At 44.5% G+C, this 71,685-nt stretch overlaps 4 protein-coding genes and 2 pseudogenes across 6 annotated transcripts; 4 read left to right on the forward strand and 2 right to left on the reverse strand.

Moving 5' to 3' along the window:
* Positions 1 to 5,454: 5,454 nt before the first annotated feature.
* On the forward strand, positions 5,455 to 8,845 carry LOC127783657 (uncharacterized). The gene is made up of 5 exons (XM_052310852.1): positions 5,455 to 5,460; positions 6,431 to 7,740; positions 7,837 to 8,131; positions 8,205 to 8,303; positions 8,374 to 8,845. The coding sequence occupies exons 1-5, from the start codon at positions 5,458 to 5,460 to the stop codon at positions 8,722 to 8,724; spliced, it is 2,058 nt and encodes a 685-aa protein (XP_052166812.1). The 5' UTR covers positions 5,455 to 5,457; the 3' UTR covers positions 8,725 to 8,845.
* Positions 8,846 to 11,770: 2,925 nt separating this feature from the next.
* LOC127784658 (beta-fructofuranosidase, insoluble isoenzyme 7-like) lies at positions 11,771 to 13,089 on the forward strand (annotated as a pseudogene).
* A 2,479-nt stretch (positions 13,090 to 15,568) lies between these two features.
* LOC127783659 (uncharacterized) lies at positions 15,569 to 18,923 on the reverse strand. Of its 2 annotated transcripts, XM_052310854.1 has the most exons (10): positions 18,722 to 18,923; positions 18,367 to 18,591; positions 18,084 to 18,260; positions 17,880 to 17,954; positions 17,687 to 17,731; positions 17,388 to 17,552; positions 16,952 to 17,030; positions 16,776 to 16,855; positions 16,315 to 16,383; positions 15,569 to 15,876 (listed from the first exon to the last, which is right to left on the reverse strand). In XM_052310854.1, exons 1-10 carry the CDS (start codon positions 18,866 to 18,868, stop codon positions 15,793 to 15,795), a joined length of 1,146 nt encoding a protein of 381 aa, XP_052166814.1. In that variant the 5' UTR covers positions 18,869 to 18,923; the 3' UTR covers positions 15,569 to 15,792. The 2 variants fall into 2 exon arrangements, with proteins under 2 accessions (XP_052166814.1, XP_052166813.1); XM_052310853.1 differs by lacking the exon at positions 15,569 to 15,876 and having other exon boundaries at positions 15,889 to 16,383.
* A 22,504-nt stretch (positions 18,924 to 41,427) lies between these two features.
* On the reverse strand, positions 41,428 to 42,269 carry LOC127785442 (uncharacterized). The gene has a single exon (XM_052312894.1). It carries the CDS (start codon positions 42,060 to 42,062, stop codon positions 41,565 to 41,567), a length of 498 nt encoding a protein of 165 aa, XP_052168854.1. The 5' UTR covers positions 42,063 to 42,269; the 3' UTR covers positions 41,428 to 41,564.
* Positions 42,270 to 43,509: 1,240 nt separating this feature from the next.
* Positions 43,510 to 46,402, forward strand: LOC127784010 (uncharacterized). Of its 2 annotated transcripts, XM_052311183.1 has the most exons (2): positions 43,555 to 45,096; positions 45,726 to 46,402. In XM_052311183.1, the coding sequence occupies exons 1-2, from the start codon at positions 43,567 to 43,569 to the stop codon at positions 45,729 to 45,731; spliced, it is 1,536 nt and encodes a 511-aa protein (XP_052167143.1). In that variant the 5' UTR covers positions 43,555 to 43,566; the 3' UTR covers positions 45,732 to 46,402. The 2 variants fall into 2 exon arrangements, with proteins under 2 accessions (XP_052167142.1, XP_052167143.1); XM_052311182.1 differs by lacking the exon at positions 45,726 to 46,402 and having other exon boundaries at positions 43,510 to 45,637.
* Positions 46,403 to 58,838: 12,436 nt separating this feature from the next.
* On the forward strand, positions 58,839 to 60,345 carry LOC127785068 (cytosolic sulfotransferase 15-like; annotated as a pseudogene).
* The last annotated feature ends 11,340 nt before the right edge of the window (positions 60,346 to 71,685 follow it).

Here is a 71,685-nt window from a genome sequence, read left to right on the forward strand (position 1 = left end):
TCTAATTTTTTCTACTGATGTGCATACATATAAATTTTAAGTGCGTTATAGTTCTTTTACATACGTAAGCATGTTTTTATTTTTTTAGTATGTTTTTTTATAGTTTTTCTTCTCGTACTTACGTATGATTCTTGATTTTTTAAATGAACAGTTCCGTAGCTTTTTCCCTCATAAGTAGGCATGCTAGTTTTACCCATATGCACAGGATACTAACAGCAAGTAAATAGATCTAATCTATCGGTCTAAAATTATGGGCCCACTAATTTAAATGAAAATCAACGGTGAGATTATAAAATGCCATGTGGCGACTTAGGAGCGTTCGTAGGGACGCCACATAGCGGCTTAGGAGCGTTTATAGAAAGATTAATGGACTTTTAGTATATAATAGATACATGACTATTGTTCCTTCTTAGTGGTGCGAGAAGATCATCAACAACAATAACGCCGATGACTCCTACCATCGCACTGTTGTGGCGCTCTCCTCGACCGAATTGAATTTCCTGCTCAAGCTGTTGTTGCAGTTCCGCGTATGGCGTTGTTGCAGTACTCCGACCAGCACTTCTGCTACCACCAGTGGTGCCCAACCACCATTGCGGAGGGCGGCAAACTGATGAGGGCCAACGGGAAGACGATGTTGGTAAAGGCCGCCGCTTTCCACACCTTGCCATTGCTCTGTGCCACCACTCGTCGTCGCGTTGCGCTGCCGCTTGATGTGAAAGGCTTGCAGCCACATCAGGTTGCTATCGCTACCCAGCTCCCTCGAGCTCTTCCGACACGTCACCCCACTATCACCTATCACCACCCTATCCTGATATCCTCAACCTCCCGACGCCCTACAACCACCGAGAAAACATGGAGAGTGTGGGGGAAGAAAAGGAATGATAGACAGGAGGAGGATGAAGTGTGGGTCATGCTTTATTTTTTTTAATTTCTTTATGACTGAGTTGTCATGTAGATGTTTTGTCAGCGAATACTACTGTCAATATTGTCATGGAAATTATTTTACATGGTTTTAACAGATAGAGGAGATATTCTATACATCCGATTTTACCGTCGAGGGATACGATGACTCAAATTAAACTTTTGCCTCCTACTTTCCACGATGTCGTCAGACACGCTGGTACTATAGTGCTATAAAAAATTCTCCAAATATTGGGCCGTATAGTCTGGCCGAGATATTCGCAAACAGTCCAGCTAATGTTCTGTGGTAATGGCCCGGTGGACCGATTTATGCAATGGAGTCAAGCAAATAATCTGGCCGTTCATTTTCTATCGGGAGTGACTATTCATTTGTCGTCGGGTGAATTCTAGTAAAAAATCAGCCAGATTTTTTCTACTCTTAGATTTACATCCAACAGACTACAAAAGAAAATAAAAATTACATATTTACTTACACAACATTTTTATCAAAATTACAGTACACTTACATGTCATATCAACTAAATTTACAAATGTAATTTTAGTTATATAGGACTGTAATTTTATATTTTAAAGAAAATAAAAATTACATATTTACTTACATAACATTTTTATCAAAATTACAGTGCACTACATGTCATATCAACAAAACTTACAAATGTAATTTTAGTTATATAGGACTGTAATTTTATATTTTAAAGAAAAATAAAAATTACATATTTACTTACACAATATTTTTATCAAAATTACAGTACACTTACATGTTATATGAACTAAACTTACAAATGTAATTTTAGTTATATAGGACTGTAATTTTGTATTTTATTTTTTACTTTAGTTTCAAATGAGAGTGAGGAGAGAGAACAACGCACGTGCCGATTTTTCAGAGCGAATAAAAAAGAGCGACTCTAACCGTCCGACGACGCTGTTACACGCGGCCCAACTGAATCCTATGCGGGTTTCCCAGCCCAATATATGCGCACGAATCTTGGTACACATCGAATGGCCGAAAAAACGTCAAATCTGAGAGAAAAAATCACACCACAAATCTATAGCAAAATCGTTTTCTATCAGACACGGCTGATAATCATCCAAATGAACTGCACTTTTATTCTGCCTTTATGCCCATGAATGCAGGACAACCAACGTAACCAAACACCCATAAAGTAATGTAAATGTGCTCCAAGAAATTTAAATGGAACTGCTTAAGTTGGTTTTAGCGTCAAAACAACAATCACTTCCATTGTGTTTGTGCTTTGATAAATGCTGAGGTTCAGATAAGACAAGATCAAGTGATAGTTGTGTTTCTGCAAACCATCAGATCATGTCTTTTTCAGAGATAAATGTGGGCTCCACCCAAGCTAACAATACCTGGAAATACTTGGCAACGGATCAGCATCCATCTTTAGGCCAATTGCAGAAGCAACCCTATGGATATTTCTTTAGCCCATCACCATTGCACCAAAATATCATTTCAGAGAAGCACATGATGTAAGCATTTTTTTCAGATTATTTTTACCAAGTATTCAGATGATTTTTTAGATAATGGATCAATAGCTGACTCTATATCCAAAAAGGATGCATAGTCAAGTATTCAGAAGAATGACTGTCCAATCTCCAATGTATTAAAGATAATTACTTTTTATGTCTGTGATAAACTGTACTACATTCGTTTAAAATTAATTGTTTATCTATATTGACCGGTGCATCTTGAATCAAAGGAATTATGGAGGAATTTCATATTTGGCCTTTTGATATAAAGGGTTGGAGCTTTTCAAATCCCGTGAAATTCCTACGGAATAACTTATTGTGTGTAGATTTTAAAAAAAACTTAGCAAAATCTCCAACTTTTGAAAAAAAAACTCTTTTGAGCTATATCTTTTCATGTGATTCCTATGTTTTTTCAGACTAATCGAGCGACCATTCCTGCGTTTTTTTTATGTAAGTAATCCTCTGTTTTGTACTTAAATCCTTACCAAAATCCTATGTTTTAAAGAAGCCCTAAATTTTTAAAATTTGTGTAGTTTAACAACATCCAAATTATATCTATTATTCTAAAGCTGGCAGTGCCTGCTGCCATTTGATTGGTCCGATTGGAATCACATTTATACGTCGACACATGTCCAGCTAAAATGCTTAGTCGCGATTCGTGGGGAAGCAGCGCGAGCACCGAGCAACTGCAAAGATGGTTGGCAGGCTGTCGCAGGCCTACCGAGTCGAGCACCTGGATGCCCAATAACCACACATGCACATGAAGCCCAGTCCAAATACGTGAATGCTTTTTGTGTCTATGCTTGTGCTATATATAAAAATATTTAATTTAGATGATCACAAGATTTTATTCACATACCAAACTTATTGGTGTGTATATATTAGTTATTATGCACACTAGGCTTGTGCACACATATTTTCTTTTTAAAAACCAAAATTATTGATGCGTCAATCAATTGATAATTTATTTTTCAAAATATCAAATAACAAATACAAGTAAATGTCACATCATGCCAAACGTATATATGTGCGCTCACCGTTCATACTATGTGCTGTCCTCGCTTACACTCATTTTTAATTTGTAATATTAAGGGTACTTGTTTTGGTAACATAAAAACATGAGATAACACATGGAATAATTAGTGTCCAATTGCTTGGTTTGCATAATAAGCTGAATAAAAACAAACAAGGTAAAAAAAATATTTGCCTAAGGAAAAAATGGATTTATCAGCTTTTAGCGAGGCTAAAAAGAGGTATAGGTGATTCAGAAAAGAATTAGCATTGGGCCACACAAAAACGCTATATCTGGATTCTAATTGGACAACATTAGTAGTTTCGGCTCAATTTGGAGCACTTAAAATGTAGGAGTTTATAGATCCTGTTTGCACAGCGCCATATCTAAGACAAAAGTTAAATTTGAAGTTTGTATGATAAATAATAGTGATTTAAAATTTTATATTTTATCTAGGATGGGAACAAAATAATTCATCGAAACGTTATTGAGCTAATCTTAAATCTGAAGTAGTGCCAAACAAATGCCATAATATATACGGGCTAAAATTAGTTAGCGCGTCAATGGACGCGCCTATTTTCTAGTATTATAAAAATACTTCTAATGACGAATCTGAAAATATGAATCTTGTCATGTTAAACTATATGATTTATAAAATTTGATCAAAAATTAAAATGTTTGAGTGCAAACCCTCTTCAAGTAATTTCAAATGGATAATAAGGTTCAGTAATCAGTGTACTCCTTTTCATCGGTCAAGCTTTCGTCCCCTTTTTTTTTCTACTAGTTGAGAAGAAGGTATCACTTGTAGTGAGGTAGATTCCATTTCCAAAGCCTGAAACCGCAATCTTGATTTATCATCTGGACGGTGACCTTTCAAGAAAAACACCCGATCAGATCCTAAATACCTCTGAACTACAAAGTTTATCCAATTCATTACATATCAAACAGCAGAGAGATCGAATCTACATCCCTCGTACAGCTCGGTTACATGTGGATCCGATGAAGATTTACATAAAAAATATTACCCATGGTTCAGGTATCCATGGATACCCGACCCGATGGGCACGGGCATGGGAGTGACTTTTTACCTATGGGCTCACCCGCCCAAGACCCGAAGACGTCATGGGCAATAGGCGGGTTTCAATTTTTTACCCACGGGTAACCCATGCCCAACCTGATACATATGTATTAGCTAATTTTGACTCATTTCTTAATTCTTATACCATTTTTCTTGGTTCATTTGTGATGCTAACGGATACTAAGTTGTGATCAACTTGTGATGTAATTCAAATTATTGTTGATAACCGATAATTTGGTAAGTTATTGATTTTATTTCTCTTTGTTAAATTACATATCTTTCAAATTATTATTCATGTGAGATCCATAGGGTACCCGCTGGACATACCCGCGCCCGCCGGGCATGGGTACAAGCATAGAGTTTTGCCCGCTAACTCTAGTGGGCAGTGTTCGGGTGGGCAATGTCGGGCATGGTTTTGCTCTACCCGTGCCCGACCCGACCCATTGCCATCCCTACACTTGACACTACAAAATTAACCTATCAGTCACATGGAGGCAAAGCCTGAAGCTAATAAACATTCAGACTTCGTGGGCTATTAATATTTCTGGGGTCCTCTTCAGAGTAAGTTCAGAGCGAGCAACAAGAAGGAAGGCGATCAGCTCGTTCTTCTTCTCCCTCTCCTCCAGCGACGGCCATGGCGAGATTAGGTCTTGCCGTGTGCGCCGTCTCCTTCCACCTCTGCCTTCTTCTGTCATCGACCTCCTCGCTCCGGCTAAACCCCACGACGGAGGACACAGCCAACCATGGCAGAAGAACTGCTTATCACTTCCAGCCTGCAAAGAACTGGCAGAATGGTAATCAAGGACTAATCTTTGTGATTAATCGCTTGATCCAGTTACGGATTCCTGCTGATTAGCCAAACTAATCCCTTTTCCTGTCTGATCGGTGCCGAATTCCTGCTGATTTGGATGCATTGGATTTACGATGGCCGCTGCTGATGCCGATCGAGCAGATCCGAATGGTACGCTCTCTGCAATTCTGCATCTCTTCTTGTTCCCCTCCCTTCTCTGATTACTTGTGGTCTCTGCTTAATTCTTCTGTAAAAGAATTGCATAAATTACATGCTTTCTTGGTTACGGATCTCCAGTAGTGAACACTCAACACTGAATTGCAAAAACTGTAAAAGATGATCCTTATGAGCTTATCCTGTTAAGCATATAGCATTGTATCTCTCGTATATAGCATGCTATTGTATATTTCCTTTGGCCGTTCCTTCCTAATCCCTCCCGGGTGTGTTTCTATAAACCGGTAGAGCTGGATATGGAAGGTTCTGCGCCTACTTGTACTCCGTGCTATGCATCAACGGAATACACGTTGAGTCTATCAATCCAACATGGCGCCCAGCAGCCCGGGCCTTCTTTCTTCCTCCTTAGTGGCTCTCGGCTGAGGCGCGGCGGCGCCGAACCTTTTCTCTCCTCCCCTCCAAAAAATCGAAAAAAATCCCCACTAAATCGTCGCATTTTGGAGGGGAAATTGTTGGAGGACATAGTGGCAAGGTATTCTCCTCCGAATCCTCTCGTCATTTCGCATTTTTTTGGTTGGATTTGCTCATTGATGGATGAACCCTAAAATCGTGATTTGGGGTTATTTTCTCTAATTAGTTGGTTCTCTACTATGTGGTTGTAGTTGTTGTTGGTGATGCAATGCTTAGATGCTCATAGAACCCTAATTTTTAGTGGAGATTTTTGGCACTTAGGGAAGAACCCTAATTTTTTCCCCCAAATTAGTGAAGAACACTTCTTTTTTTTTTAATTTTCATCACAATGCGAGAGTTCAAATTTAGGATGGATCGTTACAAATGGAAGTTTGTGTATGTTTAGATATTTATGGACAATTTCGTTGGGGGACATAGTTGTAGGTTAGATTTTTTTTTATTGCAAATTCAAGTTTTTAAAAAATGCAATATGCTAATATGTCGGTTAATGTTGTAGATGGATAGATTAGTACGATTGCACTATGGTGGTTCGGTGGTAGAGCAAAGTAACAATGGTAGCAATTTCGAGGGGATGAGTGTTAAGCAACTTATATTTGGTGGAAAACCTAGTTTTGAGGAGTTTGTTTGTCATACAAAGGATGTGCTGGGGTGGAGCAATCAGTCTATAGCTATACAAGGTAGATATGATGTTGGAGCAGGACCCATTTCACACAAGTACATGCTAGATTTGAATGGGGAGTTGGAGTGGAACACATATGTGGATATAGTGTTGGGCTCCCAATTCAAGTCGCTTGAGGTGGTTGCTTCGAAGCTTGATCGTACTGACTGCAGAGATGATTCTTTTGACCTCAATCGCACACTGTTTTATGATGAACCAAACTATGAAGCATTTGATGATGAAGGAGCTATGAAAAGTCAGTTGGTTAAGTCTTTGACAGTTGAGGAAGTCATAGAATCTCAAGGGATGGGGGTTGATGTTAACATGCAAAAGAAGGAAGCAGTTGATGCAAATGAGGGAAGAAGTCAGGAATCTGAAAGGGTGGAGATAAATGTGGAGTTGCAGAAGGAGGAAGCAGTTGAGGCTAATAAGGCAAGCAGGCTTGAATCAGAAGGGGTGGAGGTAAATGTGGAATTGCAGAAGGAGGAAGCAATAGAGGTGAATGAGGCAAGGAGTCAGGTAGTTCCGATAGTTGGAAATCATGTTGATGATGATAATGAATTGGCAGATGGATCAATGGGGGGAGGTGGAGAAGAGCGTACAACGGATGCTCAATTATCATCCATGGTGCGGTTCTGTTTTCGAGACAAAATATATACTCGAAGGGAGTGTGAGGAGACTTTGTTGATGAATGGATTGAGTGTTGATTTTCTGCACGAACATTCAGAGGAGTATGATGACACACAAGAGGAGGAGGGATATGAGGTTGAGTATGCCGTAGACTCAGATGACGATCGTCCAGTAGCCAAGATGTCTCAGGAAGAAAGGGAGGTGTTTGAGAAATTAGTTGGACGCAATCCAGAGGTTGTTCAGTTCGAGGATGTTAGCAATTCTGAGCTAGCAGTTGTTGATGGAGGAGTAACATACAATGGCATCATCGATGCAATGGGTGAGGAGCCAAAGAAGGATGAGCACATAGGGATCGACATCAACGCCATGTGCTACATACCGGAGGATATGAAGTTTCTTAGGTGCCCCTTGATTTGCTTCTATGCCGTTGAGTGGCAGCTCATCCATCGCGTGCTAAGGCAGTTCGGCTTGCGTCAACCCATACCAAAACCATTCCCGACGGGGCTCGACCTCCACAAGTAAGATTTGCATTGTGCATATCATTTTCAAACTTTCTCTTCGGCATTGGTTACTCAAGTTCTAACCAAATTATTTGTTTTGTTGAATGACTGTAGGTTGGACCGCAGGAAGAACAAGAAGATTACGGACTGGCAGGCTCATCATCTCCATCTTATTGAGCGGTGGGACAACACAGCAGCTAACGTAGTGCCTCACGGAGTGGAGCACAACAAGACATACTTCGACGAGTACCTAGCTTGGCTCCTGAGGAACTACCACCTTTTCCTTTGGCCGGCATGGACTCTAGCTGACATAGCTACAGATCCCGAGGATGTTGAGGAGATGAACGAGTATGACACCCACACTCGAGCAGGGGCGACGGTCGAGTACGGGCCTGTACGTGACCGAGTGGTAAGTATTAAGGCTCAGAGTTGTTCATTTCATATACACCTACATGTTCTCACAATATTAAATCCACTTGCAGGCACGTGAGCTGATGAGGTCCACGAACGACGCGGGTGTTGCCCTTGGCACACCTGCTGGGTCAGAGAATGAAGTTGGGATACTTCGGAGCGCACTTCAGGTAATTAACCAATTAGTTCAATCCATGAATCATTTCACTTGCCTCTAACTAATTTGTTTTGTTCTTGCAGAGGCTAAAACAACGAAGTCGGATGTTAGCGGCAAGACTTGGTTGTAGGTCCACAGACGCAGTCGACCCACAACCAAGACTAACGTGGACACAGGCCGGAGAAACAAGTCAACAAAGAGCTAAAGAGGAAGGGGAGGAAGAACATGATGAAGGGGAGGAAGAACATGAGGAAGGGGAAGAAGGAGATGGACAGAGTGACGAAGAGGAAGAGGAACAACCCGAAGAAATCGGGTCATCTCAGCTTGCAGGTGCCCCGCAGCCATCGCAACCTTCCCAGGGTCGCCCGCAGAGAAAGAGGGTACCGGTGGACCGGTACACACCTTCCACTAGTGGCCGGAGGGGTCGGCACTAGTGGATTACTTTGTACTTAACACTCTAGGCAGCGTTAGACTTATATCAAACTCTAGATGATGGTTGATGGATGTGTTGAACTCTATATTTTGTGATGGTTGATGGATGTGATGAACTCTAAATCTGTGATGGTTGATGGATGCTCAGTTGCTGTGATGTGTTAAATACTATGTGGCTGTCAATTTTGTGATGCTAAATACTTGTGTGATGCTGTCAATTTCTGTGTGGCTGGCTGCGCTTTGCCAGCCACTGCTTGACCTCAGCACCAAATAGAATGGCGCTGAGATTGTACAGGTCAGCGCCAGAGCAATTGGCGCTGAGGTGCACAAGATCAGCGCCAATTTATTTGGCGCTGAGATGCAGCCCACCCGGCGACCCAGCATCCCTCGGGTGGCAACCTCAGCACCAAATCGGCTGGCGCTGAGATGGCCGTACTCAGCGCCTTTTAGTTTGGCGCGGAGATTCAGCCCCCCTCCCCCCCCCCCCCCAAACGTCAGCAGACGGCCATACACCGAAGGAAACGGCCGTCACGAACTCAGCGCCGATGCGGTCGGCGCTGAGATGTTCAACCTCAGCGCCATCGGCCCTGGCGCTGAGGTCGGGGTCCAGATCTAGTGATAGTTTTTGCCAGGGACCAAATTTGCAAATAGTTTTCAAAAAGGGCCAAATTGTCAAATTTTCGGGAATTCTTGTGTGGCTAGCAATTGTAGGGTAGATTGGTATGACAAGTGTACTTGCTAGTTGGCATGCTTTTGATTGGACTTGTGCGTACTTGCACTAATTGGCCATGAACTGAAAAAGAACATCTTGATCGAATTTAGTCCACAGAATAATTCTAGTTCCCAATTTCAAGCCTGCCAGTTGAGAAAATTGTTCAGTTCAAGTTCTGTGGGTTTCTGTCAGACCACAATTTTGCTTCCTTACAGTAACATTCTGCATTTTGATTAGCAAGGCAGGATCTATTTAACAGAATTACATCTCTTACATAATCGAAAAATTTCCAGCCGACATTTTCTGTAATTTTAAACCTGTACGAGAAAATACTTTCACTCAAATATTTCCATCTATTTCTAATTTAGTTTGAAATATTTGCTGAGATGGACGAAAAATTTGCATATCTCTCTAATTTCATCCTGCTCTGAATTCTTCAATAAAAAAAGAAACCTTGCTAACCATTGGGTTAATTTGGTACTCTCGCCGTTTGAGAATATAAGATATTTTGGTTTTAACCTAAGTCAAACTTTCGAAGTTCCACCAAGTTTATAGGTAAAATAGCAACATGTCTCGCATGACCAATGATATTATAAAAGTATAATCCATTTTTCTATTTAATGAAATTAATTTGATGCCGTATATGATGTTTCATTTTTCTATAAACTTGATCAAATTTAAAAGCAATTTAAGTTAGGATAAATAGAGAACATTTCGTATGTGCCCATCAGTTTTCGCTGAATTCTTTCTATGTCCTTGAATTTTAGTTTTATCCTCTACGTGCACATGAGTTTTTATTTTGATCCCCACTGTACCCATGCCGTTAGTTGAATGTAAGTTGACCATTAAATTTTTCAAAAATTGACTATATTGCCCTTCACTTTATTATACCTACTTTAAAAACATAAATCCCAGTGTGAAAGAAATCTATAATAAAATAAAAAAGGAACAAAATTATATGACACTGGATTTAAAAACATAAATCTCAATGTTATAAACAAAATTTAAAATTTCAGAAAATTATTTAAAAAAGGATGAAATCCATATAAAGGGTTTAGTAGGAAATTGAAAAACCAAAACTTTCTCTTATTTGGGATTAATTTTGAGTTAAAATTTTGAAAAAAAAAAACCTCATCAATTCTGGTATGTAACTTCTTGAAAATATTTAAATTTTAGTTTTCAAATTTATGATCCAGTAATTATGTACGAGTTGTTTTTATAAATGAATCAACTTTTACATTGGAGGCCACCTTTTTTAAATCAACTAGCACACGCTCCAAGTAAGAGAAAAGAGTAATGTAGATATTTTACTCTTTTAAACTTTCCTTGTAGCGGTGGCGATGAGTCTTCCTCACCGCCATCACCTATTGATACTTGGACCCCACAAAGTGAGCCCCACATAGCTAGATTTTTTTTATAAAATCTAACGGTCGGCTAATCGTTAACTCACGGAATGGCCTTTGAGGGATCAAATTTGAAACTTAGGGTATGTAGGAGATGAGGCAAAATTTAGAAGCGTGAAGGGATAGGCAAAAATTTATGAGTACACAAGAGACTTAAAACTGTCGACATTTTGGAACTTTGACTATGGTATAACTTATAATGTAACTAACCTACAACTACATTGTGAATTTTATATAACTTGTTTGTAAGTTTTATATAACTTGTATTACACTATAACTATAATTATAGTTTAGTTAAAATATAGTAATACTCTCTATATTTTAATTTTAAAATATAATGTGTATTTTGTTTCGTTAGAAAAAAACTTTAACCAATAATTATTTTATTAGAATATTATTTATGCGATAAAAATTTAGAATGATAATCAAGTACTTTTGAATATGGAGGTAATAAATTTAATTTCGTGCCATCAAAATTATATCATAGTAGAGTAATTATATTTTAAAGCCTTGTCTGAACAAAACAAAAAAATACCGTGTATTTTGAAATGGTGAGAGTATATTTGAAAAAAGAACTTAGAACAAATTTGTGGCAGTTTTTTTTAACAATTCTCTTAAATAAAAAGGGAGTCCTCCGGGTTAATAATACTTGTCGTTTTGGACAAGAGCACAGTCTTAAAAAACAACTTTAACCACTATTTTCTATTATAATATACTATACAGAAGTGTTAACAAATATATGATTTTATTGAAGGATTTTTTAATACTAATCTATACATATAATCATCATATTTCGAAGATAAATATTTTAAAAATTATTCATAATAAAAATAAAATTTAACTATATCTTTATCTAAAACGACAAGCATTATAGGAAGCACTATGTTGACAGTTATTCATTTTATACGTGCAGGGCCTTTGTACCATAACGGTATGTACCATTTGTTCTACAAGTACAACCCGCATAGCGCGCTCTGGGACATCGGCAACCTCTCGTGGGGCCACTCCGTCTCCGGCGACCTCCTCAACTGGGCCGCTCTCGACACCGCGCTCGACCCCACCTCGCCTTTTGACGCCAATGGCTGCTGGTCGGGCTCCGCCACCATCCTCCCCGGCGGCCTCCCGGCCATCCTCTACACCGGCATTGACGCCGGCAAGGAGCAGGTGCAGAACGTCGCCTTCGCCAAGAACCCCTCCGATCCGCTCCTCCGTGAGTGGGAGAAGCCCGCGTACAATCCGGTCATCGCGCTCCCGCCCGACGTCCCCGGCGACAACTTCCGCGACCCCTCGACGGCGTGGCTCGGGCGCGACGGCCTGTGGCGGATCGCCGTCTCCGCCGAGGTGGACGGCGTGGCGTCCACGCTCGTCTACAGGAGCGAGGACTTCGTCCGGTGGGAGCGGAACGCCGCGCCGCTGCACGCGTCGCGCGCCGCCGGCATGGTGGAGTGCCCGGACATGTTCCCCGTGGCGGAGAACGGCGAGGATGGCCTCGACACGTCGACGAACGGCGCCGGCGGCGTGCGCCACGTCCTGAAGCTGAGCGTGATGGACACGCTCCAGGACTACTACATGGTCGGCACGTACGACGACGCGGCGGACGCCTTCTCGCCGGCGGAGCCCGAGCGCGGCGACGACTGCCGGAGATGGCGGCGGCTGGACTACGGCCACGTGTACTCGTCCAAGTCGTTCTTCGACGCGCGCAAGAACCGGCACGTTCTGTGGGCGTGGGCGAACGAGTCCGACAGCCAGGCCGACGACGTCGCCCGCGGCTGGTCCGGCGTGCAGACGTTCCCGAGGAAGATGTGGCTCGCCAAGGACGGCAAGCAGCTGCTGCAGTGGCCAATCGAGGAGATCGAGACGCTGAGGAGGAAGCGCGCCGCCGGTCTCCGGCGAGGCACCAGGCTAGGCGCCGGCGCGGTGCAGGAGATCGTCGGCGTGGCGAGCTCGCAGGCGGACGTGGAGGTGGTGTTCAAGATTCCGAGTCTGGAGGAGGCCGAAAGGCTGGACGACCTTGGTGTTTTTTTTTTTTTTGACAGATTGACCATTCGGTGGTGGAGAGCTTCGGCGGCGGCGGGCGGGCGTGCATCACGGCGCGGGTTTACCCGGAGCACGTGGCGACGAGCAGCAGCCATTTGTACGTGTTCAACAACGGGAGCGACGCCGTGAAGGTGGCCTAGCTGGAGGCGTGGGACCTGGCGACGGCGACCGTCAACGTTGTTGTTGGAGACCACCACGGCCTTGCTGCGCCGGCGTTGCAGTTGGAGCCGACACGTACGACGCAGTGAGGCCTGAAGCGGCTGGCCGACACTCGGACACTGGCACAGTTGGTTCGATAGTTTGATTGCATCGTGCAGCCGATTGGTTGTGTGGTGATTTGTTCGATTGTTGTGAACAGGGTGTATGATCTGTGACAGAAAGAAGAGCACAAAAGAAATCATTCGACAGTATATGTCACGTGCTTTATATGTTTTGCTCTTTTGTTATAGTACGTATTCCCTGCGTTACATCTATAAATCGTTCGATTTTCTCTTAGTTTATTTCTTTAAGTTTCATCAAATTTGTAGAAAAATATATTAACATTTTTAATGCAAAATAAATATATTTAATTTTAAATTTAATGATACTAATTTAGTGTTATAATTGTTGCTAACCTTTTTTTTTATAAATTTGATCAAACCAATAGACTTCTGACTATGAAAAAAGTCAAACAACATATTCATTTGCCGGAATACATTATGAACATGTCTTCGATAAGAACCGGTAAGAACCAGTTTGGTATACTCCGATGCTTTTTTGTTTGTTTATGTATAATTACTCACATGGGAGTATTACTATTTAAAGTAGAAACTATGATGATGAAATCTAGAACACTTAAATAAAATAATGATGAAATTCAGACCACTTAAAAAAATGATTAACTGTTGGTGGAAGAGGAAAACGAGAGATTTTTTATGCATAACATGTGCCCTGATCTTATTCAACTCTAAGTGTGTCAGCATGAAAGTGAATTTGGATTGGAATGGTGTAACCTTTTATCCCATATTTGTATTTCTCTTTAGACTTTGAGCTGAATGTTAGTGGACCTAAAACCACTCCGGATTTGTATTTCTCTTTATACTTTGAGCTGACTGTTAGTGGATCCAAAACCACTCCGGATTGAGTAGGGGGCTTATTTGTCCGGTTTCAATAGTTGAGGGTGCAACATGTCTGGTTTTCGAGTTCGGGGGTATAATTCGGTCGACCTCGATAGTACGGCCGGGGGGTAGTAATTCGTACTTTTTCCTTGTAAAGCACACATGTAAAGCTGGCATATCTGTTAAAAAAGATATTTGGTTAATTCAACTGACTTGAAAAGTTATTTTTTAACAAAGAAAATTTGTGCTCCTGCTTCTGATGGATTAATTCAACTGACTTAAAAAGTTATTTTTTAAAAAAAGAAAATGTGTGCTCCTGCTTCTGATGATATTCTGCAATGAGTATATTCTCACAGTTGCAGTATACTAGACTAAATTTATAGTACCTAATAACGTGCGTTTTACGTGTACTGTTACTATACTGAAAAGAGTGAGCCTGTTTGATTACACAAATTGATGTATACATATACTCGAGCTAACACAATCAATCAAATTGTTTTTTTCCTTTACTTTCAGTCATATTTTCTACTTTAACATATACCTAATAACTAGTTCATCCAACTTTATCAATTTGGTCATAAATCATCCATCTTCTCTACAAGAGAACGATATCCTTTGTAGTTTTATTAACCTTCCAATTCGCTCACGAAATAGGTGGTTATCTCCAAACCGATCTAAATCAGCCTAGAGGTCAGTTTAATCTCTAAATCGTCTCTGCTAGTCGGTTTTGATCTTTTCTAAACCCATCTTAGTCAAGAGCTTTTCTAGATCAAAATGGTTGACATGTTAATATAATAAATCTTTAATTAGGTAAATCCGTGTTGACTGCAAAATGCGCTAACACAATCTCCAAATCTTTTTGAGTTCATTCAAACTTTGTCCCAAATTTAAAAAAATTCCATGAATTTCCTCTGAACTCAAATATAATATCCAATTTAAAGCTTGAGAGCAAAAAAAATCCACTGAAATGCTCAAACTTCCTCTTCAAAATAAATCTGGGGAGATTATCAAATGCCAGTATGCATTCGGCGTCCATTCCCTTTCTTTACTCTTCTTTCGGCCCAACCCAATTCCCCCATCTCTCGTTTGCACACTGGCCCGAGATAGACCAGCTTCCACTCGTCTTTGCTTCCCTCCCAGTCTGGCCTAGTACACCAGCATTGGGGGCTCAAATAGAATATGTATATTATTATGACAAAGATTTGGTATTATTTAAGCATATAAAAATTAATACTGTTTTATACGACAAAAGATATTGCTACTTTTATATTTAATTTTGGTGTCTCACTGCACATTGGGAAACATTATCTATCTGTGAGCAAAAAAAAAAAACATATTATATTACAATGGAGTCGCGGGTTTAAATTCTGATTCGCATAATTACATTAATGTGTGAGATTTCATCAGGAATTTGGCGAGGTTGATGAATTCATCATTATTCCTCCATTGCTTCATTTCGTTAAAGGAGGTGCACTCGCTGGTGTAAGTGTCATGTGCGTAGGTGATAGTGTGTGCTTACGTGTGTCTTTCGTGCAAAAATGGTTGCACTGCAAACTTTCGAAAAAATAGAAATCATACCAATGATTTGGAACACATATTTTCCCTCTGAAAATATAGATAATATTATTCTAGATGGTTTATTTTCATTTTTTTAAAAAAAGTATAAAAAAATAATAAAAATCCACAAATGTGAACAAAAGAAATTACACTTGTAGAAAGCATGGCCCTTATTCATAATTACATTTGAGGCTTGTAGGCTTTACTTTTTTTTTTCTCCAGCCCATATTGGTACACACAGTAACTACCGCGCGTATCAATTATTCAGTGCAAAAGATCCTTTCCATATAGTCCAGCAATGGCTTGCCCGGGATTTTCCTGTTTCACCAGGGACTCTCCTACCAAAATCTATGTGTGCAAAAAAAAAAGTCAGGGATTTATTTCAGAATAAAGTAACAAAAGATTCATAATTCAAAATTTAATATCTGAGAGGAGGAAACACAATCCATCGGTCTAGTGTTTCTTTTGTTGTCTCTAAACGAAAATGAATTTTTCCAAAACACCATAATTCAAACGACAACAAAGTACCAGAAAAAAAATTGGGAGGAGGAAAAAGGTTGCAATTTTGACTACAATTACATCTAAATTAGAATATAGTAAAATTGTTCTGAAACTAGCTTATTAAAATTTCCCAGAATTAGTGTTATTTGTTATATCGTGGATAAATATTAAGTCCAATTACAGATATTCTTAATCCATTTCAGACGTTCCGTACAATATTTCAGCTGGAAATTTGAAGCACATGTATGACCAACTTAGCTGAAAACGGGTAATCAGTAAACTTACTGCAGAAACACCAGCATTCTGCACGTATGCAACATCATCAGGCGTGAAAAGACCAGATTCACCAACAACCTGAAATAAAAAAAAAATCCATTAACACCACATATACAGGTCAACTAATCACTTTATATTATAAAAATTAGACAAAATAATATCTAACAGGCACCCCCGAAAAAAGGAACTTCTAATAGGTTTGAAACAAGAATCTGTTCCGTGAACAACTGAACTGTGCGATATTCTGAAATCAATGGTGTATCAGATAACAATAATTACGTGCTCCCAAATATATTTTAAGCAAATAAACGGATATATTTCAAGTGGTTTTTCAATTATCGTTGATGAAAGTACACTGAAATATGGTTAATAATAAAGCATAACATCAAGCGCATCTAAAAGAATAAAAGTAAGATAACGTAATTGCTGATTCCAAAACGAATTATCACACAACTGTACGGAGGACGTACCAGAATCCCTTTATCCCTTATGAGGTCACCACGTTTCTCCAACAGGGTCTTTGTGTTTGAAGTATCAACCTTAAACGTCTCTATAATAACGAAATTCCAGTATACATCAATGTCAACTATGATTCTTAACGTCTCAAATGATTGGAGACATTTGCAAGAAATGATAATGACCATACCTAAACTTCGGTTATTGATGCCGATAAGCTGAACGCCATCTATTTTGAGCACACGATCCAGCTCCCTCTCATCATGAACCTAGAATATGAGTGACGTTTAGTACACATTAAGAAAACTTACAATTGAATAGGATACGATGAACTAAAAATGAGCTCATCTAAAAATATAAAAATAAAACAGAGCATGCTTATGACGAATCACATATTAGATAAGGAATTGATCCCTACAAGAAAATGTTTCAACCGATCCATTATCATTCGATTAATCACTGATAGAAAAGCAGCAACCAAAACTGGCTTGTCAAATTTGGTCGAAACATCAAATTTGGTAATAAGTTAAATGATTTGTCAAACAGAATATGGACAGTCAAAATGGAATTGTATGCAAACTGTTATTGTAAAGCAACAGTGAGAGAACATGGAAGTTGTAAAGCACCTCTATGAGAGCTGTCATTCCGAGGTTCTTGCAGATGCGAAGCATGTACTTGATGTCGAGATCAGGTAACACGGCAGCAATCAACAGAATTGCATCCGCACCCTTTGACCGAGCGTAATAGATTTGCCAGATATCTATCACAAACTCCTTGCAAAGAAGAGGGCACTGCAGGCATTGACAGAATCAAACTTCAACATTCGCATGACAAATGCACATGTTTCAACTGTCAACTGCAGCTGAAGAATATTCTTCCGAAAAAGTTAAAAAAGAAGAAGCCCATTTTGAATACTAGCGCGTACCTTTACTCCGGAATTGCGAACGGTCTCGAGATTCTCAAAGCTACCCTGAAGAATCAAAGAGTTTGAAAAGTCAGATATATGCGAAAAAAAAACATTAATAATTGTAAGGATAAGAATTTGAGAACTACGAAGTCGAAAGCTACCAGAAGGCGAGACCTTCTTTCTTAGAAAAAAGAACAGAAGAACAGCCAACCTGAAAGTGTTTTTCGTCGGTCAGGATACTGAGGCAAGCCGCGCCGTTCTTCTCATAGGATTGCGCGATCTCAACCTGTTATCAGTTCAAAAGATTAGCAACACATGAAACAGTATTCAGACAATTAAATTATAAACCAGGCAATCAACCTTCAGACATGAATTTTCGTAAAGAGAGATGCAAGCAAAACTCTCTGAAACTCACCGGATTGAAGTCCTCCCGGAGCACGCCTCTGCTCGGCGACGCCTTCTTCACCTCGGCGATCAGCGCCGGCGCGACGTTGCGGCTGTAGGCCGCCGTTAGCGCGCCGACGAAGTCCCTGGCCGGTGGCGCGTGCTGGCTCGACTCGATCACCTTCTGCAGCGGCTTCTTCGCCTTCCTCTGCACAAGAACAGAGTAACCGAAAATGCATGCCAATCAGTAACAAATGGTTATTCTTGTGTGCGAATTTATTCAAACAGTTTACGCGCGGCGCAGACGAGTTTACCTGGGACACCTCGACCTCTTTGTCCCAGATGATCTGCTCGAGCATGTTGCGGGGGACGGCTTTGTCGGCGCCGGAGCCCTCGGAGGGGTAGCGTGGGCGGCAGCGGCGGCGGATGCGGATGCCCTGCGCGGCGGCGATGGAGTTGATGGACTTGCCGCTCTCCCACTGGATCACCTCCGCCGAGTTAAACATCTCGTCGTGCTCCAGCGCGTACAGGATCGAATCCTGCACCAAAACCAGATGCCATCAAAACCCGCAGAAACGATCGATCGAATAGGAAAAACAGGGCACGGCGGTGAACGCGATTTGCCAGAGCTGCAGAATCAAGAAACGGGTGGCTCGAGAGGAGGAGCACCTTGGCGGCGGAGCAGCGCACCGCGCGGGCGGCTCCGGCGACGGCCGACCGTAGGGCGTGCGGCGACGAGGAGGTCGAAGAGAGGGACGACGGCGGCGAGAAGGCGGCCGCGGGGAGAGAGGAAGAGGCGGCGAGGAGGGACTCCATCGGGGAAGGAGTTGGTGGGAAGAGGCGAGTCGGAGGAGGAAGCGAGACAAGTGAGCTGCTGTGTGATATGGTGGAGGTCGACGCGTGGATGATGGGTTTTATAGGCGTTTACAGCGACTGAGCCGGCACGGCGGTTTGCCGCCAGACTAAAACTAAACACGAAAATATGTCTCATTTCACAGTTTCACACCATATATCATTTTCATAATATAGTAACTTTTAATTATGGACGTGAACATAAAATATGTTTTATTTTACACCTTATACGTTTTCAGATATATATACTAACTTTTATTATGTATATAGACATACTCGTATCTAACTTTTAGTTATGTTTTAGTTATGTATGTAGACATACTCGTATCTAAATAATTAGGCTATATCTTTAGCTTCACCCCTGTTACAGTTAAAGTCCAATCAAAATGTTTCAACTCCACCTAAAAGAAGAGTGAATCATACTAGAGTGATCTTAGAAAATGATGGGATAAAACTACTTTACATCATTTGACTATTTATCTTGTCTTAAAACATACTTTGAACGGGGTATTTTGCACTTAAAACATTTAATACCGTGAATTTTATACCTAGGTCTGTTTATACCTTGGTATTATTACAACTAGCTAGGTGGCCCGCGCAATTGCGCGGCTAGCACCCATATAAACTTATATATTTTTTAATATGATTTTACTTAAAATTTATTAAATAGTTATCTCGTTGTCTCAAGATTTTGAAAGACCAAACCTTATCATCCTTGTGTTTCCAATTTTACAGTTTTTTAAAAGTCACACTAGTTGATACTCTTTACTTCTGTTATATTATTCTTTATTTTCTTGCTCGATCTACCACCATTTCTATTCATTCTCCTTGGAACCTTTAAAAATTGGATCTAAAAACTTATAGTTTTTAGAGTTTATTGTCACGTTGGGCTTCTTCTTTATAATTTCTAGAAGTTCCGTCAAACACTGCCATTATACTCCTCTACGACCGTCCACTGCATCTTCTCTTTATTGTCATTGCTATTTTAAAAGTCGAACATAATTATAGTTTATGTTTATTTTTTTACTTTCTAGAAGTTGCACCAAAACGTCAGCGACTTTGTCACTGTACTCCTCTACGGCTCGCTCGCTGCCGCTCTTCTTTATTGTCATTGAGATTTTAGAATCAAACATGATTATCATTATGGTTTATTGTCTCATTGGGTTTCATTTTTTTATAATTTTTAGAAATCCCATTAAACATTGTCACTATACTCTTTATTGTCAATGGGATTGTAAAAATCGAACATAACTATCATTGGAATTCATTTTTTACTTTCTAGAAAACCCACCAACCATCGGCGGCTCTGCCATTGTACTCCTATACGACCCGATCGCTGCCTCTTTTTTTATTGTAATTGAGATTTTAAAAATTAAATATGATTATTATTGTGGTTTTTTTTTACTTTCTAAAAGTCCCGCCAACCGCCTTAATCGATTGCTTCACGACCTACCTGTCGTCCTTCCTTTTAACCGTTACGTGTGTAGAAGTCCCGCCAACCGCCACCACACTGCTCATGTATAGCCTTGTTAATTAATCTCGTCATGTGTTTTAGATGGTCTTTTTTTTCAATAGTCTTTATTTTTTTATCACCAATTTTAGTTATTTATAAATTGTATTCCTAGTTAAAATCTTTTTTTTTCTTTTTCTAATTTCAGTATTTATTTTATTTTTCGTATTGTGTTCTTTTGATATTTTTACTTTTTATTTTCAATTTCGGTTGTATCTAAATTCTATTCCTACTTTGACACTCTTTTTAATTTGCCTAATTTTAGATTTTATTTTACTTTTTATTCCAAATTTTAATTAATCTACTATTGCGTTCTTATATGTACTCTTATTTTAATATTGCTTATATTTAATTCCAAATTTCAGTTAATTTTAAATTGTATTTCTACTTGAACGCTTCTTTTCTTTTCTTTTTTCTAATTCCGATTTTTTTCCTGAATTTTAATTAATCTCGTATTAGATTCTTGTATGGACTTTTCTTTCAATATTGCTTACTTTTAATTCCGAATTTCAGCTATTTTTAGATTGTATTTCTACTTGGACTCTTTTTTCCTTTTTCACCGATTAATGTAGGGATTTTTAGCCCCCACAGTGAACGTGGTGCCTCCTTTCAAAGCTGTTTTAATAATATAATAGATAGATAGATAGTATGCTACTGAGGATGCCACTTGTAAAGAAACAGAAAATATTGGAGCCTACTCCCTCCGTCCTAAAAAAAGGCAAACCCTGGGTTTCCGTGTCCAACTTTAACTGTCCGTCTTATATAAAATTTTTTTATAATTCGTATTTCCATTGTTGTTAGATGATAAAACATGATTAATATTTTATGGGTGACTTGTCTTTTTAATTTTTTCATAACTTTTTCAAATAAGACGGACGGTCAAACGTTGGGCACGGAAACCAGGGTTTGTCTTTTTTTTTAGGACGGAGGGAGTACATGTTAGGGTTTCTGTCATACATGTCAGAGCTGCCGTCATGTTCGTGGCTTACCTTGTCCCCTTCGCCATTATCTTGCACGAGGAGGCCGCCGTATTCAGAAAGACGCTCAAGAGGAAAGTCGACATGCCAGCGATATCTGCGGTGACTGTGGCCATGAAACTACCACCCAGGGCTGAGAAGCCAACGACTTCGATGGAAAGGGTGCTGTGATGATCACCCGACGAAGTACAGGTGCTACGTAACAGTTTCATGTTTCTATACTACCAAACTTTAAAAATGCACCAAAAAAGTCAAAAAAAAAGTTCAAAAAAAATTTAGAGATGTGTAGCTTTAAGACATGTATCATCACACAAAAAATCAGCTTAAAAATATGATGTACGCAGGGAGAAAAAAACAATAAATTCGTTCTTCAACAGTGTTCAAACATGTCACTTTACTATTCACCGAAGATTTGTTTTTATTTTCTCCCTATCATCGTATTTCGATTTGTTTTTTATTAATACCGTGCAATTTATACCTAGGTCCGTTTATACCATGGTTTTATTACATTAGTACGCTACCGGGGATGCCACGTGTAGTAAACAAACAGAAAATATTGGGGCTTACATGTTAAGGTTGTTGTCATACATGTCAGACCACCCGAGGAAGTATCAGGTGCTATGGAATAGTTCCGTGCTCCCGTACTACTGAGCTAAAAAATACACCTAAAAAGTCAAAAAAAAAGTTGAAAGACGATTCAGAGATGTGTAGCTCTAAGACATATATCATCACAAATGCATCCAAAAAGTCAAAAAAATGTGAAAAAAAATCAGAGATCTGCAGCACTATGACATGTATCATCACACGAAAAATCAGCTTAAAATATGATGTATGCAGGGAGAAAAAAAAGATAAATTCGTGCTCCAACGGTGTTCAAACATGTCATTTTACTATTCACCTAAGATTTAACTTTTTTTTCTCCCTACTTACATCGTATTTGATTTGATTTTTAGTGTGATGATACATGTCATAGTGCTGCAGATCTCTGATTTTATTTTCACTTTTTTTTTGACTTTTTGGATGCATTTTTGAAGCTCGGTAGTTCGGGAGCACAAAACTGTTCCATAGCACCTGATACTTCCTTATGACGACCTAACTGCGAGTACCAAGTTTATTGCCTCCTTTCACGGTACTAAATATGTAGAAGTTGGCTGTAAGTTTTAATCAACCAAATATAATAGACGAAAACAAGTTTGATGTGTACTTTGATGTGTACTTGTGTTCGCACGCAATAGATATGTGCATGTGGCTCCACATGCACACTTCAGACTCTACTGTTGGTGTTATCTATACTTTCTATAGTTGGTACCAACAAACAATTATTAAAAACTAAAACTTAACATATAATCAAGCCACATCATCACCGACTAGCAATTACTACCTCCGTCCTAAAATATAGTAAAAATTAGACACACAAGTGTCTAGATTTATAGCTAAAAATACTTACATTTTGGGACGGAGGGAGTACTATTCTAGCCCATTTAAAAAACCATGCAAGCCTACCACATCTTCACTCACTTACGATTACTATTCTAGCCTATTTTAAATCTCTTGCAAGCATGACACATCATCTATAATATTATATTATAGAGATCGACAAGTATGTGTCAAATCATCTTCCTCACATTATTTTCTCAACATTTCAACTTTCATCATTTCAACAATATTTAACATATACTCATTCATTAATCCCGCAGCAAAGCACGAGATATCACCTAGTTTTTAGAAATTGAAACCCCTGCCGAACATTTACGTAGCTAAACGTTATTACACCCTCTGGTCTTTTGTTTATTTTAACTAACCAATATAATATAAAAAAGGAAGGAGGGAGTATATTTTAGACAGAGTAGTGCAAATCAAAGGTTTAACGGAAGTTAAAAAATAACTCTAAATTAGAACGTAGTGTAATATTAAACTCTGCATTTTCGATAAACTGCACTTTTGGTCGAACATGATATTTAATAATTTTAGATTTTAAAACTATTAAATCATCAAAAATATATTACCAAGATTTCAAAATAAGCACAGCCTTACATTTAGTAATTCAAAAATTTGGAAAATAATCAGACCGAACCAATTACAATAGCATATTTATTTATTCCAAATTTAATAACTCGATATGTTTTTGTTGAGAAAGATCTCAGCCATAGATTTGGCAGATGGACACAATTGATTTTATCTATTTTTATGAATATGGAAATTTCTAGCTCTTCTAATTACTTTGGTACTTTCTAGCTTTTTTTATACTAACCATGGAGGACTACATATTTCATTTTTCCGGTCGAGACCCTGTTCAGACTACATATGGACCGTAACTGCCACTGGATGCAAATATTGCTTCCCCATGGACGGTTCAAAGCCTGCCTGCGGTAATATATCATCGCAGGCATGCGATAATGGGTTCATTTTCACAAGCAGACCTATTAATGCACATTGACCCACACTGAGGCATTGACACCCTCTCCTTTAAAAGTACTCCACTGACACCCTCAGTCTCTCTCTGGAGAACTCGGCACGCGACGGCAGAGGATGGCGGAGGTCAGTGAGCTTTCTCCTCCCCTACGATGGCGGCAGAGTGAGGAGGCAACAGATCAACGACAGCCTCTCCACCTCCCTCGCGGATCCACTGTTGGCTGGCCTAGAGAAGGGCGGATCCGGCGGTGGCGCAGTAAAGTGGAGATTGGCCTTCCTTCTCCCACTCTCTCGTCGCCTTTCTCCCTCTCATCCGAAGGCGATCAAGCGTGGAGGAAATGGATCGATGGCGCCTCTCTGCCTACCTCGTGGATCCGCTACCAACTAGCCTCAAGAGGGACGGATCTGTCGGCGGTGCGGCAAAGAGGAGGTTGGCCATCCTTCTCCCGCTTACCTATCGCCTCCCCCCTCCCCTCCGACAACGGCCGAGCACAAAGGTAATGGATCGAAGGCGGCCTCTCCACCTCCCTCACGAAGTGGTGGGGAGGGAGCAGACGATGCGCCGGCCCCTTGGCGGGTGGATCTATTGTGGCCGCTCCTGCGAAGTGGTGGGGAGGGAGCAAGCCACACCACTGTCCCCGTGGCGGGCGGATCTGCCACCACTGGCCCCGTGGCGGGCAGTTCTTCCCCACGGCGTGGCAATTGGAGTGGCGACAGCAGCTGCGGCCGCGACGACGACAATGGCTTTAGGAGCGGTGATGACAATGGTAGCTTCGACTGTGGCGACGGTGGTAGTGGCTTCAGCTGCAGCGACAGTAGTTGGAGCTGCGACGATGGTGGTGGCTTTGGGAGCTAGGGTTTCAGGGAATTGGGGATCTAGGGTTTCGATGAAATTTTTTTAGGAATTTTTTTTTCATCGAAATTATTTTCGCATGCGGTTGGCATAGGTAACTGCGTGCGAAATCCCGTTGCTTTTCACAAATAGCTTGGTGCATGAGTGTGCTTCACCCGCATAAATTCCGTTAATGTTAGAGAAATTTGAATTAGGACCAAATTAACTTAGTTTATACTCCCCCATGTCATATTGTATGTTGTTTGACTTTTTTCGTAGTTAAACTTCTTTAAGTTTGACTAAGTTTATAGAAAATTATGCTAATATTTTTAATACAAAGCAACTATGTTATCAAAAATATATTCAACGCTAAATTTATTAAAACTAATTTGGAGGTGTAGATGTTACAAAGTTTTTCTATAAATTTGATTAAACCTAAAGAATTTTTACTAAGAAGAAAAGTCAAACGACTTATGAAACGGGGGGAGTAGTATGGAACGAAGGGAGTAGCTTAACAACTTAACGTATTGGGTGTTGCTTAGCAATGTGGAAGTGGACTCCCAACAATAAGGTCTGTATATATATAGTAGGTACTATCCATACTCTTGAGACAACAAGAAGGTCAATGCTAGTTATTTTAAACTACTTCCTTTGTCGAAAAAAAAGCAACTATAGCACTGAATTTGTTAAAAAGAATGCAGTTCTAGAGTAGTACTTTCCTATCCAACCACCCATCCTTAGAATTTCTATCCATATCTAAGATCATTTTCTTTCTCTTCGAATTTGTCTTTTTAATGCTATAATTGTATTATTTTTAGGACTCCCGACGGAGGGAGTAGATAATTTATAATCTTTTGAACATATATAACAGATTTGGCGTATGGTGTACTCAATAGCTCCCTACTTGAAAATTGTTAGTGTCATGATCAAGATATACAAAATGTGGATAAAACGGAGGTGTTTAATTTAATTTGTAACACATTTGTACGATATTTATCCACAGATCATTCATCAATCCTAGTACGTACTGCACATACGTACTATATTAATGTACGTCATATAAGATAAGTGTTGTTGCTCATATTTGTAAACCTATATTAATGTACTATATTCAATAATTATCCATGCGTAGACTGCAAGATGGTCCATTCCGATTGGGCAAAATTTGCTAAACGACACTTCGCTTTGTGGCATTTGCTCTAGGACAATACTCCCCCTTCATCCCACTCACTAAGGCGCAGTCAAAGTTGGCACAGTCTTCAAAATTAATCTTTGACTTTAAATTTCTTATATACTATAATGTTTGTATCAACCAAATCATAATCACATAAAAGCAAATTTAAATGATAATCCAATGATATTATTTTCATCAAATAAAATTTAATTTATAATAAAATATTTATTGGTCAAAGTTTTAAAGATATGAATTTTAAAGTGCGTGCGTGCTTTTGTAAGTGGGACGGGGGCGTATAGTTTTGTGGTTGTTTGCTAGAAGACACTCAGCCTAGAGAGAATCCATTAAATGCCACTAACTTTGTCACATGTCAATTCTAAAGTGCGTGCGTGCCTTAGTCAGTGGGACGGGGGCGTATAGTTTTGTGGTTGTTTGCTACAAGACACTCAGCCTATTCTTTTAGAGAGAATCCATTAAATGCCACTAACTTTGTCACACGTGTATGATCTGCCACTGACATTGTCAAGTTCTACGATATGCCATCGACTTTTGCTTAACTTCTATAATTTACCGTCACTGTCCGGTTAGCCTCCGGTAGTACTGTACAATTTTATCCAAATAACCAAAATACCCCTAGGACAAAAACTTCCAAAATTTGGATAAAAAATTTAAAATATCATGTTATAAACATAAGATTGTAAACATCCTAAATTTGGCCAAAAACTTAAAATCTGATATTTCAGAATTTTTATCCAAATTTTAAAAGTTTTTGTCCTAGGGGTATTTTGGTTATTTGGACAAATTTATACAGTACTAACGGAGGCTAACCGGACGGTGATGGTAAATCGTAGAAGTTAGGCAAATGTTGATGGCATATTGTAGAACGTGACAAAGTCGATGGCAAATCGTAGACATGTGACAAAGTCAACGGCATATAATGGATTCTCTCATTATTTCAATATATCCCCTTCAAATATAGAGATAATACTTTACAAAATATGATTTTTACCATAGGTTCACCAAGCATATGTTCTATATATTTGTAAAATTGAAAGTATGTCCCAAATTACGGAAATAAAAAATATTTTCAAAAAATGTCAAAATTCAGAAAATAATATTTCAAATTTCTTTTTTTTGAAAAAATTGAATGTTTATTATTTCAGTAGTTTGGGGCAATTTTGATTTTTGCAAAAATCTGTTTAAGTTCAGTTTGAATTTTACTAGGTTAACAAGGGTAAATTCATATTTTGCAAAGTTTTATCTCTTCATTTAGGGAAGATATATTAAAATAATGGAGTGAGTGACTTTTGGCAAAGAACCACAAAACTAGAGTAACATGTGACAAAGCCGCGAAACAAGAGTGTTCTAGAGCAAATGTCACAAAGCTAAAGTATCCTAGAGAAAATTTTGCCAAAATTGCGTTTAAGTTTGAATTACACCTCCGGATGACCCAAACATATATACATAGTTGTGTTCATCCGTTGTATAGCTCTAGAGAGGCCTGAGTCCTTAATTTACGTGCTCCCCAACTAAATTTACAAAAGAGGGTCTTGTTCGATCCCCATTATCAGGGTCGATACTCCGACACCATGTTAATTGCAATGCCACAACAATTTTTTTATCTTAGATACATGGCATATGTTGAGCTGGAGTACTGCATGGTTGCCCTTAAGAAGGAACCATTTTATTTTTCTTCTTCTAAGGAGACGAAACTATTAATTAATTAATTCAAATTATAACCATTCCAGACACTACTATAAAAATCACTTTCCATACGATTAAAAAGGATTTTCATAGGCGTGTGAACAGACCACCTCTAACAAAAATAATTGTAAGAAATCATCATTTTTAACATGGGGTACCACACGTGCCTATGAAAATTGATTTTCATATGTGGGTCTCCAAGTTACCTACTTAGGAAAAGATTTTTGGCAAAAAAGAAAAAGAACATAAACAGTACGTGCAAGCATCAATTCAGATCCATATCCGGAGAGTGCAAAGGCCGAATACAAACATCAAAAGTGGAAGTCATTGAGCCGCAGTCGTCGTTACAGCAACAACCAGATGCAGAAGACCTATTTGTTGCCATGGAAACCCTCATCGCTGAGTTGCTGCCTTCTCGCTGCTGAGTACTATGTCTACTAGAGTAAGTGCTACTGAGGCCCTCTACCATCAGATCTGGAGCTACGGGGCTCCCTCGCCTCTTCCACCATCGTCAAATCCAGCAACCAATGGACGTCTACTGCCACCATCGGGTCCCGATCATCCCACCACTCCTCCACTACTGATCAACCGATGGCTAGGAAGGTTGGTAGGAAGGTGCATGAGGTCAACAATGACCTAGATAGTGGGATGGCACTGGCTTAGTGAAGTATCAGCAATGACCGCTGTCGAGAACCACCACACCAGATCCACCTCCTTCACTGCTGCCACCCTTTTCCTAGAGAGGCAGCAAGCTCGGATCTAAACCTAGCCTAAGCTGAAAAGGAGGAGAGATTGAGGTGAGAGCTAAATCACGTGTGGTTTATTTAATAATGTGTTAGGCTTTTTCGTTGGTGGCCATATTAGGAAAACCCTCTAGAAGGATGATGACTTTTATAGACGGTCTCTTAAGGGGTTGCATTAAAGGATCACTTGAAAAAAAAAAGATCATAATTTCTTTTAAAATCGATTTTCACGGGAGGTGACTAAGGACCAGTGCATTTTCTAGTGTGGGTCTACCTGTGAAAATAAGGAGCCCAGTGCATTTTCGAGTATGGGTTTACCTGTGAAAATATGGAGGGTATTACTGAAAGTGCATGGTTTTTTAACTAGCTCCAACAATGCGAGTTGTTGCGTTACTTGCTGAACAATTTAATTTAGCAATGTTAGATTCCACCATAGCTGCTATACCTAGTCTTTTCACTTGTGAACCCCGAGCCCGAAGATTCAACCACGGATGATGCATCAATCTTCCAAATTCCGATCCAAAACAAAATCCTACCAACCTCGCAGGATAGATCTTCAATATTTTTTTCCAGCAACTATGGAGATTTTTCCAACAACATCAAGAACGCAACATAAAATGCAATCGACGAGATGGATTTGCGCTCTCCTTCTCTTTGTGTACGTACGTGTCTGTTGCAGTTAGTAAACGCCTGGTCAATCCGGCCACTAAGAAGGCAGGAACAGAGAGAGATCGTCGCGGCGAGCAAACAGAGAGAGATGTCGGCTTGACCACGCTGTTTGTAGTAGATGAGAAATAACTGTAGTGTCCACATCGATCGATTTGCTGCATCTGCATGAATTCATGCTAGAGCTAGCTGGACTCGCTCACTGATGATCAACTCTGTAAAATTAAGACCCGAACTAATCCATACTGGTAAATTTTTTCTGCTTTGACGTGACGTGGTGAAGGATGTGGACGGGCAGGCAGCAGGGACGTCTATTTACGCACGCGCGTGGATTGGGATTTTTATTTTTGTTTGCGCGCGCGCTCGCTAGCTGCCTAGTAACTTCCTGGCGTGGAATATTCAGAGACTACCGGTTTTACCTAATTTGTCAACTGAAATAGTGGGATTTTAAGGAATTTGAAACAATTTGAGCTAAATCGTAAAAAGTCAGTCCTTTCAAAAGAAGCATACATATACCCACGGGTAATTTTTTTTTTGCGAAAAATTAACATGATATATATAATATAGCACAATGTGCATAAGTTAGAACTACCATGTCAATACAAATATTATCACAGCAGGCCAGTACCTTCTGGAGTGTTTAACTTTGTATAGATACTCGATTATTTTCATACAAAATTATCGATGTATATAAGTGACAAGTTCAATATTGTTTGTATACGTACATGTGCGAACTTCCACGTGCTAACATTCTTTTATCATCACGTGGAAATCAAGAAGTGAACTGTATCTATTTCCTTCTTTAACGGGACAAATTAGCAATGGTCAATAGCTTCGGTTTGGTGCTTTTGTTTTCCTTGGCTCAGAGATACGGTTGCTATCAGCTGCTGTATAATATCGTGGAGACAGATCTGAGTTGTTCGTGTGTGTCAATCATCCACCTCGACAAATCTCAATTGTTCGTGTGCGTCTAATTTAATCTTGAATCATGCTATATATGGTTTAGCTAGAGGGTTTCGTCACATCCGAAAAATACCTTTCCCGAATACTAGGATATTGATTCCCATCCTAGGAAAAACCGGGATACACCACATAAACTTGATAAAAAGACACATCTTTATTAATCATCACGATATTATTTACATTATTACAAATGCATATTAGGCCGGTTAATGAAATAAAAACAACAACGGACTAGCAAGCCTATGATCTCAACTTCACAGGCATTTAACTAGGGTATGGGGTATAAACTAAGACTCCACCTAAGATTTTTTCTTCAAAACTTCGCTGACTGGAGTGGGAAGTTTGAGCAAGAATTAGTATAACCACACCTTAGTCAGCAAGCCACGCAGGTAATAATACAAGTAATACAAGTGAGTACAAGGAATTTGTTTATAAAGGTTATTTTGTAGTAAACAAGCATTTCGAAATGTTTAGTTATTTAAAGGCATTTTAATCAAATCACGGCCTATCTCCAGCCGAATTATTCAAGTTGCGTGCCCACACTATCAGAAAGATACCTAAGCCAACAAGTGATAGTTCCAGTTATTTCAGTTTATTAAAATAAAACCTCTAACTTTAGGTCATTGCTAGGCATGCCCATAACCGAGAGAGAGGTTATTCCAATAGTTTGTACTCTGACCAAAGGTCTACAATTTTACCCACAAGACGCAATATGGCGATAAGGTACCAAAGGTGTTAAGATCGCGACATAACCAATTGCTTATTATTGCTCTAAACAAATAAGAGCGATAGAGACCTCACCAGCCAAGTAACCTGGGTCGAGCAGATAATTCTATGCCCTGGGCATCTCGATTCATTCTGAGCTTTCAATTGCCAGAGACACCAAACTAGACACATGACCTCATTTATCCATGTCTTCCTTGTTTCATGACCATACTAAACGATATGTTAAGTCTTACCCATTAGTCATACAGTTGCATGGAACCTGACCTTACGTCGACCCAGGTGCGACTAATAAAAACCATGCAACCTGAAGTTTTGGAATTTTGAAGGAGAGGGCCCAACATGTCTAGGCTAACAAGTGTCACGCCCAGAAATTCGAACCCGAATATCAAGCAGGATGTGTATTAATTCCCTGTCCAGAACCAGCCAGGGTACATAAACAATAATTTGATACAGTTCCACGACTTACAAAAATAACAAAATAAAACTTATACGCAGCGGAAAAACTAAAGAACTAGACTTAATTTTCACGACCAAAGCGAAGCTTCCTCCATAGACCACACAGGCAACCCTCGACGTCTAGAACAAGCTCAATCCTCAGAGAACTCATCATCTGAACCAACTTCTACTTCTGGGGGAGGGGGGATTAAGCAAGACTGAGTACCAACCACCGTACTCAACAAGTCATACCAACGGGAAGGTATGATGCAAGGATATTCAAAGGAACGGCTCAAAGGCTAGTTTGCAGTAAAAGCAGCATTTATAAATCATAATTTGAAAGAAGTAAAAATAGTATAAGTAATTAAGCAGTATTAACATCATCACTGTCCAACGATATATCCACGTTGCAACAAGCCCAACCAAAACCACCTAAACTACACCAGTTCTAAAAGTCAAATTATTAAGTGGGACTAATAACGGTGAGCTAGTTGATCGCCCAATAACCATGGGCACGGCTATTCGAATAGTTTACTCTGATCAGAGGTATACAACTTTACTCACAAGACACGATTCCACACATGTTACCATGCCCCGAAGTACCACCGCGATATTGCAAAGGGGAAAATCATGATAAAACCCTTCATATAACTCTCCCTAACCGAACATATCCACCTCAGGTTTCACCCCCTCCTTATGCCAAGTCGGGCAGTCCGCTCTCGTGCTTAGGTAAATCTGGCTATAACAAAGCCCAAAATCCAGGTCCGAACTGCACCATCTCCTCTACCCTTGCCATGGTATGTTATCTAGGTTAAGTTATACTCTAGATTCAGTCTGGAGTCCATCTGGCCTGTGGTGAGTACGAATATATCTTCCAGGGATTCTCGAGAATCGATCCTTAATTGTTATGGGCACGACTTCCAGAACTCATGCGTGTACCCACGACCCACCATTAAAGCAAATTTTAGATTAATTAAACCATAACCATGGTGGTACATCAAAATATAATTAAGGACTGAATTATAATGAATTCCATTGTGAGCTAGTTGGTCTAAACATGGGTAAGTATTCCTAAACCAATCATCTAGTCAATTATAACCCAAGTTATCAATGGCATAAGATAATCAACAGGCTGAGAATAATAGGCATCCATCCCATATGACATTCTAAAAGGATGCAATTTGATATAAAGCAGGGGATTTTATAAAATAGGCTCAATATGATCAATGATGTATGTATGACTTGCCTTGCTCTTGAGCTGACTGAATCTCGGCAAACACTTCGAAATAAACAGGAGCGCCGGAACTGACGGAATCTAAACGACAAACAAAGCACACAAGAAATACAAGCAATAAGGCTACTGAAACAGAAAAGAAACAAATTTTAATGGATTCACTGCAATTCGAATGGATAAAAACGGAGCTCGGATTATTGAGTTATGAATTTTACAAGATGAGTTGTGTTATTACTAATAACAAAAAAACCATAGTCAATTATTACATATTAATGCCCAAATTAAATAGATCAATGGAATTAAACCTCCGGTAAGCAAGCCTCATGAGTTAGCGACTCAACGAGTCATCACATCGTGTCACGGGACCATCCAAATGGTCAACCAAACCGGCGAATGGAACCGGCGCTCAGAACGACAATGGGAAAACTAGACATGGTTTACGGCAAAGACTCGGCACGGCAAACGATAGGTCGGTAAGAATTTAGTGCTGCACCTACGACTTTGCCACTCGGCTACCGAGCTACCACACAGCAACAAATCACAACAACAGCGCGGGAAAGCGGCGGTGGTGGCGGCAGCTAAAGATACACGGTGGCAGCGGCTCGGCTCTGCTTGGGCTCAGCCGGTGGCAAGGCAGCGGTGGTGGCGTGGCACCGACGGCGGCGGCAGCTAGGCAGCGGCGGCGTCAACTCAACTAGAGCGGCGACTCGTCTAAACTAGGGTTAAGCTAAACAACTACACAACAAACTAAACACAGGGGGAGATGGAACGAATTCCTCACCGAGAGAACAACGGCGACGGCGAGGGAAATGTCAACGACGACAACCTAGCGAGGATGACGACGACGATGCTAGAGGAAGCCTAATTGGAGTAGATTAAATGGATGGGTTAGGGTTACAGCCAAAACTTCACCAACACAATTGTATGGAAGCTCACCGGCGACGCGAAGGCGATGACGACGGTGGCAACAGGAGGCGGCGGCGTGGCAACTGGAGGCAGCGGCGCTAGGACTCCAACTAAAAGAAAAAAAAAAAGAAAAACAGGGGTAGGGTGGCTTATATATGGGTGGAGGTAAAAGAGGTGGGGCCAGAGTGGAGTCATCAGAGGGGAGGGGGAGTTGAACTCGGCTCGGCAAGGGAGAGGGCGCGTGCGCAGGGAGAGGGAGAGAGGGGGCGGCAGCTGAATAGGATAGGGAGAGGGGAGGAAAAATAGGAATAGGAGGTCAGGCAGTGGGCTTTCCTAAAAAGGAAAACAAATGCGGTGCCATTTTAGGAAAAGAACGGAAACGGTCCCGCGAACAAAAACGGACACGGTTCGCCATGCAAAACGAAACCGCGGACAGAGAGGGGAGTGAATCGGGCACGATTCACGACCAAAGGCTGAAGAGAACAGAATTAATTACTACAAATCTTGACAACTTAATTAGCAACATTAACTCCGATGCTCTGTAAATTCCGCTTTAAGTCCTGTTAATGATTTTAGGAGCAAAGAGAATTCGAAAAAAATTCTCCCTGACAATTCCAATTATTAAATACATTGTTAATTTAGGTTTTTTCCTGGTTAACCAAAATAATTTCTTTAGACGAATTATTGTTGAATTGGAACCACGGGAAAGGGGAAAACTCCGGTTGTGACAACAAGTCTCTAATCCATCATTAAACCAGATTATAATGGCATTCGCCAAGTCTAGGACAACAACAGAAAACAACTGGATGTTTCTAACAGAGCATTGCTAACTGTAATTCTAAAATTTCTAAGCACATCATATGGAGTTCTCACTAGCTGGTTTTTGTTACCTAGGGTTATCAAAGGTAATTACATAATATTTAGTAAATAAAGCCAAAACAAGAAAATATAGGAAAGGCTAAGTAAGTAAAACAGTTATAGTGCAGTAAGTTTAATAAAGCGAATGCGATAATTCAAATTAAAATACATTTCGCATATTGTGGTGCAATATGCTTAAGGAGAACGTGACTTGTCTTGCTCAGAGAAAAATGGTCTTCGGAGGCTTCATAGACGAACTCGAATTGCACCACAGGAACATATGAAACAACAACTACACCCGACAAAACAAGGCTAAATCTCTAGAAAGAAACAAAGATAGTAAAAGAACAACATACATGGGTTGTTTAAGTTATAACATAAATTAAACAACTTGAACAACCAATTTGGAGCTCATATGGCTGAGAAACGACCATCCAAAATTACACGCTATTTAAGTGGAGATTTTCATGTTATTTAATTAGTATTATATCATTAAATTATGTGCAATGCAACAACGCTCGAGGAGAGAAAGGATCGTTCCACTGGCAAACGACCATATGAAATTATATGTCATTTAAGTGGAGATTTTCATGTTATTTAAATTGTATTATATCATTATATTATATGCAATGAAACAACGCTCCAAGAGAGGAAGGATGGAGTTCCTACTGGCAGCTGAGACCCATGGGTCAGACGACTAGCTTACCGTGGATCGGGTTTACTGTGGCTCCGTCCTCATCAGCCGCCGCTCCGGCTCCATCCCCATCCTCCCGCCGCAGCTCAGGCTCTGTCCACATCAGCCGCCGCTCAGGCCGAGCTCGTGCTTGTGCGAGAAGAGAGAGGGGAGAGAGAACGTGGGACCCACTAGATGGACGGCCGGCTTGACGGGCTAGAGTTGGCCAGCGGGTACTCAGGTTTGGCTAGCCAGATGGCTTAGCCATTCAGTTGGAGAGACCGTTGGAGTACGTTTTTTTGTCAAAATTGCTAAAATTTAGCTTGGCCAGCCATTTGTCTATTCTATTCGAGTTGCTCTAAGGGTGTGTTTAGTTCATGCCAAAATTGGAAGTTTGGTTGAAATTGGAACGATGTGATAGAAAAGTTGGAAGTTCATGTATGTAGGAAAGTTTGGATGTGATGGAAAAGTTGGAAGTTTGAAGAAAAAGTTAGGAACTACTTCCTCCATTCCAAATTGATCTACATATTAGGTAGACTAAGACCAATAAAACTAATAACTTTCTTATAAAATATTTACTCTAGCAAAAACTCAACGCATGCACCATTCTCACTATTTCCTAGCCAATAGCAAATCAAGATATTGTATATGGGTTATAAATACTTACGATGCATGCATCAATGTCCATTTACTTCAATGTATAAATAACTAATAGTCTTAATGAATGAACAAATATATAGATTATTTAGGAATACCCTCACAAAAATATGTAGATCAATTTGGAATGGAGGGAGTAATCAAGACCTAAAACAGTTAGTGGCGACGCCGAGCGAGGTGGTGGCATGGTCCTGCAGCGCCCAGGGCGACGCCAGTAGGCGGCTGGAGGTGGTGCAGCGGCGGTGGCACTTGAGCAGCAGCGCACGGCGTGGAGAGGCACGGGCTGGAGGCAGAAGGAGAAGAAGGGAAGGAGGGGGCTCCATTTATAGGCCGGGAGGAGGGAGGGGAACGGCCGGGGAGCTCGTTGGCCGGCAATCAATGGCGGCAGTTCGCCGGAGATTAAATTCAGCGAATAAAGGTCGAAATGAAAGGGGAAAACATGGGGGGAATAAAGAATAGGAGGTGGGGAACCGATTTTTGCAATCAATGTGGAGGAGAAACGGCCGAGGAGGCGGATCAACTCGGTGGCGGCTCTAGGGTTACGCGGCCGGGAAGAGGAGCGGTCGGCAGCTGGAGGAAGACGACGACACGTCGCCTCCCTGGGCTGGCTGGGCCGCGCCCGAGCGAGGTGGGGAGGGAGGCCCGCCTGCTGGGCCGCGAGAGGAGGAGGATCTGGCCGTGGCAGCTGCGGCCCAAGGGAGAGAGGGAAGGAGAGGATGGGAAAAGGAGGCCCGGGAAGAGGGAAAAGGTGGAGAGGAAGAGTCTCCGGCGGAAAACGGAAATAGCCCAAAAGAGAAGGAGGATTTATTTTTAGTTTTTTCATTTTAAATTGGTTTTTGTTGCTTTAAAAATATTTAGGTTGCTCTGAAAATTCAAGTAAAAATTGAGAAGATATTTTAGAGCATGGAGAATTTAATAAAAATACACAAAGTAACATTTGAATTTTTCTTGTCCGTATTGTAATGTTCAAGATTTGTTTTAGACTTTTAATAATTTCAATTATTTCTTTTATAAAATGATTTTTAATTTGAGATTAATTTTTCAGGATGTGACAAGCTTCAACTAGCTGCCATCGATCAAGCCTCCTATCTGTGTTGGGAAGCTTCCTTTCTCGTTAGAATTATAACACAACAATTGAAAGAGCAAAATTGTTCTTAATTTAATTTCATCAATTTGGTTGTATGCAACTGAATTGACTAATATATCACGTTCAAATAGTTTGAAACTCTTTTAGCGTGTATTTTGAGGTGGAGTCCAATATATATGGACTTTTTAGGAAATACCACGACTACTATAGAATCAATTTTTTTTTGACAATACCCCCTAAGTACCACCATATGTAAAAATGGGTACCTGGAGGGCAGTTCAATGATCGTTTACGAAAATCAATTTTGCGCATGAGAGCGTTTTAACATGCCCACGGACAAAAATAAGCCTAGTTTTGCATGCAGTCCTTTCAAGATGACCGCATGCGAAAATACCCTTCTCTACCCCTCCACTCCTTTTTCTCTCCCACTTAAGTCACGTCTAGTCACGTCCCCATGTCTCCCTCTCCTCTCCCCATTCCTTCTCTCCCCTCTCTCCCATTCCCTCTCCGCTCCTCTATTGTCTCCTGCACTCCCTCTCCAAGTCCCGACGAGGGTGGATGAGGGCAGCGGGTGAGGGCTAGAGTGGTGGGCTCAGTCGAGACAAATTCCACCGGTGGAGGCGACGGGATGAGCAGATCCGGCATCCCTCCCCCTCCCGCATGAATATTGTCATCACTTCGCCCACACGTGTGAGAATACGGTGATGGCTTTGAGCGACAATGGATCCTAGCATGATGACCATGGCAGCGGATCCAGCCATGGTGGCTGCAGCGGATTCTAGGGTTTGGACTTTTGGATCTAGGGTTTGTGGATTTTTGGTTTTTGCCAAAATTATTTTTGTAGTCAGGCGGCTTATGCGCCCGCATGTGAAAATAGAATTTTTGCATGCGGTTGATTTTCGTATACACGTGGTGTAGGTGGGCCACCCACCCGCCTGTGAAAATTGATTTTGACCACATGGAAAAGTTATTTATGTAGTAGTGTACTCATATCATTTTAAAATATAAGATTTTTTGGTTTTATCTTTTATGTTTATATAAAAAAAATATTAACATATGTAATGCAAAATTAATTTCATTAAATCCACCACTGTATGTATTTTTATAATATATTAGTTTGGTGTTAAAAATGTCGTGATGTATTTTATAAACTGTCATACTTGAAGAGGTTTGGACAAACCCAACACTTCTTACATTTCTGAAGTACATGTTGTTTAGAGTATACCCTTTACGATAGTTGAGACTTGAGACAATAAAGACTACTATTAAGTATTAACCTATCAAAATGAATTGTGTTACTCTTCTTTCCTTTTTCCCACACTCATGTGTCAAAAATTTATTTTCTAGAGACTTATTTTTATATTTAACATCGATGTTTCTGTCTCCTATAAATGACGGAGCCAGGTTATGCTTTGGTGGTGCACCAGAACCACCCTAAATCCAAGATTTCTCCTACTCGTCTCTTTAATTAGTTTCAGCAAATTTTCTGGTTGGCAAGGCTAAGAGGCCCTAAGCACATGCCTTTAGTGGGTGGTATTAACTACTCCCTATAGTTATCTACGTCATCGACATCAGCCGTTGGATGAAATCTCAATGGTTTGGATGCAGCTAAATCCCAATGGTGTGGATCAAAATAGCCCACACGAGATAGCCCATGAGGCTAGTTCCAACCCAATGACTAGTATGATGTCTATACCATTAAATAAGTTGACACCTATAATAAAAGATGACGTGGCAAGTGAATAAATGAGGAAAGAGAAGAAAATCAGATCTTGCATGAGACATGGTTTCTATACAACATCCAAAACATCATTTGAGATAAGTAGCATTAAATTTAAGTATGGAACACTAGTGTTTGCATTGAAACAGAGTAGTGTCTAAGGGCATGTACAACGGCCTTTATTAGTGATCTCTCTCTATTGCCATGCAAGTAAATTTGATGACATGGAAGAAATAGAAAGAAGTATGGTTGTTATGCATGACAACGGCTCAGAGTCGACTCTTAGCATTTATTAGAGTAAATTTTGTTGCATGGTGGTGAAATGAAGGAAAGAAAAGTAAGAAAAAGTATTCTAATACATTAATGATTAGAGACCATATTGTTCCTAACTGTTGTAGGATGCTAGTCTCTAGATAATGTAGAGCTCATATCTGACTCTACCTTTGTACATGCCCTAATATTAGTTTTTTTATGATGTGGAATTTATAAAAGTTATGTCTTGGTTGGGACTTGGCATGAGCCCATTCGTGCGTAGCACTCCCCTGATCCCTTCTCCTCCCTAGTCCCCACCCTAACCTCTGACCTAAGCGCGCTGCATCGTCGCCCACGGCAGGCAGCCCCGAGCGCCGCGGCACGAGGTCGCTCTCCCCAATTCCGCAGCTCCTAGCGCTGCATCAACTATTCGCCTCCCCTGCCTCCAGCTCCGCAGCGCCCGTCACTCCCTCTCCCGCTCTGCGAGAAAAGGAAACCGCCGCCGAAGAGTGAGAAGACTTCATGGCTATCATCAAAACAGTGTATCGCAAAACGGTGATGATACGCGTCATGACTTGGGCTCTAATTGGCTGATTAGCCGTGACTGATTATATGTTAATAAAAATGTTTATGAGTTACTGGGATATAACTTAGCACGTGTTGCAAGCCTGCAATTAATATTTGGCAAATTTTCCTACCAGACACTTATATTTTATGTAATTTGCTGATCGATATCGTAGACACTTATATTTTATATAATTTGCTGATCGATATCGTAAACACGTGGTACGGCTTAACAAAACAAAAAAAATAGTAATTTGGTAGAAGACACTTTTTGACTTAACTGGTGCATACCGTAGCATCCACCACACAACGCTAGTGGCTGCTTTGGTGTGTGTGTGATTAGGAAGAAGGGGTGAGGGGGCGGGGCAACCACATGAAACATGTCTGACAGCCTAATTACAAATTTCTGGTTTATTGGCAGGTCATACTTCTTTTGGCTGAAAATTTTAAATTCAATTAAATAATTTATGGATTCCCAATTACAAATTTCTGATTTATTGGCAGGTCATACTTCTTTTGGCTGAAAATTTTAAATTCAATTAAATAATTGATCCAAAATTTAATAAAAAATAGTCAAATTTGTTCGATCTAAGGAATGCTTAGGTGAAATAATAACATGATTAATTTAAGGCGGCCTTAATTTAATTAGGAGGCGATACCGCCCAGGATGCAACAGTACAGTTGGACCTTTCCTCTTGCTAAGGCGATACCGCCCAGGAGTAGTTTTCATTAGCCACGCTGCTACGGCTGTTGGCCCAACGTCCGGATGGAAGAATGGCCCAACTTTGACTTCAACAGATTAAATTTCTTTTGAACAATTTAATTTTGAAAACATTTCGAGTATCTTTTCAAACTGTAGTTGAAACTTATAGTCTCTCATGTGAACGTTTTGTATAAAATCCTTATGCAAATTTCCTATATAAACTTCCTCTAAGGAAAACTTTTTTGTGTGCCAACTTTCTTTATGGATTTTTTTTATCGGAAAATAATTTGTAATGAACGTTTTGGGTCGATGACAAAAAAGTTTAACGTAAAAATTCAAATAGTATTAAAGAAGGAAGTAAGATACTAGTCATCGCAGATCGACATGGCCCTTCAACAAGGAAGATGGCCGGTGAACATGGATATGTGTAAATGAGCGAGAAAAGAAAACAAGAACGAGGCAAAAACCATTGTCAGAAAGTGCACATAACTTTATCATTTACGCTAGTAACAGTGTGCTCCATGGAAGGGGAAAGGGTGTGCGACGCTGACGGAGGGGGAGGGAAAGCTGCGTCGGTGGTACGGTGAGGGAGAGCGGCTTCGACGGTGGGAGGAGAGAAAGGAGCTCTGGCTAAGGGGAGAGCGGTCTCGATAGAGGGGAGATAGTTGTTGGTGACTCGGTTGAGAAGGGGAGGGAGTGACAGAGATGGGAACGGGAGGGTGATTTTATATATTTTTTTTGTTTCTTCGGGTGTTTGTGAGAAGCATTAGAGTTCTCTGTAAAATTCAAAAATATGAGCATTGAAATATGAAATAATTGGGGTTGATATGTAAAACTGAAGATACCACTCCAGCTACTCTCCACTAAGATAGGAAAAGGCAAATTTTGCTACAGGATATTATGACTTCGCGGTTTTAGCTGTAGGACACCGCGCGAAATGACTTTTATGGAAGACACTTTGAAAACTTGGATATTTGCTGGTGGATACTGTGCTCATTAAAATAATAATTTTGAGTTGAGGAGGAGATAAAAATTAGAGTAAAGTCCATCACCGGTCCCTAAACTTGTACTACTGTGTCATCCCGGTCCCTAAACTCGCAAATCGACCGTTCAGGTCCTCAAACTTGTTCGACTGTGTCATCCCGGTCCCTAAACTTGCAGATCACTCGTTTAGGTCCTCCAACTAGTTCAGTTGTATCACTCCAGTCCCTAAACTTGGATTTGAATATCATCTAGGTCAAATAGGACGGTCTAAAGACTTTATATTTAAAAATAATTCATAACTTTTTCATGTGAACTCTAATGAAGACAAACTTTATATCAAACTTGTAGCCCTCGACGCGATCTACAACTTTGTAGTTGATTTTTTTTTATTTTAAGTCATTTTTTGTCCCAAAGTGTAATTTTAAAATTAAAATTTCAAAATCTATAAACATGCAACAATAATTTGGGACCCTAAACAGTTTTAATTCAAAAACTTTTCAACTGCAAAGTTGTAGGTCGCGTCGAGGGCTACAATTTTGATATAAAGTTTGTCTTCATTAGAGTTCACATGAAAAAATTATGAATTATTTTTTGATATAAAGTTTTTAGACCGTTCTGTTTAGGGACTGGGTTGACACAACTGAACAAGTTGGAGAATCTAAACGAGTGATATGCAAGTTTAGTGACCGGGATGACACAGTCAAATAAGTCTGAGGATCTGAACGGTCGATTTACGAGTTTAGAGACCAGGATGACACAGTGGTACAAGTTTAGGGACCGGTGATGGACTTTACTCTAGAAATTAAGTGAAAGTTTTAAAATGCCCTTGGAGCCACCATATCTCCCATCTCTCTTCTCTCCGTCCCCTTATTCCATACTACTATGGTCGCCGCCGCTCGTCGTCAACCACAGAGGTGGCATGGCCGCCGCCTTGTACTCCGGCATCAGCCGCCCAGACATGAACCTCAAGCCACACGCGTTGCAGAGGGTCTTGGGACCCAGGGGACCCGTCAGCAGCTACGACGTTTTCTCCGACGCGCAGTGCATGCACCGCCACGTACACGCCGGCCTCCATGCGCACCTTCACCCCCGCGGGGCCGGGGCTCTTCTTGCCGCGGCTGCCGCTGGAGCCGTTCAGCCTTGTGGCCGACAGCTTTTTAGAGGACGGGAAGTCGGACGACGGGCGGGACGATGACAGCGACGACTGAAATGTCGGATGTGGGCCAAGGGTGTGCCACGCAGCGGCGGTCGCGGCCGTCGCGCATGACCTCTTGCTATGCGCGCCGCGCCCAGGCGCTGCCGTGAGACAGCTGTCTTGACCAGGCCAGTTGCCGCCACCGTTGTTGGCCGCGGAAGCAGGCGCCGCTGCCGCCGCCATTGCGGCATGTGCAGACGACTAGTAATCGAGCTCGGCAGCTTCCTTGGTCTGAACCCATCAACACACACATCCATCATCATTGTTCAGCTCAAAACGGTTTGATGGGAGATCTGACACGTGGGTTCAAGGATATTTTATAACTTCCACGTGATTTTTCTCCTCTTTCCAACCGAAAATTATTATTTTAATGGACGCGGTATCCACCAGTAAAGATCTAACTTTTCATCCAATTTTTCAGAATGTCTTCTCCCAAAATTCATTTTGTACGGTGTCGTACAGCTAAAACCGCGAAGTCACGATATTCTGTAGCAAAATTTGCCGGAGAAAAATATGGTCTAATTTATATGGGACATTCTCTACGGATACTTGTAAGGTGTGTCTTTCATCGTGAATCGGTGAATGTCCTTGAGGTATTCCTAACAATCACCGATTTGAACAACGAATAGGATTGTTACTTCTGTTGAAACTATATGTTTTAGCTCTTGTGGCAAAGGGGGCAAGGCATGGATGTTTCTTTCAACCATCAACTTCAGTTACTGTATGTATATCCCTCGACACGAGGGCTCGACAAGCAATCTTTTAAACATTTCCACGCAGGTGATGTAAGCTTTTTGAAGTTAGTGAACAACATTAGCTACTAGTATTTAGCACAACCATTTATTGACTCGATGCATTGGGATAAGTCTAACCGCCATGAGGCCATGACATCAAAATACTTCCAACGCAGAAAAGGCATCAACATCTTAAGCCATTCCTAACCCAGAAACTATCGAGTAGTTTTCATGCTTTCTATTTTATGTAGACACTATTTATATATTCAACGAATGGTGTCTTTAAATTAAATATTTATCCAATCATTTCTCTTCTCTCTTTTTATTCACCTATCCTTTTATTTTCATTTTTGATTATTGTGTAGAGATGGTTTCTTGCATGAGAAATGATTTCTTCTCTTTTTACCTTTTTCTTCATTAACTCTTTTGTCACATCAGATTTTTACTTATGTGACAATATATTTAATGCTATTGACACTCGATGATACGTAGGGTTAGCGATGGCCTTACAACTGCGTACAGCTGAGTTCATTTCGCCGTCAATTCGCATCAATTTTTTAATCTTCGGATGGAGAGATCACGAGACACCAACAACATCGACATGGACTACTTTTCTCCACAAAGCCATCAGTGTCAGTTTCGTCCTCTTGCTGTTTGTCCATATAATATGACAGTAGATTTTTTTTTTCAAAATCTGACCATATCTTTACTCCCAATGTTCCATAATATAATCAAATTCAGCATAATTTCTCCTTCATTATTGGCCTTTTTAATTAATTCAAGATAGCCGTCTGATTTTGTCGATTTGGTGAGCTAGAACGTGACTTGTCATACTTGCCACATTACGCTGATCTTTCAGATTCCCTTTTCGTCAGATAATTGTATGATCCAAACTAATGAAGACAAGCTTAATTGAGAGAAATTCCCCCAATTCGTGGACAAACAGAGTCAGAATGGCAGAGGAAACGAAAATTAACGCGATCAACCATCACCACCTGATCGACATCTCACCGGAGTTGGGTGGCGCGAACGCCATCGATGGCCCAAAGGAGATGAAGGAGTTGGGCATCGTCGATGGCGCAGTGGAGATGAAGGAATTGGGCGTCGCTGCCGCCGTCCATGGCGCAGGGGAGATGAAGGAGTTGGGCGGCACGGCCTCCATCGATGGCGCCGCGGACAAGAAGGAGCTGGGCGGCGCGGTCGCCGGCGCCGGCGGCGCAGCGGAGACAAAGTGGCTGCGCAAGCTGACGTCGTCGAGCGTCAACACCGCCGTGCTGAGAGACCTCATCGCGCGGACGCCCATGCTGTGGTACCTCGGCGAGCGCTCCGGCACCATCCTCCGGCCGCGCTCCCGGCGCGCCGGCGTCGACGCGCTGCACGCGGTGCGCGCCGTGGCCATCGGCCCGTTCCACCGTCGTGACCACTGGCTCCCCTTCCCCGACGACGCCAAGCTGCCGTTCCTGCGCTACCTGCAGGACCAGTGCGGCCTCGACGTCGAACACTACGTCGCGGCGCTCGCCGACGAGAGCGACCGCCTCCGCGATGAGTTCGCCGACGACGACGTCGGGGACGATGTCGCCGCGGAGATACTTGAGGACGAGGAGAAGTTCCTGCAGATGGTTCTTCTTGACAGCTGCTTCATCCTCGTGGTCAGCATGATGCTCAGCAAGGTCTGCACCGACGGCGACAAGGCCAGCTGCGTGTCGCGGGCGGCGTCCATCAGCCGGGAGTACTTCATACTTCACATGGCCGTGTCGCAGCACGCCGAGGACATCAAGCTGGACATGCTGGTGCTCGAGAACCAGGTACCCTTCGCCGCCGTCAAGCTGCTTGCCGCCTCGTGCAGCAAGCTCAAGCTCCTGCGCCCCGTCGAAGAGCTCGTGCTCGGCTGCTTCGACGACATCTTGCCGAAGCGAGCGAGCCCCGCCGCCGGCGACACCGAGCCGTTCCAGCACGTGCTACACCTCTTCCACTGGTCGCGCGTGCCGACGAGCAAGTACTGCATCCTGTCGACGCCACGGAAGCTTCTCAAGATCAAGAAGGAGTCGGAGCGGCTGTTCCCGAGCTCCATGGAGCTCTGCCGGTCGGCGGTGTGGTTCCGGAGCGCGGCGGCGAGCTGCGGCGACCTCGACATGTGGTTCTGGGGCCGGACGGCGAGCCCTGTGGCGGTGATGACCATCCCCTGCCTCGACGTGCACGAGTACAGCGCCACCGTGCTGCACAACATGATCGCCTTCGAGAAGCACTTCCACTGGGCGCACGGCGCGTGCGTGACGGCGCACGTGGCGAGGATGGAGGGCCTCGTCCGGTGCCCGCAGGACGCGGCGTTCCTCCGGCGGCGAGGCGTGCTGTCGAGCATGCGCAAGACGGACGCGGAGCTGGTGGCCTTCTTCCGCGAGCTCGGGGAGGAGACCGTCGGCGCGCGCCTCCCCGACGAGTACGCGGAGATGGTGGACGCCGTGGCGTGCCACCGGAGCAGGAAGGTGAGCTGGTGGTGTGGCGGCTTTGTGCTTCACTTTTTCCCGTCGCCATGGGTGGTCGTGTCGCTCGTGGCGGCTGCGGCGGTCATCGTTGTGCCATCGCTGCTGCAGACAGTCTATACTATTCTTAGCTACGTGAAAACTACCTAGGTTATGCCGAAACAAGTGTACAATTTCCAACCTCTATCCCAAAAATTATACGGGATTTTGACCATGTAAGGGCACCAGCAATGGTAAAGTAAGGTGCTCTCTATAAAATATGTACATCTCAGCAATAGACTAGATTAATAGTAAACCATCTCAATAGTATGTCTACATGGATATCTATAGCTCTCTAATGCATTACCTCGTTTTTCTCTATAGACTATCTCCAGGTTAGTAGATAGCTTTGCTCTCTCTCTTCATTTAATTTCTTCCAAGTAGAAAAATATGCTGACATGGATCTCTTGTAAAGAGCCTATAGATAACCATTGCGGGTGCCCTAACTATACGAACAAAATAAACATGTGTTTGGTTTCCGGACTAGGCAGGATGGGATGAAATTAACCATTCTTAATTTTAGAGTTGGGATGATTCCACTCACATATTTGGTTTGTAGGATAGTACAATTACAATTTTTTATTTGGTTGAAGGGATGAGGGAGATGTGGGATGGATACGTTTGCAACCACCATCAACGACCGGGCGGCGCGCAAGATGGGCCGGCGGGCAAGCAAGCTTGCGGCGAGGGCAGGCTCGCAAGAAGGACAACGACGAGCACTCACTTCGGATATGTGTGACGATGGCCTAACGAGCGGAGGAGCTCCGTCTCGGGGATAGCCGGGCGGGAGGAGGAGCATGACGTGGCCGCACACCGCCGCCACCGCCGTTGCACTCACCCTTGCCAGATCCATCACCGAGCCCCCCGCCGCCGCCGTCGCCCAAGCCGTCTACCACCGCTTGAGCCCGTTCTCCCGAGGGCGGCATCACCGGATCCATCGCCCACCGTGCAGGGCGAGCAGGGCGGCGAGTTGGGCGAGCGAGCACGGATGGACGACGGAGCGAGCAGGGTGGCGGGAAGGGCAACAGAACGCGGACAGACGACGGCTCGAGCAGGGTAAAGCGCCGGCTCATGCCGTGCGCTCGTCCCAGATAGGGCGAACTCGTCCGGTCGATTTTGCCGGATTGATTGGTACATGATCTGAGAGGAATATTCCTCTCTAGGGACCATACCAGCCCACTTACCCTTAAACCAAGCACCCCTAAAAGTGGGTTCATCCCATCCCACCCCATCCCTTCCTTTCAACCAAACACTACCTAATGATATATTCTTTTACCCTAAGTTCTTTTCTACGCTCACGCTTTCCAAACTGTTATATGGTGTGTTGCTTGTAAAAAGTTTCTATAGCAAAGTTGCTTTGAAAAATCATATTAATCTATTTTTCAAGTCTTTTATCGCTAATACTTAATTAATCATGCGTTAATTCATTGCCCCGTTTTACGTGTGGAGGGGGTTCCCAACCCCTAAAATGAACTCAGCCTAAGTCTTTGCACCATCTATAAACAGTGTATGGTAGGAATATTTAGGTAGTTCAGAAAAAATCCATATATGCAACCTAATGTTAATACAACTGAATGATTGAATAATTTTTGTCAGACCAGTTATTACATAATGGACTAATCTATCCTATAGTTCACCAATTGCAGTCCTACAAATCTCACTCATTAAGTTCAACTATTAGAGTTTGTGTCTAATATGTTGTTGACGGAAAACACAATGGCCTGGGAGATTTGCTTCACTCTAGTGCAGGTCCAAGGCTTACCTCGAGTGTCAAGAGTGTGCCAGCTGGTTTGATCCTAGAACCAGCAAGAAAGACAATAAACTGCAATTAGACGAACGATAGCAGATCGGCCAATAGGGTGGATGATGTATCGTCAGGACCTAGCCGATACGGTTAAACCTAATCAGCTGCGGCTTTATGATAGTCAGTTAAAGCAAAAACTCTAAATATGCCCTATCGGCTGTAATACTGTTTGTTTAGTTTTTATCAATCATTTTAAGACAGTATTATAGTGTCGAGGGAAGTCCCTCGATAGCCGGAGGTCGTGAGGCCCCCCTTTCGTGAGTTCGGCCGAGAGAAGAAGCTCGTCTCTTGGAAATCTCGTATCCACCCCTAGGGCTACTACCTAGCTTGCACACAATCGAATTATACAGGTTCGGGCCGCTGAGAAGAGTAATACCATACTCCTGTGTTTGGGATTATGGTTGAGTGTTACAAGGGTTCCTTAACTCCGGAGAGCTCTCTTGCTCTTCTTCTCCTAGAGTTCAGGTCTACTCAGCGTCGTCCTTCTTCTCGATGGGCAAGGACCTCCTTTTATATCTCAAGGGGATACCACATGCACCGCCTCTACCTACTCTTCTTTCGGGTGGGGACCCACCCTATCTTGACCGGAACTCGACCCGTGCCTTCGCCTGGAAGCTAAGCCACAGCTTGTCCTCGAGTGGGGCCCAGCGCCGTCCCTCGCCTAACACGGGGGACAGCCCTGTCATTCCCCCATTAATGGGACGGGTCATACCTACCTCTACTCCGCCGGGAGCAGACGCGACGTGGGAGCACGGTTGTCGGTCTAGTTAGACGTGACCGGTGTCATGACCGGTCACAGACCGGTCATTCTTGATTATGGCGCGTCAGATGCGCACGCCGCACGTCTGCCTCACTGCATTAAATGCGACAGGGGGCAGTTGGGGCATTGCACGCATTAAAGGAAGCTCAGCCTGGGCCCCCTCCTCGCTCGCTCCCCCCGCCAAATGGCGGCTGGGCGAGGGCCTCGGGGCGAAGCGGTGCAAGGGCCTGAGGGGCATGATGTGGCACCCCGAGGCCCCGACGCTCCCCTGGCCGCTCCAGCGGTTCACGGGCTGCGGGGGCAGGACCAGGCTGTAGGACACGCGGCAGGATAGGAAGGTAGATTCCTCACACTTCGCATACCCCCGGTCCCATATCTCCGACAGTAGCCCCCAGCACCATATCGGACATTGGCTTCCTGAGGTTGGTCTGACGTGGTGCCTCACGACTTCCCAAGCTGGGGTTGCGGGCCCGGTAGGGAATCTAAGGGAATGCTGCCGAGTGGCCAGGTTGGCATATCAACCACAGCAGCGGTTTGGCCGCCACTGACGGCGCTGATGATGAGGATGTTTAAGGCACGAAAATCGGGGGGTCGGTTAGACCACGCCTCGACTCCTTCGCCCGCTACTCATGCGGCGGTACTGGCGACGGTTCGCCCAGGTTGCGCCCGTGACCGTTGCACGCCCTACGCCGAGTGTGCCGCTGATGGGTGCACTAAATGCGGGGCGCGGATCCAGTGGGCGATGTGATGAGTGGACGCGGGAAACGATGAGACAACCGCGGGCGCGGGAATCGTGGAGGCAACCGTGAGGGCGTGAAACGAGGAGGCGAGTGCAGGCGAGGCGAGGATAAAAGGATATGGAGGCAGGGACTTTGCCTTCTTCCTTTCGCCAAGTGCTCACCCGCCTACTCACCCGCCTACTCGCTCTCTAAGCCCTAACATTCTCGCCACTTCACACTACTCCGCGCGCCAAGCCCTTCACCGTTTCTCCGCCGGCCATCATGGCTCAAGACGCTGGCGACACAGTGCTCCTGGCATCACGCATTAAGGCGGATAGGCACCTTAGCTTCCCCCGCAAGACCATGCCGGAAGGCACCGTCTTGAGGGCGGGGGAGTCGCGGCCGCGGCCGCGATATCCGGAGCGATCTGTGCACCTCTTGTCCTTTGCTATGGCGGGGTTGATTCTTCCATTCTCCGGATTCTTCCACGAGGTTTTGGATTTGTATGAAATCCATGCCTTGCATCTCGCACCCAATGCTGTGATGACGCTGGCCATCTTCACACATCTGTGCGAGATGTTCATCGGGGTATGGCCGACGATGCGGCTGTTCCAGTCTTTCTTCATCCCGCAGCTGCTGCAAGGTGCGGTGGTGGGGGGATGTTACTTCCAGCCCCGGCCAGGCACGGCGGGGCAATACATCGAGAGTCATCTCCGCAAGAAATGAGAGGACTGGAGGAAGGACTAGTTCTACACCGCGCTGCCGGACCACCCACGACTTCGGCTTCCCGCTGGCCCTCCCGAACGATCCGCCGCATGGCTAGCGGTTTCAAAGTTGGGCGAAGAGTATGACGCGGTGCGGGATCGCCTCAGGGGCCTGCGAAGCCTGGGCCTCACAGGGGCAATGGTCTTTGGCGATTATTTCCGCCGTCGTATCGCGCCTCTCCAGGATCGATCCCGTGGCGCGTGGGAGTACACTGGTCCTAACGACCCCATGCGCACGCATGTGGGTGAGCGCTGGGACGGGGGGAGGAGGACGCGAAGACGGTGATTCGGTGGGTGCTGGGTCTGGACTTCGCCGAGCAAACACTGATTCCAGACGGGATCCTTCCCCTCTGTTGCGACCGCGACCGGGAGAGCATCCTGGCTGTGATGTCGGCTGTCGGCGCCGGCAGGAGCCGGTCCTACCGGGGCGGCGCCGGTGGCAGCGTTGCCGGCGTGAGTGGTGGTGACGCGACCGCATGCGGGAGTCGGACAAGCGGACCCGGCGGGGGTGGCAGCTCCGGGGCACCCGGCCCGAGCCGCGGACCCGGGGACGACTTGGCCAGCGACCTGAAAGGGAAGCGGAAGATGCCCGAATCTCGACCGCCCTCTCCCCAGCGTGGAGGCGGCGCCGAGCGTGTGGCGGGCCGACCGCCAGCGGGCCACAAGCGCCCCGCCGGGCCTGAGGCTGGACGGAAGAAGAAGTGGCTCCGGAAGATAGGTCAAATGGAGCCATGTCGGGGGAGCTTCATTGAGCCCCCGAAGTGGACTTTCAACCGCCCTCCCCGCAGGTACCACTGCCGGCACCCACTACGGTGCTTTTTACTCATCTCGGTCTCTTGTTCCTTCCTCTTCTTTTTCTTCGTTAACGCCATCGGGGTTCTCTTGTAGCGAGATTCCTTCCCAGGGGATCTTGGGTCCGAACCTTTGCAGGGGACAAAATCCGAACGAACGGAGCAGCCCGGGCTTGGCCGATCCAGGGCCACGGGGCCTTCACAGCCTCTCGGCAGGGCCCACGGGCCGCACACCGGGTCCGACCCCGGGCTAACCTCAGCCGGGACTCGACCCGCTGCGAGCGATAGCGGCGGTGACGTCCCTTCTGGGGGTGGCTCTGAGACCGGGATCCATGCGGAGCGCCACTCGGGATCGGGGGGCGAGGGAGGTCGTAGCTCGGAAGCCGAGGCCGGAGGCGGCTCTGAGCCCGAGGTCGAGGCCGAAACTGGGGGCGGGCACGAGCCCGAGGCCGAGGCTGAATCTACCCGAGGACCCGAAGCGGGGGCCGAGAGGGACGACTGCTCCCCCTTGCACTTGGGATGCCCTTGGGGCTGGTCGCGCAGAAGGGGGGCTAAGAGCAGCCCCTAGTCTCGCGGGGGATCCAGCAGCACTCTGTCGTCCCGGGGGCGTAGCGCGGCTTTTTCTTCTCCGACTCCGGCAAGTATGGAGCCGCTCCTGTAGGTGCTCGCTGCCGCCGATTCCACTGTTCGGGAGGGGCTCAACGCCCAAGTTCAAGGCCTGGCGGAAGAGCGAGCGGCCCTGGAGGCAGAGTGGGCACAGCTCGCTGCGGACCGCGCGCGGGTTGACGAGGGACGCGGCGCCGTGGACGACATAGTGAAGGTGGGACGCAAAATGCGCCAAGCCCAACTAGCCGAAATCCCAGCGCACGAGGAGACGCTGGACTCTGTCATGTGGGGGAGACGGAGGAAGAGCGGCAGGCGGCACTGACTGCCTCAAGCGTCCTGGACGAAGCGCTGGGCGACATCCGCCTACAGTACGAGGCCCATGCCGAGGACCTGGCGAAGAGGATCAAGGACGTCCGCGGTATCCTCGACGCAGCTGCCGCCCATGAGCAGCGGGTCTCGGAGGCCGACGCCTCGTTGCGGGCTCGGATGGCGGCGCTCGAGGCTGAACGCAGGGCCTTGGATGAGCGTGCCCGCTCCGCGCAGGAGTTTGAGACCACGATTAGTCGGCAAATCGAGGTCCTCGACCGGAGCCAGCGCGAGCAGAATGCGTGCAGCCAGGAGCAGGCGCAGCGAGCCCAGGAGCTGGAGAGGTGGGCTCAGGCCCTGGAGGAGCGAGCGCGTCTGCTAGATCAGCGTCAGTCCACCTTGGCCGCCCACGAGAGAACGGCGGCGGAGGTGGAGGCCTCCCTTCGCCTTCGTGAAGAGGCCGCAGCCGAGCGTGACCGGATCACCCTCGCCGCGAAAGCTTCAGCGGACCGCCGCGCGGAGGAGCTATGGCTCTGGGAAGAGGCGTGCCGGGAACGGGACGTCGCACTCACCGAGCGCGGAGCCGAGGTGAACCGCCGTGAGGTGGCCTCGCGCCGGCTGGGCGAGCAACTCGCGAAACGCGAGGAGGCCGTTGCCGGGCGTGAGTGCTCGCACCGAGCGCGCGGCGATAGCGACGAGGGCTTCTAAGCTGGAGGCCCGGGAGAAGGACTTGGCGGCGGGCGGGCAGCCTGGCGGCGCGGAGTTGGTGAGCCAGCTTGCCACGGCTCAGAGCACTCTTGCCGACCTAGAGCGCTTGGTGCAAGATCAGGCTGGGGAGATTGCGGCCCTCCACCTTATCAACGAGATCGGACCCGGGCAACTCTCCGATGCCGTCGACCGGCTGGAGCGCGCGGGGCGCCGAGTTGGCATCTCCGTGCGCCGGGATAGTAAGCTTCCGCCCACACAGCCGGCACTCGCGCTCCGGCTGGACAGGCTAACGACGGATCTGGAGAGGCTGCAGGTGGAGGTCGACGAGACCGTGAAGTTGTCATCGGCTTCCTTGGCATAGGCCGCGGTGGAACTGGTCCTCGCGAGCCACCAAGCGCGCGACCCCGACTTCGTCCCATGGCGCGCACTCGAGGATTTCCCCCCGGGGACCGAGGCAAAGGCTCGGGAGCATGTCCGGGAGACGGCTGATGCGATCATCTCTAACTTCGAGGGATCGGCCCCCCGGTTCACCGTCGGGCTTGCCTCGGATGAGGAGAGCGGGAGCGGAGACGATGATGACGACGTCGGCGGCGAGGACTGGGACGACGTCGTTAGTGGCGCCGGCCTCGGGGGCCCGGGCACTCCGTGATTACCCGCGCTTTTAATTTCCTTTTGTTGTGTGCCTGCAGTGGACACTTCTTGTATTTAGGCCATCGTGCCGTCTTGTCTTGTCTACAATTAAAGCTTCCTTTCCGCACTTTGTACCCCTTTGCTTTGTCCATTGAATGCATGCATCACAAAAAGAAGAAAAAACAAGAGCAAAAGTATATAATTAATCTCCCTGTGATCGAAATGCCGCTTTTACCCCATCCTCCCCCCCTCGGGCTCGTTCTAGCGAAAAGGTAAATCCGTGCTCGGTCCGTGGTACCTAAGTGGTGAGGGGCAAGACCGTCGCCCCGAGGGAGCCGCCCAGCGGGACTGGCCAGACCGAGGCTACGACGACCGGGGGTCGGGGACGGCCGTGTGTAGGCCCTTCCGAGCTCCCATGGTTCAGTGCAACCCGGGGCGCGGCCCGCGTTTGGGCTCCCTTTCGACGGTTTTCAGGTCGCCCCACGGCACTTAGAGTTCGGAGTAAGCACGAACTATCATTTGAACCAGGACAAGCCAGAGGAAACAGTAAGAAAAAGGGGCGCATAACGGCCTTCACACTAAGTGGAAAAATTTATTGCTTGGAAAGGGAAAAGGATACACAGTGGTAGCCCCCGGCCAAGCCCGCACAAGCTGAGGTGTTGTGCCGCCGCACCGGTGCCGGGAGAGTTCTAGGCCCACGCCTCCTCCTTCCGAGCCACCTTGTCCGCCAGCTCGAAGAGCTCGGCGGTGCTCTTGGGCTCCTTGGAGGCGATCTTCTCTAACATGCGGTTATGCCGCACACCATTCCGAAACGCATACACGACCGCGTGGGCCGGAATGCATGGAATAGTGTTGCGGACCTGACAGAAGCGCTGTATGTACGAGCGGAGGGACACGTCGTCCTTCCGCCGCACAGCGTGCAGGTCCGCCTCTTCTCCTGGGCGGGGATTTGTGCCCTGGAAGTTCGTAACGAACTGCTGGCACAGATCCTCCCAGGAGTGGATGGAGTCGGGGGGCTGGGTCATCAACCAGCCTTGCGCCTGACCCTTGAGGGCCATGGGGAAGTAATTCGCCATGACCCGGTCGTCGCCCCCTGCCGCCACGATAATCGTCGTGTAGATCTGGAGGAACTCGGAGGGATTGATGCTGCCATCATACTTCTCCGTGAGGTTGGGGCGAAACTTTGGGGGCCACCAGACATTCCGGAGACTCGCCACGAAGGCCCTACAACCCGTTCCTCCAGGGGTGAGCGTGGGGGGAGGGCCGCCTCGTGAGGAGGAACCTGGCACTCTAGATGAGGAGGCACCTTCCCCCATGCGGGCAGCTCGACGCTCGTCCCGGCGTCGCTCGATATTGATCTGAGCGTCTTGCTCCCCGTAGAGACCGTCATGACGCCTCCGACTTCCCGAGGCTCCCGACGACGTTGGAGCCGTGGACCGCCTTGAGGCTGTGGCCGACTGACGGGCCCTCCTCCTTGCCGACAAGGAGAGGGTAACGGGGGTACGCGACGTACCGGTGGCGGCGGGTCGGCTGCCCGCAGCCAACTGCCGCTGGGCAGTGGTGACCAAGTTGGCCACGTCGTCTAGCCAGCGCTGAATAGGGGTCTCCGGCTCCGAGTTCATGGGGGGATGCCGCAGAAGGGCACCCGCCGCCTGAAGCGCGCCTCGGGGCGAGCTGCCATCACCGTAAGTGAGGCGGCGCCGTGCCCCGACGCGTCATGGCCTCCCTCCGCCCAGGGGCGGGGAGAGGGCCGAACCACCCGAACGGGTGGGATCCTCCCTCCGCGAGGGTTCGCGGCGGGAGGAGTTGGAGAGTCGCGGCGGTGGTGACGAGGGCCACGGCTCTCGCTAGAATCCCCACTCCCAGATGGAGTGGGGGTGAACGCCACCGCCTCCTCCTCCTCCAGGACCTCGACCATGATTGTCGAGGGCCCAGGGAAACTTGGGGCGGAAGAAAATGACTTCTCCTTAAAGCGCGCGACTTCCTCCTACCTGGCGCGTCAGCTGTCGCCAGCTGTCGAGGGAAGTCCCTCGATAGTGGGAGGTCGTGAGGACCCCCTTTTGTGAGTTCGGCCGGGGGAAGAAGCTCGTCTCTTGGAAATCTCGTATCCGTCCCTAGGGCTACTAGCTAGCTTGCACACAATCGAATTATACAGGTTCGGGCCGGTGAGAAGCGTAATACCCTACTCCTGTGTTTGGGATTATGGTTGAGTGTTACAAGGGTTCCTTAACTCCGGAGAGCTCTCTTGCTCTTCTTCTCCTAGAATTCAGGTCTACTCAGCGTCGTCCTTCTTCTCGGTGGGCAAGGTCCTCCTTTTATATCTCAAGGGGATACCACATGCACCGCCTCTACCTACTCTTCTTTCGGGTGGGGACCCACCCTATCTTGACCGGAACTCGACCCGTGCCTTCGCCTGGAAGCTAAGCCACAGCTTGTCCTCGAGTGGGGCCCAGCGCCGTCCCTTGCCTGACACGGGGGACAGCCCTGTCATTCCCCCATTAATGGATGAAGACTTGTGGTGGCCGCCTTCCGAATGACCCTCCGATGGGACGGGTCATACCTACCTCTACTCCGCCGGGAGCAGACGCGACGTGGGAGCACGGTTGTCGGTCTAGTCAGACGTGACCGGTGTCATGACCGGTCACAGACCGGTCATTCTTGATTATGGCGTGTCAGATGTGCACGCCGCATGTCTGCCTCACTACATTAAATGCGACAGGGGGCAGTTGGGGCGTTGCACGCATTAAAGGATGCTCGGCCTGGGCCCCCTCCTCGCTCGCTCCCCCCGCCTCTAACTTGATGCATTTATATAAAGCAAACTATTTTTATAAGTGGCAAATATACATAACAAACCATGAAACATGCACTATCGTGTATATTACGTAAGATTGGTTGAAACCCCGATACTATCCTTAATTATGATTAATTCCAGGTTAGTTTCTATGAAGCATCACAAAGTATGCAAAGAAGCATAAATTCTAAACAATCAAGGAATGAACTACTTTTCGGGATGGTAGATACCCTAGCTAATCCAATCTAGTAAAGCAATTTAGCCGACACTGGCTTAAACCCTAAAGCGAGAATTGGCCGATATGACTAAATTGGGATACTAATACTAGATTAACTAAGATATATGATAGCAATGGTCACAATAAAAGGACTAGTACATCTAAAGTGACATAATAGCCCCGATAGCATAAGCCATCGAGACAAGTTACCTCTTGTCGAGAAATCGCAGCCGATGCCCTAACTTGAAGCAAGAACTCATTGAAAAGTAAAAGAAATGGGTGGCGATGTGTAGAAAGTTTTATTGATTGGATTCTCCCTTATTACAATGGTCTGGGGTTTATATTTATACCCCGAGTATAAACTTGTCCATTAGGAACATGACTCAAGCTTTCCTAAAGATGAAATGCAAACAAGTCCATACGGCGGACTCTTTATCATATCTCTAACTCAAACCGACATAAATATCCTAATTAATAGATACAATTTCCTTAAATGAGCTCTATCTCTAAACGGCAATGATAATTATCTCAATCGAGGCCCATACCGAGCCCAAGTCAGGCTGTATCGGCTACTTGTCGTATCGGCTCAGGCAAATTTCGACTCTGTTTCAAGCTGATGCGATGCCCAGTGGATGCGCAGTCCCTATTTGGCAAGATTCAATCTTCTTCAATTCCGCATCGATATCCAACTCCAAATCAGAGTCTATCTTGCCAAATTCCGCTATTAACATATGTGTATAAAGTCGGTTACAGTTTATGACTTGGAGTTATACTAGATGTTAGGAATATAGTAAGTATCGACACTGTCCTATGTGTTCTCTCTTAAATAGAGAGACGGACCTATTGTTACCATATGACGAGTTAGTATAGCAAGAGGTAACGGCTACCGGTGGCATTTGGCCGAGGTTGTTGTAACTCTGATATGCTGTAATGTGCTGGGTCAGGGAGGAGCCCCCGTAATCAGTTCCCCGGGGTGTAGGTTTTGGCTGAACCTCGTTACGAATATCGTCTCTCCGTGTCGTCATCATGTTTGGATCTTTTATGGCATTTCTTCCACATTTGGTTTCGATGTGCTACCAAGTGGTGTCACATCCAACAAGATGTCTATGGTAGAGTTATGAGGGAGGTGCTTCACACTGCAACACTCACACGGGATGTCTAGGGAGGGACATGACACAAGGTGGAGCATCTCGGCGATCAACGGAATTCAATCGGTGAAACCGGACACTTTAGGGCGGCAGTCTAAACCATTCACTGGCTGCTTTCAACAAATAGACGACCAGATGTGGTGCTCGGGTTGATGGTGGCGAAAGTGATTGGCGATCCAATTGGTGGATCAGACACTTCAGGTAGGTGGCCTGGACTTTCTAGTGAGCTACTCTCAACAGGGAGACGTGGGGCCACACGCTCAGGTTGATCAAAGCTGGAGGTGATCGGTGTTCTTGGTCGGTGAAATCAAACGCTCCGAACGGGGTTGTCTAGGCCTTTTGATGAGCTGCATTTGACAAGCAAACGACTAGATGTAGTGCTCGGGTTGTTCGGCGGCATGGGATGATAACATGTGATTTCTTCATTTCGGCTCATGACTAAACTGATAGGCGATCAATCGGAAGTTGGAGCGGGTGGACTTTGGAAGCTGATGGAAAGGTGTTGATGATGAGGTGTTACAGGATGGATTGCTGTAATGGCGGTGTATAAGCAATAGGGTATGACGCAATCAAGAGTTGTGGAAGTGTAAGTGATTCTCGAGGAGGTCAGGGCCGCGGTAGGTTAGCAGTGGAGATCGGAGAGCTGTGTTGGAGTGTGACATCTTGGCCCAATTAGGATGAGGCCTGTATGGCCCATTTGAGTTGTGTGCGTATGTTTAGTACTACCTTGCTAGTTTAGCAAGAGTGGAGCCAACTTATAAGGCCTCTTCCCTCCAACCATACCACTCCCGGGTTAACCCTTTTACATGAAGCGAAGACGAAAGTTTAAGTGGGCCCGTCCGTAAGATGGGCTGGCTACGCGGTTCTGCAGGGAGGGCTGTTACATGCAGCTAGCCTTGCGCCGGTAGAACACCATCATGACCTCACTGCCACTGCTTTGTTGCTCTGATGAATCTCATGTCCATCAAATTGGACGTATGATCTTGTTTTTGCTCTCTCCTCAAGGAGAGATTAGCCACTGCCTGATCTTCTTCTCTAGTTGAGGAGATATTAGCCACTGCCTAATCTTCTTCTCTAGTGCCGACCGAACGTCACCGCTGCCACTTTGATTTGGGAACTTTCACCTCGGGGAGTTCTAGTCCAATTCCTTCCCATGGGAGAATCAAAATTTCCCATGCTCTTCTTCACTAGTTGAGGAGATATTAGCCACTGCCTGATCTTCTTCTCTAGTGCCGACCGAACGTCACCGCTGCCACTTTGATTTGGGAACTTTCACCGCTAGCTGTGCCGGTAGGACACCATCATGACCACACTGCTACTGCTTTGTTGCTTTGATGAATCTCATGTCCATCAAATTGGACGCATGATCTCGTTTTTGCTCTCTCCTCAAGGAGTGATTAACCTCTGCCTGATCTTCTTCTCTAGTTGAGGATATATTAGCCACTGCCTGATCTTCTTCTCTAGTGCCGACCGAACGTCACCGCTGCCACTTTGATTTGGGAACTTTCACCTCGGGGAGTTCTAGTCCAATTCCTTCCCATGGGAGAATCAAAATTTCCCATGCTCTTCTTCTCTAGTTGAGGAGATATTAGCCACTGCCTAATCTTCTTCTCTAGTGCTGACCGAACGTCACCGCTGCCACTTTGATTTGGGAACTTTCACCTCGGGGAGTTCTAGTCCAATTCGTCACCGCTGCCACTTTGATTTGGAAACTTTCACCTCGGGGAGTTCTAGTCCAATTCCTTCCATGGGAGAATCAAAATTTCACATGCTTTGGTTTCAATCTGCAACGTTTGGAGTTCCGCCATCAGACAAATTCCACCCGCCGCCACCTTGCCGGTAGCCTCAACCAGTGAGCTCCTTTTTCTGGATGTGCTTATCACTTGTTCCAGTGTGGCAACTAGCACTTCCCACGTCCTTGCCATGACCAGCGATGCTGTGGTTCGTCTAGCCGCCCAAGCGCTGGTGTATTTTAAGAACCGCTGGTGTATTTTACTCTAGAATAAACAAACCATTCCAGAGATTTCTCAACTCCCAAAACAATTATTCCATGTTTCCATAAATTGCAATGCAATAATTACCCAAAAATGAATTTCTTTTGGAACAAACGAAAGAGACCAGAAATAAATTTATTTCGGGAAAGAAGGGGTATTAATTAAACTGCTGTAGACGGCCGGTCACACTATCTTTGTGCTGAGTCATGTGAACAGGATGACCCACAGAAATCCTCTTGAATAAAGTGTTTAATAATTTATTATGTGTATATGTATGGCTAGGATACAGCCGTGCACGCTGCCAAAGCATCACACTAGAGTTGCTGCTATAACTGATTGTACCTAACAACCATCAGTACCAACAATAGTATCGGTGGCAGTTTCAATAAACCATAGAGTCACTGATATAATTATATGAACAGATAGTGTCGGTGGTGGTTTCAATCAACAATCGTCGCCTATATAATCTATATATCCCCAACGTTTGCATCACAAAAACTTTTAGAGCTCCCCAACCTATCAGCCATGGAACAAGTTCATGTTGAGACCAAAGAGAAAGACTCGAACTTACTTGCAGCTATTTCATCTGAAACCAACCACGATGACAATCCCATAGCAACCCTCCCAACAAGGGAAGGATGGTCCACCCCACTTACCCTTTACAACAACTGTTGACTTAGATCACACATGGTCACCAAATTCATGCTTGTCAAGGAGAACTTTAAGCCCCGCCATGACGACGTCATCCTCGTGACACACCCCAAGAGCAGCACTACTTGGTTGAAGGCCCTTGCCTTTGCTAGTCAACCGCTCAAGCTTTGAATCCATTGATGCTAGCCACCACCCTCTCCTCACCCAAAACCCGCAGCACCTTGTGCCGTTCGTTGGTGCACAAGGAGGTAACCTCGACTACCTTGAGACATTGCCATCTCCACGGCTGCTCGCCACCCACCTTCCTCTCTCCCTGCTCCCTTCCACTGTCACCACCATGGGCTGCCGCATCATCTACCTTTGCCGGGAACCCAAGGACGCCTTTATATCAAGGTGGCACTTCGACAACAAGATTGCACAAGGAGCTAAAATAAACATAGATACAACATTCACCATGTTTTTGGAAGGATGCTCACCATTCGGACCTTTCTGGGATCACTACCTCCAATACTGGAAAGAAAGCTTGCAAAGGCCTCGAGATGTTCTTTTCCTGAGGTATGAGGAGATCGTTTTTGATCCACTAAAGGTTGTTAGGGATCTTGCAGGATTCATCGGTGTACCATTTACTGAAGAGGAGGTAAAAAGTGGGGTTGACCAGGAGGTGGTGAGATTATGTAGCTTTAAAGCTCTCAGTGACCTTGATATCAATAGAAATGGTGGCGTAGAGCGTGCAGAAGGTAAGATATTTATCGCGTATTCTGTGTTGTTTCGACAAGGGAAGACTGGGGATTGGGTTAACCATATGAGCAAAGACATGGGAGAAAAACTGGATCAACTTGTGGAGGACAAGTTCAAAGGATCAGGTCTCAAGTTCTGATGATAGCTATTTGGCACTTGCTAATGTCTCATCAATTTGTTGTTGGTATCTCTGCTTGTTTGTATCTTTGTATTGCTTGTCAGAATATACAAGTACATACCTTCAACATGGAACTTATCTTAATTAATAAAATTAATAAAGATGTTCACTTCAGGCCATTATGATGTTCAACCAGATGCATTTTACAGTTTGTTGATTTCGTGCCAACTTCCTAACAAAAACTCGTTAGTGTCAACGCAATGTAAAAACTATAGTTTGATTCGCAGTTGTATTTCATAATATCTCTAGTTATGCTCTCAAATTCACTATTTTTACGATAAGAAATAAAATACTGACCTATGGGCCTCAATTCCTCGTGGATCATAAAAACTAAGTAATTTCACGTTGGTTTGTGCTTTCTGGTAATACTAGCCTATAGAGTCGCTCATTCGCACGACTATAACCCCTTTGTATTTAATTTGTTTACATGTTGTTGTGCCATTTCTATCTGTGTGGTTTAACTGTCCTCTTCACTGATATCCTCCTCATATATTCCTTTTATTATCTGCTTTTAGCAAAAATAAAACAAGGTGTCAAAAATTTTTTCACCATAAAAGAGATGAATTTTGTATACTGTAATTATACCATAGTGTTACACTATAGCTTATTTACATTGTAACTTCAATAAAATTTTAGCAAGCAGAGGTAGTGAGATCGATTTCCATCCTGCGTGCCTCATTTTCTCCAAGAAAAATAGTCAGCTCTTGTAGCACGAATCTTGACAGAACCCTATACTTCAGAAATCGACAACTTTCCTTAAAAAAATTCCAAGATATTTATAGCAATTTCAATTCCGATTCAAACGTATTATTCTTGTGACCATGACCCCACCATACCGAAGAACAGACAGAGAGATATTTTCCTTCTCTTTTTCCCTGTAAAACTGTAGTTTGCTTATTAGAAATGTGTTGTTTTAAATGGGTTAAAATTTACCTATATATGTGTATTAAAAAAGTACTTCCTCTGTTCCACAATGTTAGACTTTCTAGCATTACTCAAATTCATATAGATGTTAATAAATCTAGATACATATACAAAACATATATATTGATCAATGAATGAATTTAGGTAAGTCCAAAACGTTGAATCACTTGATCCATTATGGCTAAAAACTTCATTTTTCTTTGTATTGTATATCTTCAATTCTTTCAATGAGAAGGCTCCTATCCAGACATGTGTATGCTTCAGTATTTAGGATACTCATGCTGCAATAAAAAAAAAAGGTGCCATGGATGTTAGCTTTATTATAGGTGAGAAGGCTATGTTAACATGGCATCAAGTGCAACCCAAATTTTGTCTAAACTTTGTTGAAGGTATTCTAGTGGCAAAAATTGGATATAGTGGCTTGCATGTCACAAATTTTGTATAATACTGGTCTATAGAACTGATTTTTTACATAGCAAAGTACACACCAATCTGATATAGAAGGTAAATGTCAAATAATGTTGGCATTCAAGAATTGAAGTCAAATTTAGCCCTGGGATGATAAATATTGATTAATAAATTATATGTACACATGAATTTGATTTACTTCTGTGAGCAAATGCATGCAACCATTACTATTAATCAACACAGCATTATGTAAGTGTTAGATCCTAGTGACTGTTTAGGCAGGATATGCTGATCATGAAAGTTACTACTGGACGCAATTGTAAAAAGAAATATAGAAGTGCAGGAACAATAGATGAAAAAATTACCTTGTTGGTGGTCAACATAATCACCATCATCAAATATTTTTGCTCTTTATACATATGAATGCAACTTTCCATGTCCTCGCTGAGCTGTACATTCAGAATTAGAAGAAGAAACCAAAATAGTATTACTCCCTCCGTTTCACAATATAAGTCATTCTAGCATTTCCCATATTCATATATATCTAGATTCATTAATATCAATATAAATATGAGAAATGCTAGAATGACTTACACTGTGAAAAGGAGGAAGTAGTTTACTTATGAAAGCAATGTTTCATGTTTGGAGAAGTATGCATTATGCAAGCAAAACAACCGGCAAAATGAAAGGAGTTAGTGACCCATCTTTAATCTTTTCAAGACTAAAACTGATCTATTTCTTACACGCAAGAGAATCGATCACCCTCACCTGCTGTCATTGCTACTTTAGATTCCTTCGTCCATTGCATGAACATTGACTTTTAAAGACTGCACCACAGGCCAACATTAAGCAGCCATGGTGTTGTGCTGCAACCTTTTTATATTACTTAATTCATTACCATCTTACTGTTAGAATGCCGATCTTTGTCACACACCAAAACGTTTTCCTCCCTAACTGCTATGGTGGTTTGAATAGCCCTGCTTCCTCTGACACATCCTAGAAATGAAATTTAACAAACGATGGAACTTTTATTTTCTCTAGAATGTGCTTAAGATCAAACATTACAGGGAGATAAGATACAATACTAAGAATCGTTCTAAAAAGAAATTCTACAATAGGATACCGGTACTGCTCAGGTATAGAAAACAGGAATAATTTTATTTTCATTTAATTTTGTATTTGAAAAGATCATACCTTGAAGTGTCTCAGCTATTTATGCACTCAGTACTTCTGATACACCCATGAGAGGCAGAGGATTGGAGTTGGAGTAGAAGATGAGGAGCACGATGGAAGAGGGGACGCGATGACGGCGGTGACCATGAAAAGAGGAAGCGACAACTCTGTTCGTTCTCACACAGAGAGTAGCGATTTTTTTTTGGTGGAGGGATGTCGAAGGACCTTGTTGCAAATAGAAGATTCGTGAAGAATCGTTGAGATGTTTGACCAATTGAAGGATCTAACGGTTGGCATTGTCAGATGGAGATATCGGATGGTCCATATTTTATTAATGACGTGGCGCAGTAATTTTGCAGAAATGATTTCACATTTCACATTTTGATTAATTAAGATTTGACACACAACGCTATTTGTGTCACTATAATCATATTCACAGAATTGTATGATTGTGGTGCCGTGTCTTTCTTAAAGCTGACGATGAGCTGCACATATATGAATGACGAGAATATTGTTTCCTATAAATAATTCTGTAGGACAGGAAACAAAATTAACTAAATGCCGTCTAACTAAACAGCTCGCATATCCTATCTTACTGTAAAGTTATAACACACTAATCCTAAAGCTCCACATTAAATATGCCACCTCATCATCCACTAGCAATAATTACATGTAAAACTTATGTAAGCATGCAACATCATGTATAATTCATTGAATTCTACAAATCAACATCCAATCATCTTCCTTCACATTATTTTTCACAATATTTTTAACATGTACTCCTTCCGTATTTTAATGTATGACGCCGTTGACTTTTTGACCAACGTTTGACCATTTGTTTTATTCAAATTTTTTGTGCAAATATGAAAATATTTATGTCGTGCTTAAAGAACATTTTATGACAAATCAAGTCATAATAAAATAAATGATAATTACATAAATTTTTTGAATAAGACGAATGGTCAAACGTTGAATAAAAAGTCAACGGCGTCATACATTAAAAAATAGAGTTAGTATATATATCTATCATTTTTATAATCCTTAACACATATTCATCCATATAATCAAAGTGTATGATATCAAATTTCATCTACTTACATAGTCTACTAAATGTATCTCTCTGAACATAGTTGCAAACCAGTTTTATTTGTTGTTAATAAGGATATAATTTTTACTTTTAGCTCGATTATTAAAATAATATTAAAAGTTACTTAGAAATTTCTGCAGCAAAGTGCGGGGAATCACCAGTCTATACACACACACAAAGCACCCTACATGCCGTCTAAGTAAACAGCTCGCCCCACAGCCCTTAACAACCCGGGTAATATTTTTCTTTTTACTATTGCCCTCGGTCCTCATGGCCACACCATCTGTAAGACTTGCTGTACTCTCAGCTTGCTTAATAAAATCCTAATCTCAGGCTGTAGCCTCAGTTTGTTCTAAAAAAAAAGTATTTTTTTACTAGCATCCTGACCTCCCTCCCTCTCCACGTGCGCCGCACGTGCCCCCACCGAGGAGACATGCTCCTCTCCCCCTTTCTTTCTCTACCGCATGTTCTCTTCCTCCCCCCTCTCTCTCTCCTTTTGGGGAATACCCTCCCTCTCTCTCTCTCACATGCGCTGGCCATCGCCACTTTGCCGATTCAAATCCCTTCACTGCCATCACTTCGCACGCTCACGACCTGTCATGGCCGACCGTCAAGGACACTGCCGCCATCAACTCTGCGCTGGCGCCCGCTTGTTTCCACATGGTGCCAAACCATCCCCACCCCCTTTTTGATGAGGATGTTATGTCCCGATCTTCCAATAGGTATTGATAAACAGTCAATTTGGGCAGAGTCGCGACACAATTCGATCCGGCTTCTGAACGAACATGCTACTGAGCTCCGCTATCACAGCACCACGTCTCCCCTGATTATCAACCGTGCTGAAACCCGGTTGACCTTGCTGAGAAGGTTAATCCTTGCATGTGAATCGAAGAACACAAGCAAGAACAAGATAGATTGCAACCAAATTGCATTTGAATGATTAAACACTCGAATTTGGGATTCCACAAACTGATCAAGCGGCGAAACTGTTCTTGACAGATTAATCTAAGCAAAACCCGACTCTAAATGATGACGGCTACTGAATAAATATGATTAGGGACGCCCTAGGGTTGCCCTAGGGCGCACACCCCCTTGGGCTAAGCCCACGACACAATTACAAGGCCCAAAACCCAAATCAGATTCGGACTAGATGAGGTACGTGGCTTGTTTTGCAGATTCCTGGCAGCTCGGTAGGAATTTTGACGTGGGACCAAAACCATCTGAAAGTAGACTCCATAAGCTTTCTGTGATCTAGCGGCGAAACTGTTGTTGACATATTAATCTAAGCAAAACCCGACTCTAAACGATGACGGCTACTGAATAAATATGATTAGAGACGTCCTAGCGGTGCCCTAGGGTGCACACCACCTTGGGCTAAGCCCACAATACAATTACAAGGCCCAAAACCCAAATCAGATTCGGACTGGATGAGGTACGTGGTTTGTTTTGCAGATTCCTGGCAGCTCGGTAGGAATTTTAACGTGGGACCAAAACCATATGAAAGTAGACTACATAAGCTTTCTGTAGCGTCCCGCCTCTTCAAGGCCGGGCCCGCTTACATATGGCAGCTTTTATAGGTCATAGACTTTAACGTGGGACCAAAACCATATGAAAGTAGACTACATAAGCTTTCTGTAGCGTCCCGCCTCTTCAAGGCCGGCCCGCTTACATATGGCAGATTTTATAGGTCATAGACTATCCTCAATTTTCCGATCGGTCACCCATCCCTAAATTGCTCCAGGCCAAGCATGCTTAACCTCAGACTAGATGAGGTACGTGTATGGCAGCTTTTATAGGTCATAGACTACCCTCACAGACCAATCCATCTTTTCTGCACACTTTGTCCTCACTCATACACACTCGAGAAGAATTTCTCGATCGGTCACCCATCCCTAAATTGCTCCAGGCCAAGCACGCTTAACCTCAAAGTTATTTATAGATCGGCTTCCGGAAAAGAAATTGCAACTTGTTGATATGAGTATTCTATTAATCCTATTAAGCCCTAGGCCAGGATGTCACACTTTCCAACAAGTACTCATGGGCCCCGAAATTCCTTCTAGATCAATGGGTAGGTCCGTTTGAAGTTGATGCTGTCAGGAGACCCGAATCCGAATCCAAAACGTGTAGAATTTTATTTCTTGTCTTATATGGACCAAAAGTGATGTGGTGAGGTAGAAGTAGACTTGGAGGATGTCTTGGTTTGATCCCCAATCAACTTCTTTTATTATCCATCTATTCGTTATGCTCGGCCTCTTTTCCTTTGCCCAAGCAAGTACCTCTGCAAACAAAAACACACAAAACTCATTGTGTAGTAACGTTTATTCAAATATATAACAAGTAAATCTAATGTAAAGCATATGTACCTTTGGTTGATTAATACATAAGGTAGTCTTGGTTATATCTGGGCTAGTTGTGTCCTCATCACTTTGCTGTCATCCACCATTGTCACCTCGTCCCCGACTCCACATGCCACAAGCCACCAACATGGTGACGCTGCTCCTACATGCCACGCCAGCCCCGCCGCCCAAAATGGAGGGAGGCAAAGCTCCCTTTCCTCCTCCTCCTTTCGCTTTTTCCCTCGCGGGCAAGGCCACCTTGCTCTCCCCCTTGTCCTGGTGCGGTAGCGAACATTGAGCTCCATGACGACTGCATCTACGCCTCGGAGCCCCATCTTGACCGTGTGCCAGCTTGCCCTGCTGCTCCTCCAGCATCTCGCATTCAATTTTTGCCGTCCTATCCACTGTCTTTGGCCGTCCTTTGCATCCTGAACGTCCGCCGTTTTCGCGTTGTCCACGAAAATGTAGATGCCACTCGCGGTCGCCAACCGAGCGCCCACTTGCATGCGACCTACTATAAGAGCTCAACCCTGAGCCCCCAATCCTTCCCCTTTGCCTCTAGCTCCTTGTAACGAAGCATTGCTGCCTTCTTCCTCACCGGTAGCCACCGTGCGGCCACCTTGGTGGCTCTTTCGTTGGTCGAGCTCGCCTTGACGCCTCCATGCCACCATGTCGTCGTGCGGCCGGCGCCCGACACGCGCCGCCGCGGTGCCGTGCCGGCCCCCTGCCGAACTGCTCCCTAGGGCAGTGGATCTGGCCCTTCTAAGGGCGGCGCCACTAGATCTGCCGCCCTCGCCGCCTGTTGCTGCCGCCCACCGACACCGTCGCCGCAGTCACTCTCGGTGCCGCCGAATCCGCCGCCCTCGTCGTAGCTGCAACCGCTCCCTAGGGCGGCTGATCTGGACCTCCCGAGGTCGGTGCCGCTGGATCCAACACCCTCGCCGTGCGCCCGCCGTTGCCATAGCCGCAGCCACTCACTAGGGAGGTGCATCCGACCCTCCCGAGGGCGGCGCCACCGGATCCGCTGCCCACCGACGCCATCGCCTCCCTTGCTCCCGCCCCCGCACCCACTGTTGCCCCTCCCGGCCGCCGGTACCCGCTCAAAGAGGGAGAGAAAGAAGAAAAGAAAGAGAGAGGAGAGGAGAGGGGGAGAGTGAGGAGAGGAGTTGGAAGAAATTTGAAGTGGTCGGAGGGAAAAGAGAGTGGATAGAGTAAAAAAATATGTGAAGGGGTGGTAGTTTTGCATGCAAAAGGGGGAGAGAGGAGAGGAGTTGGAAGAAATTTGAAGTGGTTGGAGGGAAAGAGAGTGGACAGAGATAAAGAAATATGTGAATGGGTGTTAGTTCTGCATACGGACCACTTAAGAGATCCACATTTGAAAATAAGCATATTTTTACATGCGGCCCCTTAAGAGGCCTATCTGCGAGAAAAGATTTTTGTATGTTGGTCTCTTAAGGAACTGTATGTAGACGCCGCCAGTTACGGTCCGTTTGCAACCGAAAGGGGTCATCGTACATAAAAATCATTTTTGTAGTAGTGTGTGTTTTGTTTGGGGACCAAGTGGAATGAGTTACACCTATCCTACAGATTAGCTTTAGTCTTTCTTTCTCGAATTAAAAAATTATAGTACTTTCTCCATTCCAAAATGTAGCTACCTAGTACAGTATGTGATATTACCTAGTACTACAAATCTGGATCAGAGGTATCATGTATTAGGTAGCTATATTTTGGGACAGAGGAAGTATTAGGAATTTTCTCAAGACACCTAGACTTCAAGATATATGTTTGGTAGCTTTGTCACAAATAAGATACTTCAACACAAGATGAATCCTACGGAGCATGTGAATCATGCATACCGGATGACAGGAATACATGCCATATGTGTGTGCCTCTGCTTGGCCACGGTTCCAAACAAAACTCTGTAGGTAGTTTGTTGGATTGCAATTTCAGTTACATATACCACTGAACAATCCCACACTAGCAAGAAACAATATGCACAACATGTATCCATACTCTTCCAATCCCTCGACAGATCGATTGTTTGGTTCTTGGCTCCACGAGGAAGATAAACAGATCTGACACTAATGCTGCTAGGAAGGCTCGAGATAAAGCAAACTAGAGACAAAATCCCTTCGTAAAAAAAAAATCAAATCTTGACAATGAACTATTGTACAGATTCATCGCTAGGATTTAATTTTTTTAAGGGATAAGAGAGTAAGCCATCAGCAGTGATGGGATGTTGACCGGACAGGATGGAAAACACTCAGCAAAACGAAGAAGAATATGCACTGGTCATCTCATAGGTGTGCGTGTGGCTGCCTGAGCCGACAAGGGGAAAGAGGGGGAGAGAGAAGGAGGTGTGTGTGAGTGCAACGTTCTTCGTTCCTCATGGTTGGGAACATTACCCTCCTGCACGAAATACGGAGCAGTCTATTAGCACATGATTAATTAAGTATTAGTTTTTTTAAAAAAAATAAATCAGTATGATTTTTTTAAACAACTTTCGTATAGAATCTTTTTTAAAAAATACTCTTTTTAATAGATCAGTTTGAAAAGCGTGCGTGTGGAAAACAAGGGAGAGACATTGGGAACCCTCCTAAACGAACTCAACCACTGGTATGTTGAAAAACTAGACCGGCCTGCCGTTTTACACGAATAAGTTAGAGCTGGGTATCCTAATTGAAGTGGTTTGCTACAAAGATCACCCATGTAGCATGATGATTGATGTGAACCGTAAGGACCGGATGGTATTGGAGAAAAACCGGTGAACCAGGCTAACGTGAACTTGTGGTTTGGCCAATAGACGGGCCAGCCAAGAAAGGCCTACTTCATTTGTTGAGGCCTAACTAAGGGCCCTTTGATTTGGAGGAAAAACATAGGAATTTTAGAGGATTTTAATCCTATAGGAAAAATTCCTATAAAGCCCTTTGAAACAAAGGATTGAATCCTATCCAATCCTTTGAAATTCCTATGAAATGGACAATCCTATAGAGATTTTGGAGGAAATTAAGCAAGAGCTCCAACCTGTTGCTAACTTTCTTTTGAGTCTATCTCTCTCATCCAATTCCTGTGTTTTTCCTGTGGTTCAATCAAACGGTCGTTCCTATGTTTTTCTGTGTTTTGCAATCCTCTATTTTAAACTTATATTCCTATCAAAATTCTACGTTTTTTCTGTTCCTACGTTTTCTCAATCCTGCGATTCAAAGCGGCCCTAAGTTTTTTACCCACAAATCAGGGAAACAAATAAAGTAAAGCAAGAGAGGTGGATTTTCAGACTTTACCATCTGGCCAACTTGTGTCCAGTAAGAAATACATATAAGAAAAAGGTGTTTCGGTGAGCCCTCTCCTTTGGCCGCCTAATCTCGACGGCGACGGCGAGATTGGACTGAAGCTCCCCTCGTGAGCTCCTTTTGTCAGCACCGGCAACATGATCTATTAGCAGGTCCTCCACTCCAATCCCCTCAGATGAGAACGGGCTCGACGTGCCGCCGCCGCTCCGGCAACACGATCCAGTAGCAGCTTGTCCCCCGCCGTCCGCCGATGACCATGACGACGAGGTCCACATGCAACGACGGAACGACCTCGCTCCAGGCTCCAGCTAGCCACGATTTTCTCCCATCTGAACGTACGCAAAGATCGATCGGGCTGATCGAAACAACGAGCAAAATCAATCCGTTTCCAATTCCACAAATGGGCCGATGGAAAGAACGAGAAAAAGATCGTGTCCCAGGGAACTGCAATGTGAAAGAAGCGTAGACACTCATTTTATTTGGCCTTTTCGAGGGAAAATGAAATAGAAATGAGAAAATCTAGACAGAAGTAACCGGTAGTGGTAGAAAAAGTAACGGTGGAAAATTTTGAATGGTATTAAAGTTTACCCCCAAACTTTCAATGGTACAAAGGTAAACTTGTAAACTTTCGATTATATAGAAAGGAGAGAAGAGGATTAGAAGGAGGAAACGTAAGTAATGTACGACCGTACTTGAGGTTTGGGCTGGTTGGAGAGAAGGAAAAGAGGTGTGGAGATTATGTATACCCCATACCTACACGGCATGTATAGTACAACTGGGTATGGGGTGCCATGTATAGATAAAATATCTTTAAAGGGACTTGGGTTAAATTCCAAACTTATATGTCAAAGAAATATCCGGGATTCTAATCGGTTACGATTGAATCTTATCTGTAACTACCTATTCCGTTAGGGATATGGACTGTATTTTGTAATACGGATCCCTTCCCCTATATAAGGAGAGGTCCGGGTGCCTCTTGGGGCACGTTTTTCTCCCAGATCATACGATCAATAATACACTCGGCGGATCAATCCCCGGACAGGAGTAGGGTATGACTTCTTGATTAAGAAGGCCTGAACCTGTATAAAATTCCTTATCTCTCAACCCATCCACTTTTCCAGCTTGATAGCCACCGCTTTTAGTATTGCCGAAAACTTGTTTCGACAGTTGGCGCGTCAGGTAGGGGCAGCGTCAAGTTCTTCGCCGACTAGTGCGATGGGTTTCGTCTCCGGCATCGACGACTTCGTCTTCCCTCCCGAGCAGGCGTTCCGGTTCGGCAGCCTCGACTTCATCACCAACGACTTCGGCAGGATTTCTCTCCTCGACTCGGAATCGAACCAGTCAGGAAGAGGCCAGGTCTCTGCCCCGTTCAGTATCCCGAACTCGGCCGAGATCTACACCAAGATCATCTCAGCCGAGTTGGCCCCAAACCACTCGGACGAGATCTAATCTACTCCAACACGACCCGATCAAGACGATGGAGCCTATCCGCCAATTCTGATGAAACTCCCCGATGACTTGGCTGCCGTCTTCACCACAAGGGCGTCCTCTTCCCGTAGGTCTAGGCGGGATCCGGCCCCGGCCCCGATCCTGTCTAGCTCCAGGGAAGTCGGCGTCATACTCTAACCTCTCGGCACGGTTTCGATGGAACAATTGGACGCCTACCTCAGCTCCCCCGGTGTCGACTCACGACCAATCGAGATTGTAGAGCACGACGACTTCGGCTACCGCTACGACTACCGCAACCTCGACAACTTCGACGAAGGCTTTGAAGATAACTACACGCCCCTCTACTTCGGCATTTTCATGGCCGACAACGAGACGGAAGAAAAGCATCAAGCCCGAGAAGTAGAAGAACAGCGCGTGCGACAAGAAGCCGAATGTCGCCGACTAGAGGAGGAGCGCCAAGCACAAGAGCGAGAATAGCTGCAACGTGAGCAACACGAGCGCGAGCGGCTACAAAGGAGGCCGAGGACCGGCGACAGCGTGCCTTGGAGGCCGGGCGGCGACCACGGGAACTCATCGAGCAGCAAGACGTCGAGGGGACGACGGTTTTTCGCACTCCTCAGCAGAACGCGGTTGCAGCGATCACCCTCCTCGACACCCTACTCAAGGAAGACGCACTCAATCAGGCCAATCACGTCGTCAATATCTTGAACCAGACCAAGACCATGATCACAGCTTCGGTCCCGGTTAACTCCGTAAGCGTCCGCACGCCGACTGGCAGCCGAGTTCCTCCTCTTCGATCTCAAGACTATCACCAACCGAGCCTCAGTGTCGTCAACGCCAGAACCAGTCGCAGGAGTAGGGATCACGACAAGCGATCCGTTCACTCGCCTCCTGACCGACATAGGGAGTGTCGAGCTGAACGTCCCCGCTCCCCATATCACAGGCGTCCCATCGATCTTCGTGAAACTATCAACCAGCGCCGCGCGGCAAGAGGCTACATCCCCCACCATTCACCAGATCGTTACGACGACGACGTGGATGGAGTTGCTACCTTCACAAGCAACCTGTATCGAGTGGATTG

The sequence above is a fragment of the Oryza glaberrima genome, chromosome 9 (genome assembly GCF_000147395.1).
Source record: "Oryza glaberrima chromosome 9, OglaRS2, whole genome shotgun sequence".
NCBI classification, from domain to species: domain Eukaryota; kingdom Viridiplantae; phylum Streptophyta; class Magnoliopsida; order Poales; family Poaceae; genus Oryza; species Oryza glaberrima.

Excerpts from the sequence above, each read along its gene's own strand:
- LOC127783659 (XM_052310853.1), bottom strand. The coding sequence starts at position 18,868 with ATGGAGTCCCTCCTCGCCGCCTCTTCCTCTCTCCCCGCGGCCGCCTTC. Across the intron at positions 17,732-17,879 it reads CCGACGAAAAACACTTTCAG|GGTAGCTTTGAGAATCTCGA; the intron begins GTTGGCTGTTCT and ends TTGATTCTTCAG. Across the intron at positions 16,384-16,775 it reads TAAGGGATAAAGGGATTCTG|GTTGTTGGTGAATCTGGTCT; the intron begins GTACGTCCTCCG and ends TTTTTATTTCAG.
- LOC127783657 (XM_052310852.1), top strand. Across the intron at positions 7,741-7,836 it reads ACGGGGCTCGACCTCCACAA|GTTGGACCGCAGGAAGAACA; the intron begins GTAAGATTTGCA and ends GAATGACTGTAG. Across the intron at positions 8,304-8,373 it reads TACTTCGGAGCGCACTTCAG|AGGCTAAAACAACGAAGTCG; the intron begins GTAATTAACCAA and ends TTGTTCTTGCAG.
- LOC127784010 (XM_052311182.1), top strand. The coding sequence starts at position 43,510 with ATGAAGACAAGCTTAATTGAGAGAAATTCCCCCAATTCGTGGACAAAC.
- LOC127785442 (XM_052312894.1), bottom strand. The coding sequence starts at position 42,062 with ATGGCGGCGGCAGCGGCGCCTGCTTCCGCGGCCAACAACGGTGGCGGC.